Source organism: Corvus cornix, chromosome 2 (assembly GCF_000738735.6).
Source record: "Corvus cornix cornix isolate S_Up_H32 chromosome 2, ASM73873v5, whole genome shotgun sequence".
Classification (NCBI taxonomy): Eukaryota; Metazoa; Chordata; class Aves; order Passeriformes; family Corvidae; genus Corvus; species Corvus cornix.
In genome coordinates this window covers 46,604,312-46,676,400 of record NC_046333.1, presented here as the reverse complement: position 1 = coordinate 46,676,400, position 72,089 = coordinate 46,604,312, and the positions used below count along the sequence as shown (strand labels likewise).

Below are 72,089 nucleotides of genomic sequence, written 5' to 3'. Positions count from 1 at the left end.
CTGCCTCTGAAACCTTTTCATGTAGAGTGCTGTCATAAAATGTACACTTGATATTTACCATTATTTTCAGTGAAGTTACAAGCTCTCATATTACATTAGGTCCATAAATAAAGAGAAATTGAGTATATGATGTGCACCAATAAAGTGAACTTCTGCAGATGAAGTAATGAGAAGTACTTAACCAATAATTACCCTGTATTTGGAGTCCCTCAGGGTCAAATTCAAGCAGATAGACAAATAGGAAAATAAAAGGAAAGCCCTCGTGTTTATGGCATTATATTCTTCTCCCGTGAGGAAGGGACTGGCTGGGCCTTTCAAAGACTCTCTGAATTAAAACCTAGTAGTAGTTCTTGCAAAACAAATGAACGAGCAAACAAAAAACAAACAAACAAACAACCCACCCAGGAAAAAAAAACAAAATCAGTCCCCACAACTTAGAAGACCTTACAGAAAATGAGGACCCCAACCCTTTCAGTTAAGCAGATGAATAACTGGATTGCTCCAAAGGCCTGGAGAAATCTAAAGACTGGCTAAGGACTCACTGTTCTTAGTGATCCTAAGATCCTGTGCTGTTCTTTAAAGTAAGAACCAAAATCTGTAACCCTCAGGTGAGAAAGAAAGGATGTTTGGAAATTTTAACACAGTAGAAAGAAAATTCCCCTCACCTGGAAGAGCAGTGGAGACTGTCCCCCTTTTTGAAGAAGTCAAACCAGTGACCTGGTTACTGGAGATTCCTGCTGCAGCCATGCAGTAAAAGGAGCTGCACCGAAGGGAGGTGAGAGGTAGCAGACATTATTGGTAATGGGCAGTGGGAAGGTCAAGATTTAAGATAAATCTGTGGGGAAAAACAGCTCTTGGCACACCATCCCAAACTGTAAACTCTCAGACTGAAGTCCTACACCACAGTGCAGAAACTGACAACAGTATCTATCTCTCCCTCCATCCCCCCTTTTTTAGCCACAGTAGCAGTGGGCATGGGACCCAGAAAGGCTTTCTGGGTAAAAACATTCCAGCCGCCAGACACCAACTGTCCTGGATTCACAACTTGGGATGGTGCTGTCTTTAGGTCATGGTGTGAAGCCCTGGGAGGGGATTATCCCAGCTCACTCAGGCCGCAGGAGAAGCCTTCGTGACCTTTCCCTCTCCTGCTTTCCTTGGCAATAGCACCAGTTGTATACACAGCATTGATTTGATTGTAAGAGAAAAATAAAACTAATTGCTTTAGCAAAGAAATAGTTTTCTTGAAATCTTGAGATGATAAAAAAAGGTTATTGGAAACCATTTTCTGAGAGTGAAACATAAATTTGGCTAACCTGATCAGTCAGAGCATCAGGCTGCACTACCTAGAAACTGAAAACTGGTGTTAAAAGAGCCAGACAGGCAAAGAGCCAGACAGATGGCACTGCAGTAGATGTGGATTCACTGGGCTTTTTATCTTCACCTCTGGAGACTTTCATGATGACTTGACTTTCAGCTGCATTCTGGATTGGCACAGAGCAGCTCAGAGAACTAGCATCCTTAAATTTAAAATAAAATATATCAGCAATGTAAATGTAATTTAGGCCAAGCTCCCCATCAATACTTTTTATATATTCTGGCAAAGGAACAAAGGCTCTTTTTCATGCTGACTCTACTGTATGGCTACTCTCTCTTGTGCTAGAGTCCTTCTTCTTACCTTTTTATCCACCGTATGTTCACTGCATCTACTAAAGATTACTGACCTGTACTTTTCAGGTAAGATCTGAAAGTTGGAGCAAAATTTAAAGTATGCCATCAACTGCAGTGTAATTCAAGCATGTTGTGCAAGTGGGGACATTAGGCTTTGGTGTTTCTGAAGAATCAGAGCTTACAGCCCTGCAAAACATCATTTGATATGTGCACTGAGTAAACATCACACCATTTCTCAGCTGGCTGATTTGCTAATGTGGGATATATATCAGTAAAACCAGTGGAAGCGAAGTACAGACTGCTGGAGCCAGGTAGCCTCAATTGGATGACTTCAATTTGCTGAAGCAAAATTAAAGGCATCCAGCCAAAGAGATACTCACTGAACACGCACACCCACTCCCTTTAAACCTTCAACTAAAGATACACAAGTTTGGTTTTTGTTGCTTCTGGGTTTCCACTGCTTCTCCTTTCATACTGCAATATGTTGCTCAATAGGTGAAAGCACAGGTGCATTCTTTGTCCCTGCTGAACATACAATATGTCACCTTGTACTAACCTTGTTTAATTTCCACTTCACTTCCCCTTTCTTTGCTTCATTTGTGTCATTTTGATTTCTATCCTATGGTCCGGTTCATTTGTAGAAGACTACCCTATGTTTTTGATAGATTTTCTGATGTGGAAGTATCTTTCAACTGCCAAGCTGTCCCTTTGATTGCATCTCTCTGTGGGGAGTTTTTTTCTGATGTGTCATTGGATGCTGGTACAGAAAGAGATGTCATCTTTCTGAGAATTCAGAGTGAGAGCAAACACGTATATGAGCTAAATTTTTTATGTCTGATCAGACTGCTCCTGGTAGAGTTAGGCACTGCAAAACAAGCTTAACTTGTAACATACACATTGATCATGAACTGACAGGACAAAAGGCAGCATGGTCTTTTGAAGAGTTTCAAAGGCTTCATGGTCTGGCATGTGCCAGAAAATCCATACTGATAGTTAAATTAACGTTGATATCCTCATGAAAAATATCCCTGCTAAGTAAAATTCTAACTAAATGGTACAAATCTTAGTTTTCCTAGGACCTTATATAGTATCAATGCTAGTATTTAGATACACATGTATTGTAAAACATCATGGTTTTCAGGGTAATTTGGGACTATCACCAAGCACCATCCATAAAGCAGTATTAAAAACAGATTTAAAAGTGCATTTTTGCTAACAAAAGTCACAGCGTTTCTGCCTAACTGCTAGTGGAGAAACTATATTACCTCTATATCCATTTCAAGATTAATACCTTAACTGATGACATCAAAGTGAGCTCCACAATAGGAACAAAGCCAGAATATGTATAAGAGATTGCCACCTTTGATTTAAGATTCTTTTGAGCAGTCAGAAGAAACGTTCTGCTTTCTAGCTGAATCTTTTACCATTTGAATAGGCTATTTCAAACTTGAGCACGCCTGATGAAATACAAAACATGAATCAGTTTAAAACTTCAGAATACCACAGACTTATTGCAGACATATTATTGCATTCAGCTGTACTAATCATCTCCAGCGCTTTTTGCTGATCACTTGCATTAAAACTGCTTTGTGTACAAATGAAATTCGTCTTTCAGACTGTCTGAGGTTTTTTCAAAATTACCTTCAAGAGCGTGTTACAACTCTTCTGCAGCTTTTTTGTGCATTGGCTCCCTCTCCTGTTCAATGAGCGCAAGCAAGAAACTGATCAAACACAGCCAGTTACAGACGTTTCTCAGCACTCCCGTCATTGCTTTTTGGAAGCATGTTTCTGAGGTTCACAAGAAAAGACTTTCGTAGGTATCCAGTTGAAACTGAACCTTTTTCAGTGAATTTAAAGCAAAAAAAATTTGAAACAATGCAGAAGGATTCTTCAAGTAAAGTCTTTACCTCGTAACATTTTAGAGTCCACTGTAGAGTTAAGAGAAGTCTAAATAAAGACTACATTTGAATAGCAAAGTACAAGAAGCTGCATGCAGTTCAGATATGGAAAGTATGAACTGTAACAGTAACGTGTGAAATGAAGAAGAGAAAGACCAGATGGGCAAGCTAACCCATGACAATTTATATGTGAGAATTAGAATTAAAATCATTCACTATGGCAAAAATTTGTGGAATTGAAAACATGGTACCTTTCCTGTAAAATACCACTGGAAGGAATAGAGATCTAATATCTAATATTCAAACAGAGAAATTATTGTCCCTCTACTTAGTACTGGTGAGGCTGCACCTCAAGTCCTGTGTCCAGTTCTGGGACCCTCGCTACAAGAAAACACTGAGGTGCTGGAGCATGTCCAGAGAAGGGCACTGGAGAACAAGTCCTACATGGAAATCTGATGGAGTTGGGGTTATTCAGCCTGGAGAAAAGGAGCCTCAGGGGAAACCTTATTGCTCTCTACAACTGCCTGAAAGGAGGTTGTAGCCAAGTGGCGGTCAGCCTCTTCTCCCAGGCAACCAGTGCCAGGAAGAGAGGACACGGCCTTAAGCTGTGCCACAGGAGGTTCAGGCTGGGCATCACAAAGAATTTCTTCAAGGAAAGGGTTGTTAAGCATTGCAATGGACTACCCAAGGAGGGGTAGTCATCATTCCTGGAGTTGTTCAAAAACAAGACATTGTTTGCACTTAGTGCCATGGTCCATCTGACAAGGTGGTGGTCGGTCACAGGTTGGACTTGATGATCTTGGAGGCCTTTTTCAACTGAAATGATTCAGTGATTCTGTGATCAATATCAAATAAACTGACAGAATAACTGGAAATAAAATGATGGAGTCTTATAGGAAACATGGCAAGGTATGGAGAAATCTGATTTCCTTTCTGTTCTCAAAAAAAAAAAAAAATCAACAGTGGAAGCAGAAATGTGAGACAGTGGAAGTAGAAATGTGAGACATACTTCCAGGGAAAGGCTGGTTACATTCCTGCAATGAAATCTGGGTAGGTAAGAGCACCAGATTATTGAGGGTACTAGTGATACATAGGTGACAACCACGGTATTTTTAAAATGCAGTGTATGTGCATCTTTCTTCTTATCCTTCTTATATATCAGGGAATGCTCATATAATTATGCTGTATCTCATAGTAAAAAAAATCCCTGAGGCATAGTGCAGGTAAAAGCCGCATAAAACTACCTGGTTTAGTTAGCTCTATTAAAAATTTAGAATTAAAAAACACCAATAAAAGGCAATGTCCCATATCTCAAGAACCATGAGCCATCTTAAAAAGAAACTGTCACCAGACACTCACAACTGAATGGGGCCATCAGAAGTCAATTTTTGTGGATTATTGTGAGGGTGAGAATAAAGCTCAGTATTTCTGCTAGCAGCTTTTCATTTGAGTGCTCATGACCAGAAGACTGGTAGTGGGGTAAGACAGGGACAGCCCAGACTTACACACAAAAATATGCTTTACCATGGAGAAAAGGGAAGATGGATCTGGAGAGTGGGTGATTCTGAAAGGAACAAGGCAGTGGCTCACATTGCATAAGCAAGCTGCATTGAACAGCTTTAACGAGATGTAAAACCAGCAGAGTAATGACTTCTGATCTCTACTGCCAGATTTATTTTTATCCAAGATGGTTTAAAATTAAATGCATAAATAACCAGGAAAGAACACATCTCCCCTGCTCCCAGGTATGTATTTTGAACGCTGTGCTATAGTTCCTCTTTTGCTAATTTTGTTTCTGGCTTTCCTTTTGCATGACAGCTTCAACAGATGGATAGAGAATCTTCTTCCCAGCACACAGGTTCAGTTTGTTGGTTATTGCAGCCTTCTGGAAACTGAGGATGTGAATCTGAATGGTGTTACAGAAGCAAATACCACCCACTTCTCTTAACTGTTGTGACACTGACCTCTAAGCAGAAAGCAATCATTCAAAAGGTGACTATCAAATTTTCTGTATTTCAGATCACAAGAGCAATCCTGGAAAAAAGCAGTCAAGTACTTACATGCAAGCTCTGAATCATGAGCAGAGCAACAACTACGTGGAGCCCTGACTCAGCAATTGCAGCACCGGGAAGGGACAGGATTTCATACCCTTTCGCAGGGTTAACATGTCCTACTGCTAGCTCTGGGCTGCTCACCTCCCAGAATAACCTGGTTTTCAAGACATCAGTTTGAAATGGTTCAACTCATCCTGTATGTAGCAAAACAGACTTCTCTTGGCTTTGGGCCTGGAAGAGATTTAGGATGTGTTTTGGATAAAGGCAAATGACAAGGCTTACTACAGAGGTAAGCGTGTGCATTTCAGTGGGCTTTGATATACGCGAGAGACTAGAATATCTAATTATTACCTATTAGCTGGTTTTGTTCTCCCCTGTGAACAGGAGGAGGATCATGTACCGCACTTATTTTAGAAACTGATGCTGTACTTTATACCAAAAAAAGGAAAGTATTACATAATCCCATACAAGACTAGATCTATCCAAATGAACAGATCTTTAACTGAAGCACTTATATACAATTGTACAGGCAGCAACAAATGGAACTTTCCCACGTTGTTCGTAGAGTGGTTACACTTGAATTGCTAAGACTCTAAATAACATGAGAGCTTCTATATCACTAAATTTCAATTGGATGTACTACTAATAAATATCGTAGCTTTTTAAGTATCCTACTTATTTTGAAGTCATATTGTGAAAAGCTGTACTTTTGGATTTTACTTTTTTTCCAGTCATTAACTTCATCTTCATTCATTTGCATAACTACATGTGAAAATATCACAAGATCATTGTCAAAGGCATGCCCCATCAAAGCTGTGAACTAGTGGCCAAGAACGATTTTTACGGGATGGTGCAATGTTTGGCAGTGGTGTTTTGATTTCATCATTGGGAACTGTAAAGGAACTACTGAAATACCAGGTGTCTAGACTGGTATCACTTTCAAAATGAAAAACATTAAACTTGGTACTTCACAAAACAAAGGCAAACCCCACCCCTCTACTCTATAAAATAAACTAGGAAACAAGGAACTAAAGCTTGAATATATAACTGATCTTGATACCTCCTTCCCACCCTGCAAAGAACCCACCCAAGCCCTTGCACTAACACCAAGTGATAATCTAACCTCCTTCCCTTTCAATATTTGCTTATCCATGAGTAGAAACACCATAGTATTGTTTCTCCAGTGGCAAATGGCTGCTAGTTACCTACTGTAACAAGACTTTTAAGCCATTGCTGTCTAGGGCTGTACACACAGAAAGATGAAATTTTAAAGGTCAGAATGGTCTTTTCCCTAAAATGTAAACAAGGATGCATGCTCAGTCTACAATTAAAGTACAATTTTCTCAGTCTTTAGTGTTATGCAGAAGCAATGCTTGTCTTTGTACAGATAGATTGAAGAGCCAAGCTAAATTGTGCCCCTTGCTTACTTTGGGCAAAGTTTGCTCCCTCCTGAAGTTTTTCTGATGATGGTTAATTTACTTGTTATAAATTGTAGTCTGTAAGAATTAAATGCCACACCTTACTGAAAAATCCTCTTCCCTAATTGATCTGGAGAAGAAAAAAGTTGTAAAGAAGAGCAGCTTGGATATCACAGTGTCTCCTTTCACAAAGGTGCTAACAGAACAAAGTGTCACGACTCTCACCATGCACAACTCTCTCTTCACCATCATCATCTCAGAAGACTGTAGAGCTGGGTACAGCTACATTCTCTATCTACAACTGCTCTATTGGGACTTTGGCATGGAAAAAATTAAGTTCTGCATAGCCAAAGAAGTGCTATGACAAACACCATTTCTGAAAATTGGAACAGTAATAGACTACTACAATTTGAAGTTCTCTCTGAAGCTTTTAGTAAAAAAACTGCTGTTGGTCAACACTGTGCCCATAATTGCAAGAAATGCTGTTTACGGGTTAGTCTGGAAAGAAAAAAGAATCACAAGACATACAGTAGCAATCACTGAGACCACTGTTAGTAATCTTAGGTCTTTTCACTCATTTACTCTGAGTAAAGCCCTTTGCAATTCCATCATTAAGTACACTACTCCATACAACTCAAATGCAGCCCATCCTACAGCACAGCCACAACTTTAGTTACCCTGAGTTTTCTCCCGTCTCACTCTGGAAGCACAGCAGAAATGCTGTTGAACAGCACATTGCTCAAAGAGCTTTGCCACATTTGTACTTCCCCCACCAACTCAATTAGCATCTACCTTTTTCCACGTGGAGCTTTTCCTTGTCTCGGTTCCTAATGATGTAAATCTGGGTATCCAACTTTGCTCTGCATTCCCACTGTTTTTCACTTAATTTCATACACATACAGCAAGCCAGACTTTTAATTATTTTTTAATTTACAGTATTAATTGCTCCAAATTATGCCTTACTGTTGGTACACAGTAAATACATTCTTCTGAACAACTCAGTATGAAAAAAATGCAGTTAAAACATTAAAAATACTGCTTTACAATGTGCGAAACAGAACCTTCAGAAGTAATGACATTGGCTACAGCCAGGCAGAGGAAGACTGCTTGTTTTTGTCTTATTTTTTAGTCTACCAGCACATTCATTCCCCTTCATCTGAAGCTGCCTGTAACAGTAGATCTTAGGTGAACTTGTCTGCTGAATTAAGAAGATTAAATAACTCTCAGCTTGGCCTTTAGCACCTGTATTCCCAGAACAGGATGTTTTTCTCTTACACTAAGAATGGCTGTTCTCAGAAGATTTACTGAGCAAAGGGCATCAATAACACGTCAGAACTGGAGATGTTTCTGAAGGGGAGTTATACTTTATAGGTGCATGCAGTTGTCAAAGTCTGGATGAATTAGGTAACATGCTTCCCCTCGATAAAAGACAAGTTGCTGGGCACAACTGCCAGTTCACAAATAGTACTTAAATCAGATGAAATGCATTTTTATCACAAGCTTTAGACAGATTAATATATACTGCAACACCTAGCACTGATTAAATTTAGAAAAATATTATGTTGGGATTTTTTTTCATAGTCTTTGCTGTTTTGTTTTGAATGTCACGGAAGATGTATGGCAGATGATGACAAAAACCACCCTGCTTTTTCATGTTAAAGAGCTGAGCTGTCAAAGCTATTATGCTGCTGAAAATTACTCATTTGATTATTTACACTTTTTTTTAAACAATGAAGAGGCAGGAAATGTTTATTTATTGTTTTTTAATATTTATGATCAAGGATGACTGAACCCAATTACATAGTCTTTGTTAAGTTAATGGCTGCCAAACAAGCGTGTACTCCCGTGACTCACCGTGAGCAGAGTTATCTGATGGGTGAGACAGATTTTAAGGTTAGACACAGTACATGTAAAAATAGAAAGTTTAAAAACCAATCTCATCACAGACATTTCCATTGCCATCTCCTTTGTGAAATAAATAAGGCAGCAGATAACTTTTACTTTGCAGTGGCAACTTTGAGGTATGCTATTAAATCTGCTCTCTCGCCCTTCTTCTTAATACCCGCAAAAATCATCTTTGTTCCAGGAATATACTTCTTTGGATTTTCCAAATACTCCATCAGAGTATCCTCACTCCAAGTGATACCTAAGTAAAAAGAAAAAAAAAAAAAAAAAAAAAGTTAGTAAGTTCAAAATAGTAAACATTTATGTTCTGGTCCTCCACTCAATTTTTGGCAGATTTTTAAAACTATCACCAAGAACTGAATATTTCTGTCCCCTAGGGGCAGCTTTAAGTTTACCTTTGTTCTTATTAGCATCCGTGTAAGAGAAACCCTCAGCTTGGCCAGTCTTGCGTCCAAATAGGCCATTCAAGTTGGGTCCAGTCTTATGCTTGCCTCCCTTTTCAACTGTGTGGCACTGGGAGCATTTCTGGACAAAGATCTTCTTGCCTTTCTCAACGTCTCCCATTGTCAGTACTAGACCAAGAACACACACAGAGGTCAGTATCGCAACCTCAAGGTCACTGATTGAGCTCAAACTTTTTATAAAGTATCCCGCTGGCTTACAAAACCAACAAATGCAGCCCGTGAATCTGGCAGTTCTCCAGCACATTTTCTACCCACAAGCTACAGCTCCTGGGCTTGAAGATTAGTATGGAATCATCAGACTACCTAAAAGTTATCAAGGTGATAAACATGCTTGAAGGGCACAAAAAACCTTCCCTCAGACAAACTGATTGGCCCACAGCATTTAAAGCGTACGGCGATAATTTCGGAAGAACAAATTTAACACAACTGCTATGCATAGTTCGTACACCTGTGACAGGAGGGTTTCCTAGTCACAAACGACCTCGTGTAAAAGCACAGGACCCCTGGCAGCCTTTTCTTCTGCAGCTGAAAAAGCGCACCAGCCACGCACCTGGGCAGGGCCGGAGGGCAGAGGGCACCCGGCTGTCACCACGACCCGGGATGACCCCAGGGCTCCCGCCGGCAGCCACGCGTGAGGAGGCGGAAGCGCCCAAGGACGCGCGCACCGCCCGGCTCCGGCTCTACCCGCGCCCAGCCCGGCCTCAAGCTTCTCCTCAGGCTCCCACCCGCGGTGGGGCCGCCCGGCCCCACGGTGACCTTCCGCTGCACCCCGGCCGCCGCCTCAGGCCGCGGCGCCAGCAGGCGGGAACGGCGCTCAGGACGGCCGAGAACAACGCCCGCTCGCCCCGTTCCCCTCCCGGCCCTCACCGCCCCGCAGGGCCCAGCTGCAGCCCGGCCGTCCAGCCGCACCTGCCTGCCCGGCTGCCCCGCTGCGCCCTCAGACACAGTCACCGCGCTCCCGGCACCTCCGGCTCCGTCTGCGCCCAAGGACACGCTGTACTCCGCCCTATGTAACCCGGCACCGCCGCAACCAACCTCTGCCAGCACCCTTGGCCCGCCTCTGCGGCCTAACAACCAATCAAGTGCCAGCTTGTGGAGTTCTGATTGGTTGCAGTGGCTGTCCGCCAAGTGACGTCAAGCGCCGGAGGGTAGTGGGGTAGGTTGCGACCCGGGGGCCCCCGGACTTCCTTCCTTCCGCCCCTTCTCCCCTCCAATCCCGGCGGAGTGACGTCAGACGTCACTCTGGTGGGAAGGGGGCGCGCAGGAGCGGGGCGCGGGGGTTGCGGACGCATGCGCACAGCGCAAGCGGGAGCAAGGGTCGCGCGGCGCCCTCCGCACGTGGCCGAGGCGGTGCGGCGGGCGGGGCCTGGGCAGTGACGCAGCGGAGCCACGCCCCTGCCCGCGCGCCGTGGCGGCGGCGGTGTGCGGCGGTCGGGCTGCGAGGGCGGGAGCAAGGGGCGGAGCCGTAGAGTTACGGGATCAATGAGGGCCGGAAAGACCTCTCGTCGTCGAGTCCAACCTATGGAATGAACGCCACCATGTCATTTAGACCATGGCACTAAGTGCCGTGTCCAGTCTTAAACACCTCCGGGGATAGCGACTCCACCACCTCCCTCAGCAGCCCATTCTAATCACCCTTCTGATGTCCAACCTGAACCTCCCTTGGCACAGATGAAGGCTGTGTCCTCTCCTCTGATCACTGGTTCCCTGCGAGAAGAGGCCGACCGCCACTTAGCTACAGCCTCTTTTTAGGGAGTTGTAGAGAGCGATAAGGTCTCCCCTGAGCCTCCTCCGGGCTAAACAAACCCAGCTCCATCAGATTTTCCTCACAGGGCATGTGCTCCAGACCCTTCACTGGCTTGTCCATGAGTTGTAAAAGCCAGGGGAATAACAATGTGGAAGTGTCGCAGGTAGCCAAACTGAGGCGAAATCCCCCTGGAGAACACGGCCAGGAGCGCCTGCCAGCATGGCCTTACAAAGGGCTGGTGGGGAGCGGGTGTGCGGCTGGATCCTCCGTCTGTGTGGGATGCCAAAGCCGTCCTGTTCTGGCAAAGATGAGAGGGTTATGGAAGGGACTGCCACATGAAGGGATGAAAGTGTTCCAAACGCCAGTCCAGCAGTGTGGTGGTGCTCAAAGAGGACATGTCAATATTCACACATTGTGGGCTTCCAAGCAGAATAAAATGATGAATTCCAGACATGACTGCCATCTCACTCTCCTTGGCAAGGAGGAGGAAGAGCTGTTGGAAAAGCCCAGCATAATAATGTCCAGTGTTCACAAGAGTTGAACTGTTTGCTTTGACTATGGACATTAAAACTGTGAGATTTTCCACTGTCTGGCATTTGAAAAACATTTTACTTCTGTGTGTGCTTTTATGCTGTGCTGGAACTGGTGTAGGTGTGCCCCTGTAACTGCCCATGGAGCAGTGCTGATGTGAAGTGTCAACATGAAACAGAAAGGAGTGAGGACTGTAAAAATACATCAAGGGTTCCTCTGATGGCAGAATTTTGCACATAATTCACAAGAACATTCAGAAATCATCACTCCCTAGTTCAGACAGTGCATTGCCTTCCAGAGCTCATGGTGTCTAGAGCATGACACACAGGTTTTGTGCAGTTTCTAACACTTCATCACAAGGTATATACAAAATATGTGTTCTTAAACTTTTAGTAGTTTATGCTATAATCTTATTGACAGTTCACTGGCCACAGTAAAACTGTTTTGCTTACAATATACAGATAAACTCATGTACTTCATGAAGAGTGAGGAAATATGTGCAATGAAACCACTTTAAATTTGCTTTGAATTCTGCTGTTGTTGCCCAACTCAAATCTCAACTCATATCAGACTCCCATCATTATAAGGTTGACTGGAAAATATTATTTTAAAAACTAAAGGCATGCTCTGTTTCTTTTATTTGCTGTTTGGTTTTGAACCTTCATGGTGCTTTTCACTCTTTTTTTTAGACTTTTTACTATGATTGTAAGGACTGAATTTCATTTAGTAAGGCTTCTGTGTCTTAGATGATTCCAAGGGCCAGATGTAACTTAATATCACAAGACTCGTGATAAAACCACGAGTCTCTCCTATCTTTAAAGACGCAGGGAGCTGAAAGCACCTTTTAAGCTGCTCTAAGAAATAACAGTGTAAATTATTAAGCTTCTTTAAGCACTTGATGTGGACTGATGCCCGCTGACACCTATTCAGAGGTTCTCCCTTTCTTCACAGAACTTCAAGCATCTGTAGCTCTCTTCATTTCTGTTGCATTTTGCTTTTAAAATATGTATGTTCCGTTTTGAGAATTGCATGTTGTGCTTCGCAGTTAACCCTTCCAATGCATGTGGAGGGACATTGTAGCAATGCTTTTTCACGGTTTTTTCAGGTTTTTTTCCAAGAAGCTGTTTTTGAAAACTGCAACAATTCAAGACAACTGGATTGTTTTTTGTTAAACTTCTGAAATAAGGAAGTAATGCTCTTGGGGAAAATACTCAACCTTTGAGCTTTTCAGTGCTAAAGATTAGTATACTAAAATCAGTCTATAAAATGAACTGTTATCTTCTCAGCCTTACACCTGACTACGCCGATGTCTGCAGTGTGACTGGCTGCCAGCAGTCATGATGTAATACCCTTTCCCGAAGGTGTAAATGAGACAAACGCAGTATTAGTGGACTTCCATACTGTATTAGCGGAAGAAGAGCTTCTGCCTGATATAACAAGATCGTAGGTTAAGGGATGTATTTTCACCAGTAAAAAGAGGTATCTTGAATGGAGAAGATTTCTCATATCTTTGAGCCAATTTGGGCATTACTAAGGGTGGATCTGGAGCAACATGGTGGTAAGAACTGACCCGTAAGTAAAGTAGACGGTGCAGGAAGGGGTGTTGTTCAAGGTGCCCAGTGTTTACTTTTTGAAATGTTCTGTGATAGGACAGTCTAATAGTGAACTTTTTGCCTTCTCTGCTAAATACGGCATGCAGTGTATGTGTTAAATCCTGCATATGACTTCCTGTGTAGGACAGAGTATGTTGTGGGACTTCCAGAAGCAACACTAAAGACAAGGGCAGGGCTTTTCTGGCTTTGTGGGTTTGAATTGCTGGAGTAAACTAAAATGACTCAGGGTGCATTTTCAGTGCTCTATACTTTTCTACATACATTAACATTCATTAGACTATTTGCCTTGGTGTGGTTTGCCTAGAAGGTTCATATTTTAGTCTTCCAGTTATTCACTGTGGTTACACCTGGAATACCTTTGCCTTTTTACTAGCTCAGGCTATTACATGCTGGAACTATAGTTATTTTGCAATCAGAATTCTGAGTGTAACTCTATGTAATTCTGTCCCAAAGGAAGCAAGAATAAACCAAATGTGCCAAGTCCAGTAGTAAAGAAAACATGTCAGAAGAAGCATCCATATCTCTTTAAGAGGGACACTGAAAATAAAAGAAAAAAAGGTAGGCTTGCATTGTGGGCCTAGACTGGAACTCAAGAGAATATGTGATTTTTTTGCTCAACTCTGTGCTAAACTTCTGGTTTGGTCTTTGATAAATACCTTAGAACCCATTTCTTATGGAAATCATCACCTCATCCCTGAGGTGCTGGAGTACCTTGGTCATTTTTAATCCCCTTATCATGTGGAAGTGGGACAAGCCTGAGTTGTTACTGGTTATCAGCAAACTGTGCTAGCATTGGGGAGTCTGATTTGTGCTGGAGTCATGGTGGTGTGATGCTGGTTTTAAGAAACAGTTTGGCTTATGATCTGAGTCATAAATCTTACCTCATCACAAAGCAGTACTGATTAATTTGCACTGTTACGATTTCTGAATTGTACTGAAGCTATTCAGAAAACATGGTTTGGTTGTTTTTTTTTTCTGATTTTATCTTTGTCTTTGGAATTTTTGGGAGAAAGGTGTATCTCTCCATGGGTTTTTGAAAGCCCAGTTTATAAAGATGAAAGAGTTATTCTGGGCTGGGCTTGAAAAGTTTTTTATGCTAGTATCCTTCAGAAAGGAGTATTCCACAGAGGAAAATGTACAGGTTTAGGGTTACTTTTCAACACTTTCATGGTACAAGTCCTACCATTTGGAATATACTGCTGGCCTTACGTTTATTATGTCTTTTACAGGCTATTCTGGGGGAAGACAGGAACCTGTTCACCCAAACAGCTAAGGAACAAAGTCGAAAAGCATTAGAGACTGAAGAGGAAATAAAAATGCCTGATGAATGGCGTGCCTCTAATGATTACTGCTTGTTGTGTTTTATGCAGTCTAAGACAGAGAAGCCAATTTTGCTACTGCTTTGAACAGCTGCAAGGGCAGTCTCTGAGATGATGCAGTTCCTAAGGGTCACTATGTAGTCCTTCTTAAAGCTAAATATTGGCCTAGCATCTAATTTTGTGTAATATTTTCCCGAACAAGTCTTGGTTTTATTTTAAGGACTGCTTAAAATAAAAGGCAGTGTATTTATTCTTTGTGCAGTTGTCTCTGACAATGTTGTGATTTTTATTTTTTTTTCAATGACAAGTGTTACATTGACTTGAGTATCTGGATTGCATTCAGTGCTTAATTGCCATTATTGAAAAGGTAAAAACTATTCTCAAATTTAAAAGAACTGCTGGTGTATTGTCCCATCCCTATGTTATAAAGACAAATTATTTGGGAGTGGGACATAGAAATATTATCCGCAGCCAGTGTATGGAGTGGCAGTTGAAGGATTTGATCTTAGTAGAGGAAGGCAGAACTTGGAATTCTTCCCATATCTGCTGTTCCTGTGTTTTTGGAGAGTGAGTTTGGTAGGGCTGTGAAAACAACTACTTGGCACTAAGGGACATAAGAATGCCTCTAAGTGCCAAGTAATGAGAATTGCCTGGCCAGGATGTTGTAAGTTCCGCTTTGGCACAGGGTGAGGCATTTCTGCTCAGCATCACAGTGAGCTGTTAAAAAAAGGACAGGAGGCACAGGTAGAGACAGCAGCCAATCCAGCCAGAGTACAAAGCAGGGTGAGCAGCTGGGCAATTGCCAAGCTTTCATAGCTGAATCAATTGCATAACCATTATAATGCCATGGCTTACTGAGTGATAAATTCACTGATGAGTTTAACAGGTGTGAAAATAGCAAAGTACTTTGACCATTCTTTGATGCTGTCGTTCTATGCCTCAGGCATAGAGATTTATTCAGCAGCCATTTATTGTACGAAGAAGTGTCTCCAGGACTGGGGGAGGTAGAGGTCTCTGTCATTCATCTGGCCTGCGGGGAGCTGGGTAGATAAGAAGATCCAGGGTTCAAAGTCACTCTTTGACAACTTAAACACAGACCTCAAGCTGAGAACATTGACTTAATGACTGCCTGGGTTGCCCTCCTCAAGTACTTGTCCCAATAGCTGCCTGTGGACTGATAGATTTCTTGTTATCTTGGCGAGTAACCTTGGACCTCAGAATAAGATGTGTGGGATACAACTACTCTGTAATCGGTGGTTTGAGACAAGTAACACAACAGAGGCATCTTGTTTGGATGAGTACAGAGGAGTAGTGAATACAAAACATAAGTGCATGAAGTTGGGGTAATTTGCCTTGAAGTGTAGAATAGCAAGGAAGGACTCAATGCAAGACTTGTCCTAGGATGGAACTGCATCAACGTCCATTTTACTATCAGAAAAATAATTCTGAATCCTTAAAAACCAATTCCCATAGTGGAAGTAGGCCAAAAAAAGAGGTGATTCAAGATAGTAATTAAAAAAAAAACAAAAACAAGCAAACAAAAAAACCAAACAACTTTTTTAGTTCAAGGACAAAGTTAATTAGGTTAACCCACAAGGACATCCACATTTGGAAGATTCAGGACCCAGCAAGTTTTCAGAAGTTCAGCTTTTCTTAAAAATATAATTGTGTTTCTTTTGGAAAAGAACTTAAAAATTAACTTTAGAGATTTAAGAACTGAAAGGCAAATGAAAGGGTATTCTTTTATCAAGTCCATTATGTTTTTAACTTTAGAGCTAGTCTCATGCTATTGTGGAGTCTGCCACAGTTTACTGGAAAGCGTAAAATAGTAGCGGTATAATAAATGTCCTCAAACATTGTCTGAAAGTCTGATTCCATCTGACAAAAAACATGCCACAATAACAGTAATTTCTATTGGCCTCAGTTTCTACTTTTGAGTGGCAAGTAATTGGTCAAAGCTACCACATCTTCCATTATTTTTTTTTTTCTTTGTAATGAATCAAACAGTTGGAAGAATTTCAGGAATATCCTGTTTGGAGGGGATGACAGTTAGCCACATTGATAACACATTTGCTTTGTGTATCTGTGGGAGCCAAGGATTACTGTCTTCGCATTTACATGATCATTTGGGATGTTGTCTTCTGAATAATCCAAGATATAGAATGAGAATTACCTCAGCCTAGATATTGTGAAATTAGTCTCCAAAGCATCAACTTAGCCCCAAGAAAAGCTTAAAATTAAGAGTCCTTTTGTAAGGAGATTTGTGTGGTTGGGTCTCCTTATGTGATGATGATATGCTAATCTAATGTAATCTACTAAAGCCTATGCAGTTTTTGTGTCTAAGGTATAGGCCAGACAGGAGGACCTTCATGAAAAGTGAGCACTAGTATGGCCCCATGAGTCATATGAAAGTCTTAAAAATAAGTGCTTTGCTTACCTTAGAATTTTCAAAGGAGAAACCTTTTATAACACAAATAGAAATAAGGCCATAAATTGGCAAATTTATCTCCACTCTCCCACAGAAATGAAACTGGTGTGCTTTGGCAGACTTAATGCTTGTAAGTGTAAACCCAGTTCTCTGCAAGGCTACGAGGGCCCTGTGTAGAGCAGCAGGAGGAGCTGTTGAATGAGAAGCCTGACCAAGTTTCAAGACAACACGTTCATGGATTGTCTTCTTCATAGTCTTCTTCATTGAGAGGAAGTCACTGCTGCAGGTGGTAGAACACATGGGGTGTTTCTGTTAGTGGAGAGGTGGATTTCCTCCCTGTAAGGATCTTATGCTTGTTTTGCTGCCTGTTGTGTCGAGTTTTCATGGATTTGGTCGCCAAGTAATCCCCTGGCTTGTAGTTTAGCATCAGATTTTAATAGCCCAGTTTCACTGCTTCTTTTTACATCTGACTTCAAGTATGTGTCAAGTATTCTATCAGACCAGATTTGGTCTGAAACGGAACAGATTGTCCTCTTTCTGACAGTGCTGAATGCGGGATGTTTTGCACACATAAAAAACTACCGAGGATGACTTTATAATCCTAAAGCATGGAGTTTTAGAGCTCTGAGAACACTTAATCCAAACTACTGGTGTTGAAGATGTTTTTCTTATACTATTAGGACATGTCTCTAAGGCTTTTTAAAAAATGATGTCAATCTTTTTGCCTTTGTCATATTCCCAGACTTGCTTTTTGTTACTTAGGAAGTGTGCTGAACAAAACTAAATGCAAGATACACAAAGAATGTAATATTCTGTCTTCTCTGCTGCTAAACATTAATCTGTCCTGAATTGTACTAGAAGCAGAGCAAAAGGCAGGGGTCTGCACTTATTTTAAAATCATTCATCCAGGAGGTAACAACCATTTAAAAACCCATTTGTGGTTGAGTTGTCTTCAGCAGTTCTTTGCAGTAAGTTTCTTCATACTTCACTTTTAAATTTCATCTGTTATTATGCTGCTCAGTTATTTTTGTGCTAAGTCCTCTAGATGCTGTCCTGTACTCTTCTTGTGTCCTAATAAATGCATAAATCACCTCTGTTTTAACAACTAAAAGTCTCATTGTTTCTGAAATGTGTGAAGGTGGGATAGAAAGTGAGTATCCTCTCCTAATGGAAAATAAGGTGTCTGACTCCTGTCCTGTCATTTTAGTTATATCCTTTTGGTAGCCATGGAGCCCTTTGTCCTCTGAATACTTGCACAGAAAATAGCACGCCGCTGGGGCACTGTGTCCTGACTGACCTCCTGAAGATCTCACACATGAATAAAGTCATAGGGGATTTATGCCATGATTCTTTGCTAGTATCTTTTTTTGTAAGGGAAAGTTCAGTGGATAAGGACTAGCTGGAAGCAAGGTTCTGTTTGAGCCATGTGTTCAGGGTATGATCCTGCCAGTCTCCTGAACTCTGGTGATTTGCTTGAAGGGAGAGGGAAATGTATCTGATTCCTTGATGGGACAACTTAGAAGAATGCAGTGAAAAAATTCTCAATGGAAAACACAGTGGTATTTTGCTCCCTCTTCAGGTTCTCTCTAGGAAACAACTGAATAATCCCTCATTTAATTAGGAGTTTAAAAAAAACCCCTGATGAATGTCTGTGTGCTGTTTCTGCTTCTCTAATCCCCACTTGGCTGCAGTTTCTTAAGATATGCATTGAACCAATATGAGCTGTTCCTGCAAAAGCTGTTCCAGTATTATGTTCCTGAAATCTGTGTAGCAGCATCATAAATCTGTCAGCACATGGAAAATAGCAATTTAAGTGTATTCTTTGCATTCTGTTATGAGATAGCTTTCCACAAAGGTTTCCTTCACTGCATTCCTATTTTCAAAAATCTTTGCAAAAATTATTCAAGATATTTAAATATATTGTATTTGGGGACTGTTTTGTTTAGGTGGTTTTTGTTCACACTTCTCAGGAATCTAAAACAGTTCTGTGATCACAACATGGCAGCAGAGCTGTTCTTTCCTTATCTCTTGCTCTTAATTATTTTTATAACCACCAAGTTAATGCCCATTATTAATCCCTGGCTACTGTACTGATCACTTTCAGCCATCTAGGCCTGAGTCCTGATAGCAGATTACATGTTTTCAGTAGCTTTCCTTCTTCATTTTAAAGCTCCTTCAAATCCCTGGAGGGACTATTAAATCCCATTCTCCCTCTACCATACCTCCCTTCAGTTTAAATACAGTCTCTGTGGCCTTTTCAGTTCTCTGAAACATTTCTGTTTTAGATAATGAGTGAAGAAGGAGAGGCAAGAGTCTGAAACACAAGCCACAATAGTCTGACATAGGGATGTGTGTTTGGAGAGGCCACAGTCAGCCTTAGAGCATGGAGACTTTGGGAATGTGCTGTGCACAGACAAAGAGACTCCACGGCTCATGAGAGTCATGTTTGTCCCTGTGTGTGCACGTAGCAGTGCTGTCTTTATTGGCATTTGCCTGCCTGCAGAGTAGCAGAGGGTCCTTTTAAGGTGGAAGTTTGGTGTTTGTGAGGGCCTGCAAAGAGCCTTATTGGGTCAGTAACTGATCCCCAGCTGTTGCTGGCAGCTGCGTCATAGCTCCTTTCAGAAACGGAAGCAGCCTCTTTTCTGATCCTCTCCTCAGCTCTTCCTGAAGTTCCCTGCTGTGAATGTTAAAAATCATCCTGTGATACCTACCCTAAGTTTATTCCCAGTCAGGCTGTAATGCTCATTTATTAATCCATTTGGCCTTTAATGAATCAACTCTTTCCATAACCAGTATTTATCCCATTAATGTGTTTGTCTAGAATAGTCATGTTTTCACAGCCTCTAGACTCAGACAAGGTCTTCTGGTGTTCTCAAATAGCCTGCATGTGTCCTGGGCTACTCTAATTGCTCTTCTCTTTACTGTTTGAACTTATCATGGTTCTCTGAGAAAGGCCAGACAATTTGTATTGAAGTTCTTTTTATTTGTTATTCCATTTTTAAAAGAATGTGTCAGTTAAAGAAATAAAAAGCATTGAAACCACAGGACTTGTGTCTCTTTCTCTCAGTAGTGTTATCTGTGAGGAGTTTTTCTCTCTCCTTTTACAGGATCATGTAAATGTTTCTGTGCTGCTGTCTTAGAAAAGGAATGTTGCAGCTCCAGCAGTACTGTCTGGTGCTGAGGAGCTTCACAGCTAGGGATCCATTCAGGCAGTGTTATCTCTCTTGGCCCATCCTCTGGTCTCCATGCAGGCAGACATGTTTCTTGATGCCAAAGTTTGTGCAACAAAATTCTACTTTCCTCATACTTTATATCCAGTGGTAAGCTTGGCTTACTTAGGCTAACTGGATTTTCCCATATTGTGTGTTGATCCAGATATCTGGGCTTGAAGTCTTTGTAGGAAAGTGAACATGCAGATTTTGGAAGGGATTCAAATTTGGGCCTTCCTGAAAGCTGCTGCCTCTGCAATGCTTCTGTTTGCAACATGTCAGTGATTTTCAGAAGGTTGTTTATTGCTGGGCTCGAAGCAAGATAAGGAACTCATGTCTGAGACAGAGTGTCCTGCTCTTGGCTCACATCCCATTTCTGGTCTGTGCTTTCTGTCACTTTGCCCTGCTGACCTAGGCTGGCTGCTCTTTTTATTTCACTCACCACTGTGGCTTAGCAGCTGGTTAAAACAGTGGGAATGCTGAGTACAGGTGAAGGCATCTGAACACTGAAGGAGTACTGTTCTTGCAGAATTGATACATGGGGATGTTCACCTTGAAGGAAGCATGCAGTGCACCCTTCAGGAGGTCTCACTTGTGATAAACCAACATAAATGTTTCTTTCTTTATGGAGAAAGTAGCAGGATTTATACTGCCATCTATGTCTGTTAGCAGGGACTGCTTATTTTAGCAGACCATTGCCTGTGACTAGTGAAAAGGCACAGTTAGAGGTCACTGAGGCAAAGAGAAGCAGCCCAGACCTTTGCTTCTGGCCCTGTCATATAGGGAGCTCAGAGACACTCTTTATGCTTTAGAAAATAAAATTTACTGTTCCACTCTAGTGCATAAGATAGAAATGGGTATAGATGTCTTGTGCTCTCTTCTTTCTTCTAAAAGCATCTCATATGAGACCTCACATGTGGTCTATACTATATGATAGTATAAATGTTGACTTGCAGTAGTGTGTTTTTAACTTCTTTAAGAACAGCTGCAGGTGGTTTTTAGGATGCTCACTTGCATGTGACTTTTCAGCTTTCTCAACCGCAGTTTGATCCTCTGCTCGCTGTTAACCTGTATGAATAATTTGCATTGTTGAGGCTTCAGATACTGGTGCAGAGCCAAAGGAACTGTTCAAACATAAATTTGAGTCCTGTAGCCAAAGAATGAACTTCAGCAGTTACATTGCTGAGCAGTCGGAATGTTTGATATTCAACATATGTAGGCTTTAAGTGGATGAGTGTTGTTCAGGTAAATCAGCATGGCCCAGGGTAGGCCTCTGCCAATCACACTTTGGAAGCCAGAGGGCGATAAAACTGCTCAGTTTTGAGTCATGTAAGGTGCTAGTCTGGATTTTATTTCCAGAGACAAAGTGTTGAAAGTGTTCTTTGGAGTGTTCATTATCATAAAGCAAAACTTCTTTTTCTTCATCACTGAAGAAAACGTTAGGCTGTTTTTCCATTTCAGATACAGGGATTCAATTATCAGAAATTTGCAAATGCATCAGAAAATGTAAAATGTAAATCAGAAGGGATTTCCTTACTTGGATTTGTTTTAATCCAGTAGAAGAAAAGCAGGACAATTTGGGGACTTATTATCCAGGGCCATTTTGGACTTTAACTAAGAAAATGACAGCGCCTTACTTAGTTGCCCTGCTTTATGTAAGTCCATGCAGTTTGAACCTGGAAGTGCTATAAAGCCAGCAGAGCTGGAATGTGTCCCTTCTGTTTTACCTGCAGAATTGCTTAGCCAGTTACAATTGCTTACAGTTACAATCAATCAGAGCTGTGTATATAAAGCCATCACAAGTAATGATACATTAGCAAAACACAACTCTCAACTTAATTTGCTTGGCTTATAGACCATATTATGCTCTGCTTGCATGAGTAGCATTTAATGCAGATAGTATCTTTTCACTTTTATACAGGTCACAGAGAATATAAAAAGTGTTGAAGACAACAAACACAGAGTTTTTCAGTACTGTTTTATACGTTCTTAAGAGTAAATCTTGGCATTAAAATAGAATCTGCTGATGTTGTTGATGCACCCTGGAGGAAGAAAGGCAAATCACTCATGCAAATGGAGGAGTATAAACCATAGAAACTCTGGCAAACTTATACTGGTATGGTTAGCAAGGAAGCAGTAGTCTGCAATGGCAGTAAGTCACTTACCAAATACCCAGTGCAATAGGGACTAATAATTGGTGGGTTCAGTGAGACTGTCCTGAGTAATAGCAGCTGAACCTGTAGCCAATACATTTCCGTCTCTACAGCGCTGCCCCGTTCACATGAAAGCTGCCAACTCATTCTATGGACACTGTTACTCATATTACTCAAGGTAAAAGGTCTTTTGAATTGCTGTTGTGTGTTTGTGCCAACTTAAAAAGATAAGATAAAAGGTAAGCAGATAATCACAATAACGTCCCCTCCTGCAAACCCTGAAGAAGTCATTAATCCATTACAGAAGTTCTGTAAACTGGCTGTGTCAGGACTGATTTAGTATTCTGAACTTTTGCCTCTGCTTTAGAGTGAGCTTTCCCCTGTGCTTAAGTATTATCAAAGAGAAGGCTTGATTCTGCCAGCTGAGTCTGATAATACTCTTGCCAGTATTACTTGTGGTGGAAGTGTGAGATTCTTAGTAAATGCAGTACTTATTAGTTCCTTGTCTTCACCTAGTTCTCCAGTCAATCTGCAAACTGCTGTTACATAACAGTTATCCAGGATAAGGGGATATATTGGAACTATTCTTAATCAGAGACATATGTTATTGTCACACATTTTTATGGGTTAGGAAAATCAGAATAAATGCACAATTCCCCCAAAAAATCTCAGATAATTTACAGTTTATGTGTCCTTTTGTTACTAAATGACAAAAAAATCAATGTCTTTGAGAAATTTAGGAGCTAACAATTTGTGGTCTCACATTGCTATCCCAACTAAATTAATTTAATAAAAATTGCTTACCTGTGAAGACCTGACTGTATGTTGTGATCTCCAGAGCCCTTTCAGTGTTTTGTAGCATATTGGTTATTCTTGGAGACAAGTTATAATTGAGCTCTTTAAAAGTGGGGTTGGGGCCACTATCTTGGGTGGATTTGGATAAAATATTTCACCCTTTTCTTCAACAAACAAGAAGAAATAGGTAAGGTATAAACCAAATATATGTGCTGTATGGAAAAGACTGTTTTAAAGACTTGAAATAACATGTGTTGGTCACCCTCCTCTCCCTCAGTTATCTGTTTAGCAAATGCTAATAAAAGTAAAAGCTGGTGAGAAAATGTATTTGCTGCAGTATTAGTACTCAAGTGGAAGTTTCAACAGGTACATAGTTTAGCTAAACTCAAGTCAAATAACTTGAAATCAAGTTCTCCATGATAGTCACATATGGTAGGTAGGGAAAGCTGTAAGCTTTCTTTTGTAGTCACGATTATAAAAACTGCTTTAAAATGAACTGCCTCTTATTGTTTCCGTTGCCACATCTGTAAACAGTGCGTCTGTATTGATAAGAATGACAGATGGAGCTGCATTTTTAGCTGTAGATGAGTAATCACTATAAAGACAGCTGTGCTGGTGGGAGAGCTTCTTTCTGTGAGCTGCTGCTAATGTCTGCTTTGCCTTTGGAAACTGACCTGATGGATGTGCCAACAGAGCTCATCTTCACTCTTTTGGTACAAAATCAGCGGGATTAGACCAGATCAGCTATTTAATCAACATAAGTTAACCCAGTGATGTGTGATAAAATCTTTATGGAACTCTACATGATCATCTGCACCACTAGATCTGGAAATCTAATTGTCTCAGGCAAAGAGGTGGTGACAAGCAGCTGAGAGCTGGATCTTATACCAGATAAAGCTGTCTTTGCAGAAGGCCATCTTCCCATTGCCAATTGCAGGAGCTCTGGGTTGATTCACACACCAGCATGGAAGATTCTTATTGCATTTTCTGTGCACGATTTTTACAAACAGAAACAGCAAACACTAAAGCTTAATGAATTGTGAAGCTCATTCTGAACTCCTAATGTCACCATAAGGCATAACTGTTTCTAGATGTCTTGTAAAAATGAAACTGCAGTGCAATTAGTTTCCAACCCTGTTTCTGTCACCACTTTTTCTCTCTCCAGTCTTTCTGCCTCTGTTTCCTTATTTACCTCACAATGATGCTGCCAGCATTAATTACTTAATGAGTTTTGTAAAGGTGAGATGTGGAAAAGTCACAAAGCTTTTAAACACAACCTTCTGTTGGTAAAAGTCACCTGAGTGTGGGCTGGGTTATCCATATTTAACCAGGGATTTCTCCTTCAGTCATGAGAGCTGGAGTGTCCCAATCTCAGAGAAAGTCAAAACATATGGAGGGAACAGCAAATGAAGTTAAAGTATTCCCTAAGTGCCAGTGGTAACTGTCTCCTTAGCTGGTAATTCTGAACCTGTTAAGCTTTGCTGGAAATAGATTTTGGTCTCTGATGATCTTCCTGTTGTGCAAAAATAGGCTTTGTAAGTCCACCTCCACACATGATTAGTGTTTCTTAAACTGACCAGTGATCCGTGAAAACTGACTAAAAGTGACTATTCCTAACATTACATATTCCATGGAAGGATTTTGGTTTTGGATGGACAAATACTCCACTAAAAATCACTCATGTACCCAATTATATAAATAACAGTACAGCTATGTACTGATGACTGGGAATGGCACCTAATTGATGCAAATTGAGCTCCCACTTAACATTATCAGCTTTTACTTTCCTGAAAAGCTTCTTATCCATGCCACCGTATTCTTTTTCTGTTTCAAACAGTTACTGCCAAACCCTTCCTGACAAGCACTGCCATGGCACATAGAAGTGCTGGCTTTCTCCTGTCCCAAATTCCCCATAACCCTGTGTAGTCAGTAGCTGCCAAGGGCTCCTCATGAGTTCATGCAGGTGATCTTTGAAATCTTCCAAAACAAAATACCTGTCAATTCAGAACAATAATTTCATGCCCCTTTCCTCCAGTATTTTATGTGAAACACTCTCAAGGTAAAATGCTTCTGGGTAAAATGAAAAACAAACACCTTGTGATGGCTTGCATAATGTTCTGCAAATAATGAATGTCTAGGGTTTCATCTCAGACTTCATAAGGGATAGGAAGAGTTAATTTTTCTCTCTGGATCTTGTTCTACCATTTGTGTAGTGATAAAATGTTTTAAATCACTCAGCTCTTATTTCAGGGGTATTTCTGTTGACTTCAGCAAAGGTGGCAGGCATGACTTTGGCCCAAAAAATTCTACTTTTTGATCCCACTGAAAATTTTTTTTCATTTTTCTTTCCCTGTTTTGGACTGTGAAAAATTAGTTGTCTAGCAGAAGATATCAGACACACTAAGTGATCCATCATGCCTTTGTTGGGAATGGCAGCTGTGCTAATAGCTCTCTTGGCTTCTGAGGCTACGAGGGGGCCACATGAGTTGCTTTTATTCTCAGTGCTGAGACATCCCCCATGAGACTGGAACTATCAGTACATATACCTTTATTTTAAACCAAGGTGCTTACCCTGACCACTGATGAATTCAGATTCTGTTAAACTCCAGCAGAGAAGCATCACAGCTGCCATGGTGTTTCTAAGTAAGTTCCAAGAATAAAGGACAAACTAATGGAGTTCTTTCTTACCTCTGGTCTTCCTCAGAGCAACCAGGTTAAAAGCCTTGCTAGAGATACTGGGATGGAAAGGTTGATGACTGCTTGCATTGATCCCAGTGTCTCTCCCCTCAGGTGATCTGAAGTTTGGGAACACAGTGTACCTGTGTGTAGGGTAGAGCTGAGAGGAGGAAAATGGTAGGCACAGTGGTCTTGGGTTGGTTTGAGTTGTCAGGAAGAAGGACAGAAAGAAAGAAAATGTCCTTATTTCACATTTCACTGAGCTTTAGATTAAATGTAACACTTTGCAAGAACGGGGAGAGATGTGAGATTCAAGAAGGAGTTATCTTAGTTCTTTAATCCCATTTTGCTTGCACCTTGCAAAGAATTCCCAATGATGCTGCCCTTGCAGCTTTTATACATGATCAATCATACTGATTCTCATTTACTTTTATGTGGCTTAAGGGAAGGAAAATGTGGACTAAATTCTTGCACAGCTACAATTAATAGTAACTGAGTTTGTGCTTGTGTAATCAAAATTTGTCTCTAAGATGACACTTATTTCTGGGAGGAAGGGGATAAAGCTAAACTGGAGATTTTATGGGATACTGAGAACTGAGATTTCATTGCGTGCCCATGTTCCTGTGGCCGTTCTTTACAGCTTTAAGTTTTTAATGATAGAGTAATTAAAGACTTATTAAAATCAGGGGAGTAATGAAATTTGAGGAAAATTAAAGCAGAGGTTTATTCCAGTAAGAAAGACTAGCACCCTGTTTGGATTCTTTTAACTTTAGCACCACTGCATACAGCAGCTTACTGAGAGTAAACACCTTCCCCCAATTGCTGTGTAAAGCAGAGTCACAATCTTGTACAGGAGCCAGATTAATTCAGTTCCTGAAGCTGTGCATCATGACATAAAGAGGTCTTACCAAGCCGGACTTTTCTGAGGCTTCTCTCTCATAAATCTGCTTTATGAGAGAGAAGTTGTGCTTTATAGGTACTCTCAAACACTTTAATTTACATTAGGTAAAGAGGCCATGAACAACACAGCCAAGAAAACCCAATTAGCCCATAGGCAAGTCAGCAAGATCAGTATTTGTTAGGGGAGTGTGTGTGCTAAGCAAACACTGCTAATCTTCTAAAACTGATAATTGCATGCTTTCTTCAAGAGAGAGATTTTTCTGCCTAATACTGTTGCTGCTGCTTATTGCCAAGGAACCTGCACTGTGCAATTATGGCTATGAGAGGAACAACATGCTCTTTTATTTCATTAAGGAAAGATAAGATACAGGTGAAATGTACCTAGCCAAAGTGTCTGGTGGTTTGGGAAGCCTATATTAGGGAAGAAATGTAATGGCTTACCTGAAGCAACCTATTCTCATTTGCATCTCCCACACTTTATCTGAATCAGTGCAGTCAATATACATTAGAGACAAATCAATGTGCAAGCAGTGCAGGCAGTGTTCTTACTGATACCACTCATTACATGAGGAACATTTTGTGTTGCCAGGTGCCGAAGACTGAAAAGACATCAGGAACGTGTGATGTGTGGAATGTCTTTTTAAAACAGAGTGAAGAAAATAAAAATCTATCTTCTTAGACTTTTCTGTAATAAGCTCTATATTAGTTAACAATGGGATGCAGTATTAGTACAAAAAACCAAATAAGCAAAAAAAAAATTCCTCTTATCATTAATGCAAAACAAAAAACATACTCTGTTTATGCTTGCAGAGAAAATACCATGCTATTCATACCATGCTAATATGTTATTTATATTTTACCTTGGAGACTTATTTTTTTTTAAAGACAAGCAGGATAAAACACTAACTTCAAAGGGCAATAATTTAATCACTAAGCCTGGCTAAGAGTCTCTTGGCAATTTTACCAAGTCATAAAAATATCTAAGGTTGAAAAAGTAATTAATTTGCTTAGTTTTCTTTGTGGTATAATAAAATATAAAAGAAATGCCTGAAGTACAGTATTACTGGGCTAATCTAAGTCATTCACTGAGAGCTCCAAAATCTTGTGCCTTTCATTAGAAAGGCTTGTCTACCAGGCCTTGCTTCAAAGGGTCTTTATGGTAAATGGGTAGAGGATGTCAGATGATAGCCTTTTTTTAAGCTTTATTATTTGTACATTGTCACACAAGGTTTCTTGTTTCTTCCAGCTGTATACCAAAATCTGCATATTGCTAAAACCCCATTTTTTCCTCAATGAAAAGAGGGATGTCCCAGATTCATTTCCAAGCAGGAGATAATGGTAACTACTCAGGGCTCCTCCCCTTGCTCACCTTGAGGACACAGAACTGTTGGGATGTTCATAGGCCCTGCAGGGACTCCATCATTTCAGCTGTGGCAGTTCCTGTGGGAACTCTTTTCCTCCCATGGCTGGGGTTTGTTCAGTAGCCTGGTTAATGACATAGCTGTGACTTGGGAGCTGCACCTGAGCTCTCTTCAAGTCATCTGTGACTCAGGGTGCAGCTGGGCCACTCCATCATTGAATTAGTCTCCATAAAGATAAGTGTTGCATGGTTACAGAGAGGAAATATGTCCCTTCACTCAAAGAGTTTAAATACAGTCCTGTACTTATTTCTCTGCATATTAACATGGGTGTTTTAAACATAAACTTCAACTGCCAGATCAATTTTATTCACACATTCTGAAACAACATGCACAACTTCATTGTGAAATCTGTGCTGTGATGCTATGGGGCTCGCTGCAATTAACATGAGGTGTGATATCTCACAAATTGCTATGCCAGAATTACTCATACCTCAACTGAGCTGAACAAAAGATCTACTTTTAATGTGTGATGCTACAAAGATAACAGGACTTAAGGTGTTGAATTCTGGCAACCATTTGTATATTGTTACCTTTATAACAAACTGGGACTCTGATTCAAACTTCATGTCTGTCTTAATAATGGGAAGCCTTTATAGAAATGTCGTACTTACAGACCAGCAATCTTTGAAAGTTTATTCTATGGATAATTCTAATTGATTTTCCATTTCTACAGTTAGAACTGGTGTATGTCTACTGGTGCTGTAGATGTGAAGAATACTTCTTGAAGTTTCTTTTCAATTCACATTCTGTTACAGTTATATTATTGTAATAGAATGTGAATTGAAAAGAAATACTAAGAAGTATTTTCAATATCCATTTTGTTGTGTTACAGTGTGACTTACTACATTTTTCTCTGCAATAATTGGACATATTGCTGATACACATACACATAAATAAGGACAGTCAATGTGCTTTGAGCTCTGGCATGGCAGAACTACTTAACTACCATTGTAGATCACTTTTCATTTTAACATCTAAACTTAAGGCAGCAATAAAATAAGGATGAACATGCATTTTCATGACTTCCATGATTTAGAGAAGTTTGTGAGCTCAGGTTGTAACAGCCAGCAAAGTTTTGCATTTTTAAGGGTAGACAGTTGTTTAGAATATTTGTTATATTTTTAAATCAAGCCTGAAGCCACCCAGAATGGGTGGCAGAAGAGAAGGAAGAAAGCTTTTTCAGGCAAGGAAGTAAGATAATAATAGTTTTTTAAAATTTGGCACTGAGGTGTTTTCACCAGAGTTCTCATAGAATTTTGCTGGAGTGTGCCAGTATCACACAAGAAACAGTTGCTCAGTATTGTGTTACCTGCTCCTTTATGTTCAGTCTGTAGAGCATATGGAGTCTGTCTGTCTATTGAAAAGAAGTCAAGGCTCATGGTAGAGGGATTTATGCTTCCAGCTTGGAAAGGCCCAGAACGAATCCAGGGAGTTGTCCAGATGAACGCCATCCCATCTCCCTAGCAATGACTGCACTGTGGGCACTCTTCAAATACTTTTTGATAAAATAGGCATAAATCAAGTTTCACATGAGAGAGAGTATCCTTATGGAGACTTTGGCTTCTGTGCAGAAGTTCTGTAGCTTCCCTCATGATGTCAGAGCATTAGGTGGAGAGATGCACTTGCTCAGTAATAGTAATAAGAGACACATTGGAACCCGTGTGACCTTCATGAGGGTCTCCCACTTTAGTACTACTTTTCAATTCTCTGACACATGCTAGGGGCCTCTAAAGATCTGTTTCTTTTCTCAAGTGTGGTTTTGGCCTGAAGGTGATGAAGCATGGGGAGCCTCATGACCTTCACCTTCTCTTCCAGATCAGAGAACATTTTGCTTCTCTTTCCTGTTACTTTCCCATGTATTCTGTAAATTATTAAGAGAATCAGATGTATCACTCTTGCCAATTTTAACAGAAAGGAAATTACAACTGGAGAATAAATTGTTTCAGATGTGTAAATTGACTTTCTCTGCCGCCTTTTATTCTTGCAGAGGGAGGCGATCACTTACCTTGCCTAACCTTAAAACCTGCTTGGTCAGGAATCTGAGGTCTGGGAACCACCACGGGTCAAGGAGCTGGGAGACAGCCAGAGGAATATAAATACTCTGTGGCATGATAAACAGCAAAACCATATTAGAACCCATGAGGCAAAAAAAAAAAAAGAATTTTCATTCATTCTGTGCTGTCACTAAACACACTGGAAACCTTATTGGTGTGGCTTGTCAGTGGAAGGACAGCTGCCAATGGTCTAACCTGATGTGTGTGTGTAACTAAGGCTCTTGGCAGTGGCTGAAGGGTGGTTTTTTTCAAGGCCTTTCCCAATTTTTGTGGTCTTGTTTGATGGGAACTTGAGGACCCATTACACCTATAGAAGCGAGGAGGCAACTACTTTTCTCCAGTACATTTGAGTGGGAGGGCATATGTGTGTGACCCAGTGCCAGTGCACTTAGCAAAGCACATCTGCACGGTCACTGATTGATTCTAGTGCAAAACTGCACAAGGATAGATAGTGTTCATCCTTACGGTAAAGGCATTGTTGGTCCATGAAAGTGTAAAGAGTTATTGCAAATACCTTGTAATTCATTTCCCACCAAAGACAGTAATGGCTCAAAGGAGCCTTCACAGGCTAAAAGGTAAATAAACTGAGTGTTAATAGCTCCCAGGTAGGTATGCTTAGCACCACTCAGAGTACATTTTTCAGGAAAGGTTCCATGTAGCTGTCACCATTTAATAGTTCCTGATGGCAGGAAGAATATTTGCTCTGAAAGACCTTGGACTATGAATGTGGAAGACTTCTGTGTGTGTTTTTCACTTTTTATTTTAAAGGATATATTCTTTCCTTCAATTTAAAGATCTTTTAAAGATGAAGAAAGTAGAATATTATAGAGAAAGAAAATCCTTAAACTAGGACAAATGAAAATGTTTTTACAGACCCAGCATATTTCAGGTTAAGATGTGAGTGCATAATAATGGAGAAAGCATTTTAATGATCTATTGGTCAAATACTCAGAGTTCAAGGTTATGTACTTTTCAGTATGTATGGGGGCAGAGTTTGATCTACTCCTGTAAAGTCTCCTTCCTCCTTATATAGCTGGTACAAGGGCATAGAGTCACAGCAGTCCCTGGTTCCTTTCTTTTAAGGAAGAACATCCACAGAAAGGTGCTGTGATCTCTTCCTCATCCTCTACCTGGATGATCAATTCTGGTGAGCAACTGTCACAAGGAATGCACCTCACAGCCCTGTGAAGTTAACTGTGAAATCATCACAGAATTATTCTCAGGTTTCTAATACACTTAAGTTATCAATGCTGATATAAGAGGTTGTTTATTTTCTCCTTTTGAAGTATTTGCATCTATGCTTCAAACTACCTTAATCTAAAAGCTCAGTAGTTTGATCAAGTTTAAGTGTTTTGCTAGTGCCATCAAGTGGCAAAACGTTGGATTGCAAAACTCCCACCGCATTCAAATTCAGTCAAATACGTCTTGAGCAGCACCAATGAGGAAAATAATCTTGAAAAGCCTCCTCCAAAAATACATATATATAAATATGTATGAGAAAAAAGGACTGAAATACATATGGTGTCATGGTTACTTCAGTTACTTCAGTTTGCTCTGGATTCTAACTAGTAGAAAGGCTAATATTTTCGGTACTACTAGTTGATAAATATAGGCAACATATAAAGCAAATTCAGAGATCCTTGTTGAAGAGCTACTTGAACTGAAGTGGCACAATGCTGTATTCTGAATTTCCTTCCCAACTGTGTTTGCTGTCCTTTGTTACTAACTAATCCATTTTTACAGAACATGGCCCTTTGATTTCATATCATAGCTATACTTCATATCATCAGAGTAGACTGAATATTCAGTTTGCTGCTATATTCACTACATTCACAATATGTAGTTATATGGTTAATGGAAAATTACATACATTACAATATGGTTAATGGAAAATTTAAACTTACAGGTCATCATTCATACACACATCACTTTTTTTTTCCCAGCTGAGTGGCATTGTATTGTTCATTAGGAAGGTCTCTGTGCAAAGAAAACACATAAATATATAAAGCTTATGCTCGATTTCCTTATAAAAATCCAAATAAATTGGTATGATTTTGTCTTGATTTCTCAGGGGACTGCTAATATCAAAACTCATAGATGCTGCCGGTGTGGAAATTATCCCATGTTTCAAAACCTATATCATGCAGGGCTGGATTTTGAGAAGTGCTGAGCACCCATGCCTGACTTTAAAGTTCCTGAGAATGCTGAGCATTTCCCCCTGTGAAAAACTGACTCTTACCACAAACACCTAACACTCAACAGGAGCTGTGGGAATGCCTCAAATGGGTACAGGCTCCAACTTCTTACCCTATAAGGAGTTATTTCTACACTGTGGGGATCGCTTTCAGCTCCTTCTGATGCCAAAGGGCTCACAGAATCCAGCCAAACTGTATGATGGTTTTCACTGACAAGAATCTGGAGAGATCCATACCAAAAACCAAAACCAACAGCAGAGAGCGAATGAGAGTGTGAAAATGATGGAAATGCAGGTGACAAGATCAGCCATAGCCAGTAAGATTTTCCTGGCATTAGAAAAAGCCTTACAGTTTAATTAATTCTCACTGTGGATATGTCCTGAAGTTTTATTTACAGATTTCATTATAAACATATCTATTTAGGTTTATACTTTCCTCACTGAACTTTGTGCCAGTACTATCAGAGGCACAAACACAAAAATACTTCATTTGCATCTTGCCCACTTCAGCTTTTTACTCTATAATTATTTGCACTAGAGTAAGCTTTTAATTAATATCTAGTCTGTATCTCTGGTAGGTTTCATTGAGATCAGAGAAACTGTTGCTATTGGGGTTACCGTAGCTCTGTTGCTTGCCTGTTGTCTGTGTTTTACAGGAACTTAGTATGGAGGAAAGGCTACTCTCTTTTGCTCCAGAGTAGCACCATCAGGATTGTGGGTACCTGTGCATGCTCTGAACAACTCTCCTGCAGTAATATTTTACTGTGAGAGTTGTCTAAGACAAACAGCAAATAGATGTCATTAACGTAGGTTTATGAAGTAGCTTGCAAACCTCTTCTCCCGTTCTGACGGCTGTGTTGGCTTTCTGAAATGGGACGAGTTGTTGCTATGACTCATCTACTTGCTCATGAAGTACTGTGCCTGAGTTGGCCAAAATCTCTTCTGGCTTGCAATGTGAGGGTAGGAATGTAGAGACATAGACTACCTGCCGCCTAGGCAATTTCCACCCTGTGGAAAAGGGAAGGTTTGTTTCTAGACATCTTCTTTCCTTTGGAGTGGGATTCATTTGGATTAGTTAGGGGCTCTACACTACTCTGCCTGGACAACAAATAATCCAAGGGATTCAGAAAAGACAAACACAAGAGCAATGAAAATTCTTGTTTCAAGCTTGTTATACATTCTTGCACCAGTCCTATCACTGGGATCACAGCACCTTGCCATGGTTTTGGTATGGAAGTCCCATCAGCATCATTTAACAAGAGCAAGTGCTGGACTCTCCCCCTGGGATAGGGTAACCGGTTATAAGTACAAATTCGGGGATGAGAAGCTGGAGAGCAGCCCTGGGGAAAGAGATGTGGTGTTTGGGTTGATGGCAAGCTGTACGTGAGTCAATAGTGTGCCGTGGCAGCTGAAAGGGCCCGCTGTGTCCCGGGGTGCACCCAGCACAGTGCAGTGAGCCAAGCGAGGGCAGTGACTCGAGGGCAGTCCCGCCCTGCTCTGCACCACTGCAGCCCCACCTCGAGCACTCTGTGCTGCTTGGGTGCCTTAATGTAGGAAGGACATCAAACTATCAGAGTGTGCCCTGAGGAGGGGACCAAGATGATGAAAGGTCTCGAGGGCAAGACTTACAAGGAGCGGCTGAGGTCACTTGGTTTGTTCAGCTGGGAGAAGGCTGAGGAGTGACCTCCACACAGTCTACACCTTCCTCAAGGGGGGCAGTGGAGCGGGAGGTGATGCTCACCTCTCTCTTTCTGGTGACCAGTGATAGGACATGAGGGAATGGCATGAAGGTCCATCAGGGAAAGTTCAGGATGGATATTTGGAAAAGGTTCTCCACTGTGCGGGTGACCAGTCACTGGAACAGACACCCCAGGGGAGTGATCATGGCACCAAGTCTGTCAGAGTTCCAGGAGTGTCTGGACAATGCTCGTGGTCATGGTTTAGTGTTAGATAGTCCTGTGAGAAGCAGGGAGTTGGTGATCCATAAGGGTCCCTTCCAACTTGAGATATTCTATGATCATTTCACAAAAAGATTAGCTCTTGATAACACAGAGGGAGGCACGTTTCCAGTCTTTGAGTCATGTTTAACTCTTTGACATTCTAGCCTGCATCTTCCATTGCTGTTGTCCAGGAAAGACTGCAGGACTGAAGGCTATCCTTGGACTTTTCTGAATCACCCTTAAGCAGCATGTCCTGCTTCCAAAGCTTTCCTGTAAGTCAGTAATGGTGATCTGAATGCTGCATGAGTGTCTGAACAACAGAGATTTGGCATCGTCATTTGCCTATCTTTCAGTTAGCCAGTCTTTTTTTTTTTTTTTTTTTAAAGTTATGCTGTCATGAAGAAAAAGAAGTCTTGTAACTGGTTTCAGTGGAAGCGGCACCTACCCCAGTATATTTTAAAGAAGAAATCGACTGTGGTAAGAGTCTAGGAAAAGGAGCCCTAATTCCAAAAGCATTCCCCAACAGCTCCTCATCTGTCTAGACATATTGCTTCTTTTACAACATCTTTCTGAAAAAGCTGAGCACTGACTTTTCATGTTTATGCATATGGCATTTGTGTACGCTGTAAATTAGGCCAAAAGTTAAATCTTTAAGCTCAGGAAGGGTGTTTGGGACAACAGCCAACAGTAAATAATTATCAAATGATGGGCAAAAAATAAATAGAAATTTAGAACTACAAGTGTTTCAGCAAAATACCGTGTGGAGATTTCTGAGTACCAATATATTTCCACATTAATATTCAGGGCATTGTGAAAAGAATAAAAGCTTAAAGTGCTGTCATAGGTTAGCAAGCATAGTCCCGGAAGGGACGTCCTTGCTAAGGGGTGCTTACAGTTTCCTCTGGGAACTGATAGAACCTATCAGCTGGCCAGTTTGAATATGAACAATTCTCTAAGCCACTTAAAGTTGTGACCACCTCTGTGATCCACATTTAAGAATAGGCAAACTCCCCCTCCAAGCTCTCTCTCGTTTCCGGCGCTGGCACAGGTGGCTGCGGGCCCCGTGTGGGGGCCAGCGGGCCCAGCCAGGCCCTGCTTGGGCCAGGCCGGGCCGGGCCACGGCCATCCTGGAGCCATGGACCTGTTCCAGCCATGGAACCCCCCCCACTGCCTTGCCGTGGGCAGCCGGAGCGGCTCGGCTCTCCCCCCTCTCCACTGCGATAAGAAAAATTCAACATTCCAGCTGCAAAGCTGCAAGGCCGAGGTGAGATTAACCCTTTTATTGCTGTGAAGAGCTGAAAACCTGAGGGAAGAGACAGAGGAGATGCTTAAAGCTGAAATTCTGTTGTGAAGCTATGATATATCAGAGTATCCCGTTGTAATTCCATGAAGATCTGGGGGGTGGAGTGTTCAACTCGTAAGCAAAAGCACCTGCACTGAGATAGGCAGGTGCTGACGCAGCTGTAATTTCATGAGAAGTTTGGACAGGGAGAGATGGACCAGATGAGGACTTTTGCTCCAAACAGGAAAGGAGAAAACCTCAGTCCCTAGAGATGAACCTGATGAGGACTTTTGCTCCAAATGGGAAAGGAGAAGACCTCAGTTCCTAGAGATGCTCCCAGAGATAGTCCTAACAATGAAGATGAGGAAGACCCTTTGCTCCCAGGGAAGGAGAAGGGCCTCTGTTTTTGTTTCTGCACGGCTCAACCTTAAAATTGTACCCCAAAAAACTTCAAGAGTGGACCCTCGAACATGGGAAAACCAATTGCTATCTGTGTGTGACCTTGAACAAGCTGCAAGTCGGGGGAAGGGACTCACATGCAGGCAGAGAGACTCCTCTTCCTAAATGGACTGAACAATATTTGGAAGAGGGCGGCTGTCTCATTGTGATAATGTTTTCATAGCACAAGCAAGAAGAGACTTCTCTTTCTAAATGGACTGAACAAGGTTATTATGGAAGTGGTAAACAGACTGAACATCTCAAGGGTTGTCTTTTCACATTGTCAGTGGGAGAAGGGAGGAAGGTGGGGGGAGGAGGAGAGTTCTGAAGGTGGTATAATTTTTTTTCTTTCCTCTTTTAGGTCTGTTAATAAACTTCTTTATATTCTTTCAAGTTTGGTGCCTGCTTTGCATTTCTCCTAATTCTTATCTCACAGGAGATAAACAGTAATGAGTATTTTGGACCAAACCACTACAAGTGCCCATTTTTGGAATGCAGATATTTGTACTTGTCAGTCTAAATTTCTATCCAACCATTTCGCTGCCTGGTTCTTTTCTTGATAAAAGCACTTCACTTAAACATTTTGACTGTGAAAAGTAGATGTCTAGCCTATGTTGGCTGAGGGTCTTCTCTACTACCATAAGGTTGACTGGCTAACTGAAAGATAGGCAAATGATGATGCCAAATCTCTGTTGTTCAGACACTCATGCAGCATTCAGATCACCATTACTGACTTACAGGAAAGCTTTGGAAGCAGGACATGCTGCTTAAGGGTGATTCAGAAAAGTCCAAGGATAGCCTTCAGTCCTGCAGTCTTTCCTGGACAACAGCAATGGAAGATGCAGGCTAGAATGTCAAAGAGTTAAACATGACTCAAAGACTGGAAACGTGCCTCCCTCTGTGTTATCAAGAGCTAACCTGTAAGAAAGGTACATGGAGGTCCTTTTCCTTTGCTTGGTTGTCTTCTGGCAGTACACGTAGAGCAATTCCTCCATGCTTCCTGTCTGCTCCTCAGGGAAGCTTGCAGCAATTAAGGAATTCCCCGAACTCTTTATGTCTGAAAAAAAAAACCCCAACAAAATGTCTTTTGACAGCAGCAACAGTGATGGTTACCTGAAGTCTTTTAAACAATGACGACTTGGCTCTATTTTCATGACTCTGACTTATTCAGCTTATTCTGGCTAATGCTATTAGGATGAGCTGTCACCAGGAGAGGTTAGTACAACAGTGATTGGCAATTGGTTAATGAAGGTTGGATCAAGTCAATTATGTTTTGATCAGTGAGAGAAAGAAAGAAGGCAATAGATACATGCAGCAGGTGCATCTTGCAGTGTAATTGAGTCTCAGCTGCCAGCACATACGTACCTGCACTCTCCTTTCAGTACTACGCAAGTAGCATACGGGCAGCAAATATATGCAGTAGCACAGATGGAAGCTTTAGCATCTAATTCCCACTGATTTCAGAATCTGTTATTGCTGCCTTTGAAAACTTCCCCTCTCCATCTCTAGAGAGGGGTGAGAAATGTTATTGTTTAGTCACTGTAGTTCACACTGAGTGAAAGCTGTGCTAGGCACTCACATGGACCTGCTAGAGGCTGAGGGTACCCTGTACGTTTCCATACATTGGTGTCATTTGAAATCCAGCAGTTTGATGTGTATGATGAACCAAAATAAGAATCTGATGTGCCATAGATTATCAGAAAACTTTTCTGGTTTTACGTTTCTGAAGGAACTCAAGCATTCATTTACAAGTTCTATCTAAAGTTTCGCCCCCATTCTGAAAGTAGTCAGGCAGATGCCAAGTCACCTATGTGGCTGTGATGTTTGTATTCATTAAGCCAACTCTCACTGGAAACATTAATAAATCATTCCTGTTGGCTGCTATCTATAGGCTACTAAGTTGCAGAACAACCACTTTACCTTAGACATAAAAGAGAAGCATTGCATATGAAGGTGTGATCGTCTATTCAGCTGAAACAGGACTATGTTAAACTCAAAATATTTACAAGTCTCCTTCTCCCAAAAAAATATTTATAGCCAATGTTGATTCAGTGATATTTGAGATCTCAACGACACATTAAAAAATGTCTCAACCCAGAGATTATCAAAAAAGGGCTAAGGTGAACATATTTTTAAAATGTCTATTGTGAACAATCCTTAAGAGTCTCAGCACGATAGTCAATGATTTAATAGAGACTATTAGCATTTCTAACTTCCACAATTGTAGATTTATTCTGAATTCTGACAGACAACTTCCAGCTTTCTGGCTCTTTTCTTCTGAGAAAAACCCACACCACCAAAAAACTAATGTTCTGGGATCAGAACATCAGTTTGGTAGTGCCTTCTTTATTATTAAAAAGTTGCATTTCTTCCCTTCAGATTTGTTTTGTATGTCATGCAGAGCTCAAACCAGAGTGTAAGAATGCAGTGTCTTAAATTATGAGCTTGTGAAGGCCTCCAGTAACTGATTTGATCAGTACATGAAACCAACACATCTGAGGGTGTGTGCTGCCAACAGCTTCGAGAAGGTCTTGGAAGGAGAGCTCTTATTCATACTGGGATTTTAATCCAGGACTCCACTTTTGACATGAATCTCCCAGTGGTCTCTGTTTTTCAGTGCCTTGGTCTTGGAGTACATGAACTGGGTTCCTTATGGATGTAATTGTCTGAAAGATGTGTTCCAGAAATACACCAGGAAGGCACCACAGCCACAAATGGACCCTTAATCCAAAGTAAAGAGCACCTGAAATGTATTTTTTCTGCACCTCTGATTCTCAGCACCCACTGTTTCACTCTACACATCTTCTCCTGAAGACCACAATACATGCCAGATGACATAGTCACTGAGCAACATAGAGATTTGGAATTCATTGAATTTTTTTTGGAGTGGGATTGGCTGAATTCGTATTTATTAACTGTTTCCCAATAAACCTATAAATAACTACACCCATAATCTTAGTATATCAATGCTGAATCTGACTATCTGATCATAGGGTAAAATACATAGGATACCTTGTTTGTATATATATATATATATACAACCTAGCATTATTCAAATATATGTACATGCTTCTGTTTAATCAGGGGCACAATCTAGCTATGCAAATATTGGTAACAAATGCTCTAGTCCAAGAAAATAATGTAATAAAATTAATTCATGCATTATTTTTAAAAGCTGAGAACAACTGTTCTATTTATTTATTTATTTATTTACTTATTTATTTGTATTTATGCGACTAGGAAAAAATGCAACATTTTAAAAACATGTATGATATTGTAAAACATGCAGCCATCTTCTTTTCAGGTATGGCTTGTGAGTTCATGTGAGTGTGTGTTTACAGTAGCAGAAAAATGTAGCTTACTACCTGTGTTACAATAGAGATTTTCCTGGTCACAGAGAAGAGAATGCTACAACCTTGCTATGTGTATTTCATGTTTGTGTTTTAGAGCTGGGTCTAACATAGTTGTCATATGAAAGATGCTTTGCTGTTGCACTGCTTAATTTTTCCTTTTGCTGGATATCCTGTGTAGCTAACATGATTATTTTCTGTATATTCATTAAAATTTAGATCAGTTCTATAATTCAGTAAACTTCCAAGCCTATTAATAGTTAAAAGAGTGCAGATGGAAATTCACCAAATTCCTGCAATGCAAGGAATACCACAAAAACTTGCCTCAGGGCAGATATGTAAGTGGGAGGCATCAAGACACGGTTTGACAAGCGTGATAATCCAAAGTACTCTGACTGGAATTCAGATGTTGGATAGGAGACATTACAAGTAATGGAAGAAGTTATCAACAGTAGTAAACCAGAAGTCTGTCAGAAAGATAGAAACTAAGACGTGATTTTACTAACAATAGAGATAAAATCTCAAATGAAAGAACACTGGAGGACTTGAGGCTCACTCTGGAATCTGTTATGTATGGAAAAAATACAAATTTAGTTTAAATAAAAAATTGTCATGAGTGCCAAGCAGCATGTAAGTTCAGCTTTCCAGACCTTTAAAAACTGCAGGAATTCTGCCATATCCTGCCCTCCAGCTAATAGTATAATTAAGCCCTCAAAATACAGTGAAAACACATTGATTCTTGAAACTTCCTGATTACACATTGGTGATTATGAAAGCAAAATGCAAGCTTCCTGTAATTTTAAATTTTAATTTAAAAGTTTATTTCAGTAATTATAGATCAACCTGTAATCTAGGAGAAAAAAAAAGGTTTAAAATAGGAGTAGGTACGATGATAAATGTTGGTGATTGATTTGTGAAATATGCTCATTTTTTCCAAATTAGAAATGCAATATACATGTTCATTTTATTCTTTATGAGAATTATTTCAGGAGATTTTGAATGCTAAAGCCACAGTATAATTTATTTTAACAGTCCTCCTTTCAGCTGTAATGAACATATTTCCTGGGGAACTGACAGACTATTGCACAAAGTAGAAGATATTCTATTTCATTAAAGCAAAAAGAAAAAAAATGTGTCTTGCCAGAAAAACATAAAATATAATGAGAAAATACTTTCAATAACACTAAATTGGTATCAAATACTTCTAATGGAATAATTTACCTGTACAAGTTCTGTTCTTGCCTGTCTTTTGAGACAGTTGCCCAAGCAGAAATTTGAAATGGAGTTAGTACTACATTCGAATGGAAGGTTCTTGTAGGACTTCAGGTCCCTCATTTTCTTGGTAGTGTTGGGGCAGGTTATGTGGTAGCATCATGCTTAATATTTGAACTTCTAGGGGAAGATGCAGGATAAAATACCAAATACTAAAGCATTTGTTACTGCATCTAGATACTAAGGAGAAAACAGATGAATTCTGCCTAATTCTGGCAAGTGTCAACAAGAAACAATGGTTGCTCTTACTACTGCTACTGGTTATTTGTACCAGGTTACAAAATAAAACAAACATACAAACAAAAAGAAAAGAAGCAGATTAAAGAGGTGTGATACTATTGCTTTGTGTTACTGAAGAACAGAAGCTGGGAATAAGCTTCCAAGTAAGAGCAGAAACTTTGGACTTGCACAAAAAAAGACTTATGCACAGTAAGTCTCACCTGGTGAATTCAGATTTACTGTAAAGTTCCAGTCCCACTCTGAAAAGGATACTTTTAATAGAAAAGACTTTTTTCCTTAATTGCCATGTTTCTTGTCTCTATTGCGCTGAGGGGAAATGCTTCTGTCCTCCTTTCACTCGAACAAAGTTGTATTTCAACACTGGTTGTTTAGCTGTTTGTGAGGAGAGGAGCTGTATTAGGCCAGTATAAACCCCTGAGCTCTCCAGAACTTCATGCAGGCATTTATATCTAAACAAATTGCCTCTGCTTTGAGCTGCTCTGCTGTGCAAAAGAAAAGCACCAGGACTTTTACTTTCTATCAAATGAAGCTTTGGTTCACAGTGACAGAGAGTCTTCTCTCAAAAAACACCATCACCTCCTTAGATGAAGTAGACAAAGAAGCACTACTGCTTCCTCCCCCATCCTCCAAGAGCCAGCAGAGCATTCCCTTGTATCTGTGCCTTCTTTTTCTGGGACGATCCTGAGGAAACCCTCAGGAACCTGTTTGCTCCATGACAAGCACAGTAGGAGTGTGTAGTAAGGGCTAGATAAGTTCACAAAGAGAAGCACTGAATTCACTCTGCTGTCCACACACTGTGACAAGGCTCATTTTGACAAAAACCAATGGCTCATCATGTGAAGAAGGCTGAGAGACCTTTGTTTTACCTTCTTGCATTTTGAGTTGTACCTTTGAGACTTCTGTGTTGCTCTGCACTTAATGATCTGCTAGCTTTTGGATATGGATCTTACAATGGGAAGTAGAGTCTGAGGAGAGTCTCAAAGAGAAAGGAGCAATTTGTATTCATCTGACTGGTACATGTTCGCTATCCTGACTTTGGCAAAGCTTTGACAAAAAGGATATTTTAAACAAGCCCTCTTCTTCTCTGGCATATGTTAGTAAAATACAAAAGATTTTGCTGTGCCTTATTAGAGAAATAATTTGAAACTATTTGAAATATGTTATTCTTCCAGGATGTCTGGGAGTTTGGGCCATAAGTTTTTGAAGAAAAGAAGCTGATACAGCATACTCAAGTGAAAAAACCAAAACTAATTCTATCATGCTGGCAGTTTATAGAGTATTGAGTGGTCTGCTATGGTGTCTACATGAACACTATGGAAATCTTACACTGATGACTCAGATTCAAGTACAACTGGCTTCCAATGAGAAAAATGTTCTGAGTTATTGATCCATAATCTGCAAGTGGGCAAGAAACAGAAATCAGACTTTCCTTCCAGCAGAACTGCTGTGGTTCTGTAATGCAATGCAGTTCTGAGTCCACACTGTTCAGACCCCAGTGGAATTTCCTCTCTATCCAGCTTTATTAGCCTTTCTCAGAAATTTATTTCTGGCTGCCAGAATTACAGATGGAGCCTGTGACTCGTAGATTTTTTTGCCCCTGCCTGTTGCACATATAGGGAGGTATCAGATTTCATGACTTCTCTTTGCAACTCCATGACAGCAGCTGCCAACTGAGGCAGGGATTTATGCCATCAATTTTACTTCATCAGTCTCCTAGCATTTCAAGCATCATCCATAGCACCAGATCGTGATTCAACTGCACTCATCTTCGAATCCATAATGTACATACAGGCTTAAACCCATCTGCAGTCTTACCCAGCATACCAACACCAGGACCACTGGTTCGCAGTAATCCACACTCCCTCATCAAAAGGGTCCTGAACATCTATGTCCCACGTCCCTGCAGCTGCACTAGCCCAAAACCACCATTGAAATAGTAAAACTTGCCTTCAGCTCCAGAAAAATAGTTCATTGTACAGTGCTTCCAGGTGGCTGGCTCGGGGACCTCAAGCTTCTAGTCATTGACACCTCCCTTTAGCAGCAAGATCCAGACCAAGGGTCAAGACATCCCTATGAACAGTGCTCTCTGGACACAGGCCAATGCATGCAGAGGGGCCCACAGTCTGTCCAGTTCTGTTTCCTGGCAAACTGGCCCAATTACTTGGCAGAAGAAGCCAAAGGGATTTTAGCTCAGTGACCAAAGTCACATGTCCTTATTGATCCAGGGGAAATGACCTACAAAGGAAATCATTAGTTTCCAGGATGATATCTCTCCAAAGCAGGAGCCACAGTCATACACATTTCAGCCCCAGAGCTTTCAGAAATCCATGGTCAAGAGAATGAATTATCTCACTGGGAGGCTTTGCTGAGGCAAAGCTCCCAGGGGGAGAAAGTAGGAAGGTGTAGGACAGTGATACATGATTATTTTGAGAAATGATACATAAGTAAAAATTGATTTCTAAATGTAACAACCTTTCAAGTATTGTGCTTACAGAACCCTAAAGAAATATTATTCCAACACAGGAGACAATATTTGGAGATCAGCCCTTCTCTTCCCAACCTTCATTGTCTGTCTCTGGAAGAAAAGCATTAATAGGAAACTCCGTAGGGCTGAACTCTGAACTAAGCCTACCTTCTCATTCAGTGCAGTGCACTGTAACTATGCTTTGGTCTGTGTTCTGGTAGTATTTGACATCACAGCAAGAGGGTGTTGGGGATCTTCTGGAGTGGTGCATAGGATCAGACAGCTGGTGATGTCAGCAGGCGTTTAACTGTTGAATGCGGGGGAAGGATGTTAGAGCTGGGATCCAAGACACACACAGGTCATGTGGAGTTTTACCTCTCCTGAGTAAAGCAATAAATACAGCCACAAACCAAGACAGTTTGTTACAGAAAATTTGATTGGGAAGAACTGAGTGAAGTCGTGTGGATATTGGTTCAATTCTTGACAAATTGGCTGAGCCTAGTGGATTTCAAGTAAGGCAGGCAGCCCAGCAGCAAGACTTCTGTGAAGTGCCAATTTTTATTCCCAGTCTTGAAAATACCAGTATTCTTTGCTAAGGTCTTGTGTGGGATGTTCACACCATCCTTCAAAACAGTTGGAGTTGGCCACCACTGATGAGTTTGGATTCTGGTTAGTTGGCTTGCTGGATGTTTTTGCCCTCCTATGTTTACAGTGATAGATTTTGATCTGTTTTACTTTCTTCTGCTGACCTTTTCTCTTCTCTCAATGTGTCTTTTGTTTAAGTTGAATAGGCCTCAAAATAAATGGATGCATTTGAAAAGAGTGTTTTTTCTGTTGTTTTTTTTTTCACCAGTGAGAGCAAAACTAGCTGGAGGTCCTACTTTTCTTGGAAAAGCAGTGTGAAAAAAGTTGGGAGCATGTCTTTTGGCAGGTGAAAATACATAAATTATTAAAATAGGCATTTTCTAAATACCTATTAAATGCACTATTATGTTATTAATAACCAGTCGAGCTGGTTTATTATGATTTTGAACCACTGATTTGTTTTTAACCTGGATAGCTTGGCCATCACATTAAAGTGAACTCAACTTTAATGTTTGTGCCATGTGCAAGTGATATAGCTGTATCAGTGATTTCCAGAGTTCACAAGTTTAATATATTCTGAAAAAAAATTATTTCAGTATTTCTTTTTCATGCTTCATCTTAGTCTAGAGCTGCATGTTTGGAAAGGCTCAGAGGAATATTTTCCTTCATTTCATTAATTACTCAACTGTTGAAAAATCTCTGTTATTTCCTTCCAAAAATATACTATGGAAGAATTAAAGTTTTAGGATACAATGGGAATGACCTACCTCAGCTGTTATTATAGAGGGTGTGCTGACTGGAAAAAAAAGGCTCAGGACATCACCTCTACACTCCAAATCTTCACACAAAAGAGGTCACCCCCAACACGTAAATCTATCAGTACCTAAGTTGTGTGTTTTGCTGCCAGCTGTATCTCCACATTACTGAGTTTCTCTGGAAAAAAAATAATTGGGAGGATGAAGGTCCTTGATACATCTCTGTATAGCTCCCTTACCAGGCTGCAGTGGAACAATGGTGTCAGGGTAAGATGGATATCACAAAATCACAGAATGCTTGAGGTGGGAGGGGACTTCTGATGGTCACCTGGTCGAAACCCTACTCAGGCAAGACTGTCTAAAGCGGGCTGCCTAGGACCATGTTTCCAAGGAGGAAGACTTCACACCCTCTCTGGGCAACCTTGTCAGTGCTCAGGCACCCTCGTAGTCTAAAGTGCTTCCTTTGGATTGACTGTCCGGTGTGTCAGTTGGTGTCCATCACCTCTGGTCCTCTCAACTGGGAACAAATGAAAAGAGCCTGGCTCCATCTTCTTTTGCAACCTCCCTTCAAGTGTTTGTACATGTTGATGAGACCCTCCCTGATGAGACCCAGCCTTTTCTTCTCCAGGCTGCACAGTTCCTGCTCTCTCAGCCTTTCATCATATGAGAAATGTTCTAGACCCTTCATTAGCTTAGTGGCCTTTCACTGGACTTTCTCCAGTAGCTCCATCTCCTTTGTTCTGGGGAGTCCTGAACTGGATACAGTACTCCAGATGTGGTCCCACCAGTGCTGAGTAGAAAAGAAAGGACCACTTCCCTCAACCTGCTGGCCACTCCTCCTCATGCAGTCCCAGATACCATTTGCCTTCCTTCTAGTGAAGGCAGGTTGTCGGCCCCTGTCCAACTTGGTGTCCACCAGCACCCCCAGTCCTCTCTGCAAAGCTGTTTTGAGCTGGTCAGCTCTCGCATGTGCTGGTCCTCCTCGCAGCATGCAGCTGTTCCTCCCTACATGCAAGACTTTCCATTTACCTTTGTTGAACTGCATGAGTTGTTGAATTGCATGTCAGTCCATTTCTTCAGCCTGTTCAGATCCCTTTGGTTGGCATCATGACCCTCCCAATTTTCAATCATCAGCAAACTTGCTGAGGACACACCCTCCCCCATCACCCAGATAATTATGACAAGATTGAGCAAGTCTGTCCCCAGTATTCTTTTCTTGGGTACATTGTTCATTATTGGCCTCCAATTAGACTTTGTACCACCGATCATCACCCTCTGGGCCCAGAAATTCAGTTTTCACTCTTATTCAGGCCATAATTCATCATCTGCTCTATGTGAAGTTTTTATGGGGAACAGTGTCAAAAGCAAGTCAAGGTAAACTGTCCATTGTCCTGACTATGTCTGTCAAGTGGTCATTGCATTGTCAAATATCATCAGATTGGTCAACTATTACTTTCCCTTGATGAGTCCATGCTCTTGGTCATCTTTTCCTACATGTGCCTGGAAGTGGTTTCCAGGATGAGTGGCTCTGTACCTTCCTAGGGCTGGAAATGATTCTGACCAGCCTGTAGTTCTCTGGGTCCTCCTTCCTGCCCTTTTCAAAGATACGAATGGCATTTGCTTCCTTCCAGTCCTCAGACATGTCTCCCAGTTGCCATGATTGTTCAAGGTTTAGAGTGGCCTCAAGATAGTATCAGCCAGCTCCTTCAGCACTCACCCCAGCAGGGCCCATAGACTCATGCATGTGTGTTTCAAAGGCTTTTCAAAGACTGCTAAGTAAAACACTCCTGTGCTTTTGGTCCCATCTTGTGTCATGAAGAATACAGAGAATAAATGTGTCACAACCAGCTGTACTTCTAAAATGCTGTGAAGATCAGAAGTCAGAAGCAAAAATGAAGTGGTATTAAGAAGCATAATCATTCAGGAATTCTTCCTAGGCTATTCAGGAAACCCAAGAAAAGGTGACTTCAACCCAGTCCTAAAAATGACAAGCCTGAAAACTTTACTACTCCAGCTATCTACCAAAGCATATTAAAAATGTTCTGCAGTGAGTTCTTCTTGTAGTGCTTCCATTTCTACATATCTGTGTTTTTTCATGAGAGCTTGCCCACTGTTTTCCCCTCTTACTCCACTGCCCTGTTAATTGCTCCTATAATCCCACAGTCAAGGCCTGTCCAAGGTTGTTCCCATGCTCTTGCAGTTATGTGGAAAGTGGGATAAAGAAAACTATCCCCTTTGCTGCGGCTAAGAGAGAAAGGAGCCTTACAATAAGGAATTGAAAGCATAATCCACCTTTTTAAGCAAAATATTCCTCTCTCAGGGACTAAAAATCACCTGATGACTCTGATAGACAGGTAAAACACTAATTTGTATTTAGCTGTGGTATATATATGATCTCAGGGAAGGGATCTTATAACCTTTCCATTGACTAATGCAGAAAAGATGAAGACTTGCTGAGGCAGTTATTAAGCCAGTAGCCCCTCCATGCTATAACTCAGTATGCTTTGGATGGTGAGATGGGACAAAGCCAGTGGAAACCAAAATTAGAAACCTTGTTTCTAAGTGAAGAAAGCTATGTTACCTACATAGTGGCGGGTCAAGAAAAGGTGAGGCCAGTTCAGCTAAATAGGGAGAAAAGTAATTTATTTAATTCTTTCTTCCCCCATAATTTTCGTGGAGAAAATAGAGGGATGGGAGCATTTTGGTGAAGAAGACAGAGACATCATTCTCTGGACTTCTCACTGATTTTGATAGCCTCAATATTGTGAGGGCTACAGATGCATTTGGATCCCAAAAGAGCCAAAGCAAGCTGTTTATTGAAGGGAGAAATTATACATATTCTTATCCTTAAGCTGGTGTTAAAAGGCACAAGTTAGAAGGCATTGATAGATAGCTTAATACACACTGCAACATATCCTCTCTTCAGTCTTTATGTCAAATGTCACTGTAATTTCTTTTTTAAAAATTTATTTGTTCTATGAATGGTTATTAAAAGACAGAAAGTTGAGATGGCCAGACTTGTTAAAGTTCATGAGATAGATTTTGTAGAGCTAACGGCGTAGTTTTCATTTTCCTAACTCCTCCAGGAGTTTTTCGTGCTAATTTACATCCCAGGTTCTATAAGGGAATACACGATTCTTCCCAAAATCAAGCTTTACAAAGAGTGTTCTTTCTGCCCTCTCGTGGCCACGAGCCAGTTTTGCATCGGCGAGAATTCCAGACTTGAATCGCATTTCGATAATTGCAAATGTCTTGCTTTTACTTTAGAGAGCAGACATAAGTGTTGTATCTCCAAGTCAGTTTTTATGAAAAATGCGTTTATGTATATCTTTCATTTGAATATAATACCTGATTATTTAGATTATCAAATTAATTACATACAATTCTTCTAGTTTTATGTCATAACCCAGAATATGAAGCTGTGACTTGCATGTTACAAGAAACAGTTAAAGAGCATTTATTTTCTAGCAACTAAAGCGATTTTAGTTTTAGGGCCTTTGTCCCACTTTTGGTCTGTTCACATGAAAATGTTTTATAATTGCATGCATCAGCTTCTTCGCAACTTCAGTGAATCTTCAAGTTATTTATAAATTAAATTGCACTCAGTTCCCATGTCATGTCAATCAATCAATCAGCCAATCAATCAATCAGTCAATCCATCCATCCATCCATCCATCCATCCATCCATCCATCCATTTATTCCACTGGAGTTACTTTAAATTTATCCCAGACTGGTGGCAGGATCAGACCACAAGGTCAATTTCTATTTTAGAAAGATCTTATGCATTGTCAGGGCGACCATGTATCCCTTGTATGAATAATGCTGTCCATGACAGACTTATAGAGCGTTGAATTGTTTCAGTTAAGGCTGATGTTTATCACATTTTCTGATAGTCAAGTGTCCAGAGACAGGACAGGTACATAATGCATGCACAGTGATTTCTCTCGTGCTTATTAGCTGGTGAGGGTCTGAACAAGAACTTCTGTAGCACACATGTAAGAGCATATAATGCAATAGTGATTTAAGAGAAAAGTATTATAAAAAACAAGAATAGATCATTCACTGTCAAATAATACTAACAAATGAGAATATTTTTCTGTTACGTGTTGGAAAATGGGGGAAAAAAACCATTACTTTACACATCACCTGCAAACGTTTTCCTATGTGCTCCTTTTCAGTCAGCCCAAGTAACTGTATCCTCATTTTGGTGATTTCTGGGGTAACTAAGAAAATCACTTCTGCACATGTGCCAGTGCCAAACTGTGCACCATCTGCACTTGGCAGCCGAGAGAAACAAGACCCAGAAAGAATTTATCATTAGTTGCACTTTTGAGACAAGGGTGGGCTCTGAAATCCTCCAGGCCACCCCTGGATTCATAGCATCTTATGCAGTATAAATATGTGCAAGAACACATTTGTTAGGAAACGTCTTGAAATACAGAACTTCCAGAAACATGCGGTGGTGGCTGAGCAGACACAGGAAGTACCTTCTGAAAACTGTCTGCTCTTTCCCCTCCCCTGCTCTTTCTGCAGACTGACACATCAAGAGTGATTCAGAATCACCTGGGTTCACATTTCTTTCAAGATTCCATAAGCCATATGTGATCCCAGTATAACTACACTATAGGTTGCTCTGGACTACCTCCACTGGTATTTATTTTCTTCACAGAAATCTAAAGTAAACTTCTGACTTTTCTTTCATAGCTGCCAAAAGAAATCAGCTGCTGAATTGGGCTGTACAATTTCATTTGAAATGCCTCTTGAGGGACAGGCAAACCTGCAGGTCTCAGAATTGATGATGGGTCTCTGAAGGCAAGTGGGTACTTAGTCAAAATGGTAACTACACTCAAAGACAAGCTCAGCACCAAACATATGCTTCTGTGTTTTTCTTGAGCTGCTCTCTGCAACAGCAGAGTTCAAAGAAAGTTTGCCTCCATTCTTTTACAAATAAATTTCTCCATATTGGCCATAGAATAAATTCCAAACACTTTTATTGCCCCAAGATGTGGTTATATTTTAAGTACACACAGAATTAAGCAGCTGAGAGAAGCAGATGATTTTTAAAAGTTCCCCTCTGTTCTCCTTCACTAATTCATCCAAATAGGAAGCGTTCCAGGTTTTGGAGCAGAGATTCCCCTGCATCCTGCAGACCCAAGTGAGGCAGGCTGTCCCCCTGCACCCCATGGAGGACCCCATGCCAGAGCAAGTGGATGCCAGACAGAGGCTGTGACCCCTGTGGGAAGCCTGCGGTGGAACACGTTTGCTGTCAGGACTTGTGATCCTGCAGGGGACCCACGCTGGAACAGTCTGTTCCTGAAGGACAGGACCTCATGAAAGGGACTCACACTGGAGCAGTTTGTGAAGATCTGCAGCCTGTGGGAAGGACTCATACTGGAGAAGCCCATGGAGGTGTGTCTCCAGGAAGAAGGACCCTACATTTGAGCAGAGGAATAGTGTGAGGAGTCCTCCCCCTGAGGGGGAAGGAGTGGCAGAAACATCACTTGATTAACTGACCCCAACCCCCACTCCCCATTCCCTGCACTGCAGGGGTGGAGGAGGTAGAGGTAGAGAATTTGGGACTGATCTTCCTTATCTTCACCCATGAGCATTTTGTTATATTTTTGCTTAACTGTCCAGCTGAAGATGCAAGTGATATGGTGGCTTTGGTAGGCACCATGTGTCCACCCTGGATCAGCCCACCACAAGCATCTCCACAAACTGTAAATCTGTTTTCAACTGAAAACTTTAATATAAAGCTCCTCAGAAGTATAAGATGTACTTTGAACCTCCGCTATGCAAACTAATTTAATGTTTTCTTTTATGTGAGGTGGAGCAGCTTAGGAACTAAGGGTCAAAACCCAAGCAAAGTTTTGATTTAGAGTATTCCTAGTAGTTGCCTCTGGTTTCAAACCACTTTTCATCTATCACTTGTTACCTGTACATGCACAAATGCAGTATTTGCAAAGAGCTACATGGCTCTGTGTGCCCTACAACACTCATATTGCATTGTTGCATGTCTGTGCATTTGTGCTACATAATGTGCTACATTATGCAGCATGTGAAGTTTAGCTCCAGTTTCTATAATTTAAACATTTATTTCAGTGTGGCTGAGGTATCAAATATATGTGAGGAGAAAGGAGAATAAGTGTTTTTCAATACAGTAAAATGGGAAGCTGCAATTGAAAGGACTGAAAATATTCTTTGTTCAGTTATTAGCTGTCTCTAGCTCTGTATGTAAGATCAACCCTCTGGGTTCATCTAAATTACTGAAATTCTGAGAGAATTTAAAGAAGGAAGTTTCTGATACAAGTGTTGCTTTCAACTCTGTATGTTAAACCATGAACTGACTTTTATAGTTTTGTTTTCCAGCTTATGCCTGTGATTTCTAATGTGTTGCAAGAGACAAAGAGCTGGACATCATTCTGTATGGTAATTGATAGGTGCGCCAGAAATCAACTGTTATGAGCATCAGAGATGAGATAAATATATTAAGTAAAAATGCTTCAAAGCCAGAGCAAGTGTCCTAAATATGAGAGAATAGGGGGAAATAGCTAAGTAGTCATCATGTTCCAGAAAATGGGAACTGTTAATAGCTCCTACCTACCTGCACCGTTACTGCTATTGACTAAGAAACCTTCTGCTGTTGCTAGTGACCTACTTTTGCTTGGTGAGGGACTTGGGATCAAAGTCATAAAGGTATATAAGGAAATGGACCTAAAGATTCTTTGTGAATTAACAGTCTTGTCTTAGCCTTGCACCTCACAAGCTTGAAGAATCATAGAATCACCAAAAAAAATTGGGTTAAAAAGGTCAGTCCTCTGGAGATCACGTGGTCCAACCTCCTGTTGAAAACATGGCCTTAAAAGAAATAATTATCTGCTGAGGTATGCCAGTACTTGGGTGCCTCTGAAAATTTGGGATGTAGCAAAACAAATTTTCCTGTGCAAGGTTTTTCTGACCTATGTCTGTCTTAACCACCTGACTCCTTTTTTAAGACCTGCAAACAATGGAAACAACCTCCTGTTTTTCATTTCACTTTATGCACTATCGGCATGTTGGGGGATGGTAATAAAAGGATGGAATGAACTTGAATAGCATTTAATACCTTCTGGTTTTAGAAATCTGTCATAACCATATGCCTTTTTTAATATTTCAAGTACAATGGTTCCCTACAGAGGTATCTGAGTTTTCTGAAAGCCATTCTAGAATATTTCTTCTACCAGTTAACTCTAGGGATCTAAGTGGATAATTTGGATGACAGCTGTAAAAGAAACCCATTTTTTGTTGGTTTTCACTAAAATTTTAATTGGATACAGTTCTGAGTAAGGCCATAGGACTGACCTTCTGGCTAATCACTGCATAGGAAACATTGTGCAGAGATATGAAAAGATGAAAAAATGTATTTTGCCCCATCCATTGTTCTTGAGATAAAATACGCATAAGGATATTGTAACCCTCTCTTTTCTTTCCTAATAGCACAGATTTTTCTCATCCAAACTCTGTGCCACAAAAGATCTGAGTGGCACTAGCTGAGACCCTTCTACATTATATCATCAGGAGAGCAGCACAAATGCAAATCAGATATCTATGGTTGTCAATGCCAGATGTAGTTTAGTGGGTGGCACTAATGAAAGCATTTCCAATTCCTGCTAATGGGTGCTCTTAAACTCGGGGAAATTTTTAAAATGTCTTGCTTAGGGTTTGGAAATTTATAGTGGTCTGTCATGACTAAGGATAGCCCAGTTGTCATATTTTAAAGAAAATGCAAAAGGCAATTGCAAAAGCAATTGAAAAGAATCTAAGACTGACAGATTTCAAATGCCAGATTCACAAGTCTGGCTCCTTCTGAGGGTAAACCAAAAATGTCACTTTACACTCCACTAAATCTGTCCAAATGATATATTGAAATCAACCCCATGATGAGCCTTTGGACTTATAAATTAATCAGTACATTGTCAGCTGTCTTCTCTATCAGCTTAAGTCAGAACCTAAAATAAGCCAGGTGTTTTCACATGGAGACTTTAATAATAGGCATAAATATTACTTGTATGGCAAGGAAGGCTGGGAGCTCCTGAACCCTACAAGAATTCTTGCCAGTAAGCCTCAATAGTCTGTCAATTGATTTACTTGTGTCCTTTCCTTGCTTTTTCCCAGTTCATGAATAATATCTATATATGGATAATAAATAATCCAGTGAGGGATAGCTAGAGCAATGTATGTTGCCTGTTGTGCCCCTTCTCCTCCTGTTGCACTATACAGTGATTGTTTTCTTGGCTCATGTGCTCTCAAGCCAAACAGAAATTTTGCACAGCATAGCATAATTCCTACTTTATGTACTTTTCACCTAGCAGTTCCTCTGCTGAGGGAAAATAAATCAAAAACCATCTCCTGTATCCATGCCATGAAGTTTGCAATAAGAGGACAGCTTAATTGTACCCGGTGCTGGGCCAATGTTTGGGCTTCTGCTTTCCTCCCACAGCAGCTATCATTAATGTCAATTGATGTGTACCCTTTCCCTGTTGCTAGGTGATACATGCCTTAAAAAGGCAGCTTCTATTGCTGTTCAGGGATTCTCACAAATCTTCTTTGCTTTTGGTTCACATGATGTGCAGTGAGGTTTGCAGGACCAGAAACACAACTGAGAATTCAGGACGTTTCCTTCTGCTGTCCATTTGACTGTAAATCACTTAACGATCCTGGTTTTCCTGACTAAAGAAAAAGTGACACTTGTTCTGGTGGTAGGCAATGGTAAGACTTCATCTTTATAGCCTGGGTCTTTGACTTTCCCCACACACAATTTGTTGACCAGTGTCCTTCACCATGGACTTGGCTGCTGTACCCAAGTGTTATACTGCAAAACAGGTCTTTCACAAGTACTTGTTAGGTAAAGCATCTTCTGAGGCTCAGAGAGAAGCCCTAAGATTGGTTTGGGATTCAAAAGGTGTAATCTCATTGGTGTTTATCTGTTTAGAATTTCCTATCTCTTTGTTATTTCAGGTATGAGTGAGTAGAGAGGATAGATATTCTCAGGACTATAGTCTGATTCCTTTGGATTGAATTAGATTCACCAGGCACAGGTTGAATAATGTTGTATTTCCAATAGCCTCATTAACTTTGTAGAGGAATGGCAACTCAGCCTCTGTCCTGTCTATGAATTTATCTGATCAATTTGGTAGGTTTTTTTCCCAGGTTCTTCTAAAGGTATATGGAACGATATCTGGTTACTGGTTACTCAGCATAAAGACTAAGACAAGAGACAGGAGAAGTAATAAACTCTCAGATACCCAAACCTTGTGGAAGAGGAGGTAACAGGACAGCAACAAAGAGCAGAACTCCTAGATCACTGCTTGATGGGACTTGAAAGGAACCACTCAGTGCCTTGAGTAGGTTCAGCCAGACACTGAATGGACACTGCATGGACACTGTGAACATGTGTGTGTATGATCTGATAGCAAATCTCAAGCCAGGCTAGCGGGCAAGTAGAATGAGTGGTCTGATTGCCAGCACCTGAGGAGTCAAAGGGGCGTGGAGGTCTGAGGGCTAGGAACTGGAGAGAGACACGTTGTCTGGTTCCAAGCTATTGAACTGACTGAGCATCAAAGGGCTGCTGATGAAGGGACCCATTTGTGTGTGTGATTCTAATGTCAATTTAAATTTGGACTAGCTGGTGAGCAGAAGAAGAGGTGTAGGAGCCAGCTACCAGAGAGACAAGGCCTTTCAGATTTATATCTAAGATGACCCATAAAACCCAGGAAAAGTACTTTCTCAACACTTAATTTTCTTTAGCTGCATATGACACAAATGCTATCAGCAGTTTTGATTGTGCTTCTGATTGTTATTCACATTGTAGGCTTCTTTTTATTTGAACCGTGCATCTTTATTCATATTATGCTTCTTTTAATTCTTCTTAAAATGCTTTAATTTATACAGCCATTGTTCTGAAACTTGGTTTTACAACCGATAGGACATAAGTAGCACAGAAATAAATAGAATTTATACTACACTGCCACTGAAGTAATCTACTACAACAATCACTACAATTATAATTGCCTTATATGTCAAGGGTTTGCACAGAATAAATATATTATGCATACATGAAGGCAGGTTTGCATTTCAATTCACATATGTTTCCTTTTCATGACCTTTAGTTTTGAAAACACATTGCAGCTTTTCCAAGTCTTTCAGATTCTGTCTTCATAATTTCATTCCAGTATTAACGTAACTGTTAAAATTCATATCCCTAAAAATACCAGACAAACAAAACAAAAGCTGTTATAATTAGGTGAGACAGTGAGAAAGGAATGAAAGGAATCGAATTAAATGAGAGAGAACCTTGGCTTCTGATATATCAGTTATCTTTCCTGGCCTGAACTTCTGCTTTATGCCTGTGTCAGATGGAGGTCAGGGGTAGCCAACTGAAACTTGGTTACAAGACAAATGGGCAGTTCCAGTAAGGCAGCAGTTAGGATAAGAAGGACTGTTATTGAAGAGGTGGTTTAAATTATTCTCAGTAATGGACAGGAAATAGTTTTCCTATCCTGAAAAAAATTCTGAGATGTCATAAAGAATTTTTCATGTTAAGTTGGAATGAAAAATCAAAATCTCAAACACTGTCTCAGCAAGAAAATATGAAAAAAAAATAGGCTCAGATGAGAAAAAATAATTTTCAGAAGGCTGCTATTCAGCTTGGAATTTTGTCCCTTTTTAACTTTAATTTGCATAAATTTAGAAAATGGAAGAGTAATTTTTAGGTAAGCTTGTAATTTTATAGTGCCGAAACGGGATATTTTGATGATTCTGAACCTTCTTCACCAAAGCTGTAACTTTTCAAAGTGAAACCTGATCTAAAAAAGCATCAAACCTAATCCTGTCATATGAATATTTTCAGATTTGGCTATTTGGCACCTTATCATTAGAAAAGATTTTATAAAAAGATTCTCTACTACTTTTGATGAGATTTTTTGATTTGATGAACTGCAATCTTTCTTTTGGCAAATTGAACTCACGTTGAAATGCCTAGGAACATTCCTAGAGCAATTCTAGCTGTGTTTGACCATCACTAACCTGTGATTTAATATGCATTTTAATATATGGCTTGAACACTTGTGTAACATTACCTGGTTCAGATTCCCGAATATCTCGAGGCAGATTGACAGCCAGTGACTTCCCAAATCTCTGTGGCAAATTAAGAAGTGATTGACTGGAACCTTTAACAAGTGGAGATCTCCCAAGCCTGTGTGATACCTTTGGAGCCTGATAAGTGTTCTCTCCAAAAGCTCTTCCAAATCTCAGGGGCAAATTAGCAAATGGTTTAATGCTTCTTTCTTCTGGATAATTTCTTCCAAATCTAAGCGGTAAATTAGCAACTGAATTTGGCATCTTGTTTACTGTAAAAGGGTTCATTTTAATGATATTTTTTGATCCCCAGTCTTCCATTTCTTCAAAATTGAGACTCCTCTGCTTTTCTTCCAAAATATTATCTTTAATCTAAAGAAAAATAATTTTTAAAAGGATATGATCATTTTATAGGGCATTACTCCAGCTACCAATCACACAAAGTACTCAATTTCATACCTCCTTAGAAAGCTGCTGGGTAATGGTCCTATTTTTCTGACTATGCAATGTTTTTTTAGTTGTATTTGCTAAGCTCCGTTGTAATGTGAGCTCCTTCATATGCCGACATTGTCCTGCTTACCTTTTCAGAACTCTGACCACAAGAGCACATCTCCATATCAGTATCAGCAAATGGTTCAGCTCAAATGGTGTCAGTTGGAAATATTTCTGGGCACAGGTGCCAGCACCTGTGCAATCAGTTAAGGGTGGACAGCAGTTGCTGTCAGGTCCACATTTGCAAATATCACCACCTGAAGTTGTCTGGAGGGGAAGATGCTGAATATATTTAGTGACTTAACACAAACCCAGACTCTTACTCATCTGGTTTGGATGAACAGGAGGATGGACCAAGCTACCTGAAGGTATAGCTCATTTGTTTCTAAGCATTGGGTGGATGCTTTGGACCCAATATCCATCCAGGCTAACAGACAGGGAAGTGAATGAAAAGTATTTGGGTCAAGATCACATCATGCCTGTTCTGGCCTTGCAGCATAGAGGTTGTCCTGGGCTTTAAGTGGCTTTAGTCCTCCACTAGTACACAAGATGCATTGGGAGCTCCTGGGCTCCAATTTCTGTGCAACCAGCACAAAATATACTTTCTGTATCTATGCTGACATACAGTGAAGAACTGAGCCTAGTCTATTACCTGTCTCCTGATGTAAAGAGCAGCTATTGCCTGAAAAACAGCTTTATCAGTATGACCCTTCGTATAGAGCAGTGCTCTTCCCTCGGCATGTTGAAAATCACTTACTTTTGTGACAAAAATAAGTTTCCAAGCCTTAACAGCAAATATGTACAAATATGGATTTAAATTTCTGTTAAAGACACAAATGCTACTAATCCTAATTTCACTTCCTTGTCCCTATTTGACTTCCCTGTGAGTGTCTCCAGTTACTGGCAGAGGAGAGGAATGAGCCATTCTAGTTTATACTTCATGATTAAAACTTTAAATAAACTATCCCTCTGATTGTACCTGCATACACCTTCTGGAAGTATATAAAAGACAGTGAGCTAAAGTCCAGAGGATTTGACTAGCATAATTGAAATTGTATTTTGTTTTGAAGGATGTTTATTATACCAATGATGATAAGTCAAAAAGAGAGGTTGGCTCCCATTTCCTAGGGAGTATTTGCAGGGCAGACATGAAAAATAATAGAGATGAAGTGTGAAAATTTCATTTGGCACCTATTGAGACATAATAAATGTGCAACCCTGCAAAGAAATTTTTACAGGCAATTTCCAGAGTAAAATTTTAAGACCATTAACTATATTAGATTTAAAATGTTCTCTGTTTATCAGTATTCTTTGAGTATTACAAGCATGCCGTTATTAATTTTGGATTAATAATCTCTTTGTTGTATTATGTGCATAAAATGCCTGACAGGAATGTTAATTGAGGACCCACTGTGTAAGAAACATTTCAGAAAAAGTCTCAGCCTAATCACAGAGCTGTATTGCAAGAAAATTGAAACACACAGTATGTGTGTCTGAGCAAATGAATTTCTTGAAAATTCTTTCAACAAGCTTTTTCCATACTGCTAGTGCTGTAATGCTGAATGCTGTGGAATGAGTTTAGGAGAGCCCGTGCCAAAACATCCAATGTACTCAGGATCTGACCCACAGTTCCCCAAATAATGTCATAGCAATACAGGTCTTACCTCGTAATATTTATCATCATCTTCTCTGCTCTGCAACCTGGACTTCATTGGTTCATTCAGGCACATGCTGTTTGATATGAGAAAGATCACTGTAGCTAAAGCAAACAGAACAAACTTCTTGGTTGAAATTACTTTCATTTTTCTTAAGCTTACTTAGAGAGCTCAGAATCTGTACAGAAAATAAAACTGCCATCTTTTTATATAATCAGAAAACAAAAAAAAAAAAATTCACCATGACATCAGTCTCTAAAGCTCCAATTCCCAATATTAATTAGGGAAGTAATTTGAATGTATTTGAAGAATGTTGGGAATTTATTTTGTGAAGCTTTTAGACAACATAACTTCGTGTTAGGGACACGCTGACTTTACAGATATTTTCTTCTGGTGAAGTATGTCTTAATTAGCTAATTTTGAGAGCCACAACAGTAGGGATATACAATAGCCACAATGCTCCATCACTAGTGGACAATCACCTTGTTTCTTTCTTTTGTACCAATGTCCTCAGAAGGACTATAAAAAGAAGCTTTCCTCATGTAAGCATTCTTCTGGACCACAAAATGCTTGTTTATACTTATGTACACCTAGGAACATTGTCCCATTGAAATCAAGTGCTGTCTATTGGAGTTGTTGATCAGGTCCTAAGACATGTTATGCATCAATGTGATCTATTGACGTACATAGCGTCTAGGCTCTAAATTGGACGTACTAATTTGCATTCAGAATGGATTAGGTACATGCTTTTAAAACCCTGCCTATAAGTTAAATTTTTAGAAATTCCAAAGGTTATGTTGCATCCATATTTTTAAGGCCAAATTTCCAATGGTGTTTTTTAAAAAGGCATCTGCCACTTTGCTGAACACAGTGAAAGCACTGGACTGCCCATGCCTGTTCTGTCCCAGAAGGAGATTCAGGATGCACACTAAACATACCCTTAAAGTGCACATTGAATTGGTTGCTAGATGGGCTGGTGAGCCAGGCTAACATTGGCAAAAAAGCATATTGTGTTGTTCTTCCATTTGTTATTCCTAAATTCCTGAACTGATTTAAATTAGTACTTAAAATCAGCCCCGTATGGGGCTGATTGCTCGCATTAAGTGCTCACACTGAAAATTGGACTCTAGATATGTTATTTTGCAATTCAACACCAGAGTTGTAAAATGTCCGTTCCATCACAGCACTGGCAATGTTGTCCCAAGAGAACATGTTTTGTGCTGTGGGCAGCATGGATAGTATGGAGTGTTTATCTGTTGACAGTACGTTACTGTCTTTGTTGCACAGTGAAGCTGAAGGATTTGAAAGTAACCTCATTTTTTAATTAAGTTGGCTGTTTTGACAGGTGCATGCATGGAGTAATTTCTACCTTAGATTCTCTGAAACTGAGATCCTGAAAGCCATAAGCAGCCTTCAGAGGGAAATCCCATTGAGAGAGGTGGAAGTGAAAAGGAGACAGTTTCTCTTAGATGAACTTCCCCAGGTGGAGAGAGTGTCAAAGATTCTGCTCTTTTTTTATGCGACAGAGACCATCAAATTGCTAAAATAGATTAGAATGGTATCAGTAAGATAATTAGGAGCTCCTGTGAGAAAAGAGTGTATTTTAATCAGTAACTGGCTTTTGTGTGTCACTTTGCTGTTGTACATTTACATTTACATTTTTACACTTATATTTTTTTACTCTTCATTTCTTTGTGGTGTGCAATCCTTCTGGCCCTGGCTGACAGCAGAAAAGGTTGGGTTCAAAGACCATAGAATCACAGATGGTTTTGAGTTGGAAGGGACCTTAGAGATCATCTAGTTCCAACCCCCCACCATAGTCAGGGACACTTTCCCCTAGACCAGGTTGCTCAGAGCCCCATCCAAGCTGGCCATCCACTTCCAGGGATGGGACATGCACGGATTTTCTTAGCAATTTGTTCCAGTGCCTCACCACCCTCATAGTGAAGAATTTCTTCCTTATATCTAAGCCAAATCCACTCTCTTTAAAGCTATTGCCCCTTGTCCTTTCACTACAGGCCCTTGCAAAAAGTCTCTCTCCAGCTTTCTTGTAGGCTCCTTTTAGGTACTGAAAGGTGCTATAAGGTGTCTTCGGAGCCTTCCTTTCTCCAGGCTGAACAACCCCAACTCTTTCAGCCTGTCTTCACAGGAAAGGTTCTCCAGCCCTCTGATCATCTTCATTGCCCTCCTCTGGACCCACTCCAACAGGCCCGTGTCCTTATTATGTCAGCAGGCCCAGAGCTGGATGCTGTAATTCAGGTGGGATCTCATGAGAGTGGAGTAGAGGGGCAGAGCCACCTCCCTCGCCTTCTGGCCACACTTCTTTTGATGCAGTCCAGGTTATGGTTGGCTTTCTGGGCTGGAGGATCGCTCTTCTGGCTCATGTGATGGGAATAAGCACAGTTCTGTATAGTCTCAAGGGGCAGTGGGTCCCTTTGCATTCTCTGAGACTGTTCTACAAGGTATTTTAAAGCGGGATGTGGTAGATAGGGAGGGAAAAGATACTGTACCAGTACTGATTCATGAAGAGGGCTTGTATGAGCATACATAAACCATGTATGCAGGAAGTAAGAAAGCATGATGATGCATTTGTCCTCATTGTGCCTTGGTACTCTCAGAGTAGGTGACTTGTCTTCTGTTTTTAAATAATATTCTTGGCAGGGAAATGGAATTTTGGGGATACTAAAATGTTGGTATTTGCAAACTAGATTTTTTGGAAAACAGAGGGAATAAAATGTCAATGGAGAAGACCTCTAGAAGGAGCCCATGTGCTCTTAGTGCTCTGGCAGGTCAGGGGCAGCAATTGTCTCTTTTCACCAAGGGCTGAATGTGGGTTCCCAACTCTCTGGAGCCTCATGTCAGTGGGCTTCAATCTGTGGAAGCAGACAGATTTTCCAAGTTCCTTTTCTTTATGGTAGCAATAAAGACAATAAAGAGTGCAATTCATACTCTAATATCTATCTAATGTGGTCATTTACCACTGGGCCTTCCTTTTATCTAGCTGCTGGTTTATGAACCTCTCATGATCAACGATCTTGCAATTAAATCTGTGAAGATGTCTGCCTTCTAAATTAAATGGTATTGGCAAGATCCAAACATTCTCTCTTTCATTGTTTGGCATAAATACAAATCCTGCTTTTCCTGGACAGAAAAAGAAAATGTATTTCTGTTGTCCAAGCCAAATCAGGCTTTCTTGACATTCAGCTTGTCTCCTATGTATGTTGATTTTCTAATCAACATAAAGTGAAGTTTTCAGGTGTTTTTCAGGCCAGGCAGTCAGGGAGTTGTGTGTCCTTGTACTTTCTAATGAATTAATTTGCCTTTGATGCCTCTACAGCAGGAACTCCTTGGAAATTTCAAGTCAAGCAGTTACAGTGATTGTTCATTATCTTTCCTGAGGAAGGACTTGTCAGACCCTGCTGCTGAAGTACCACAATGGATAATATGAGTGCTCTTCATCAATGTGATCATGACTTCTAGTAGCAGCATAAGCTGGCGCAGCTGATTTCCAACTAAGGCAGCTGAAGCATCCTGTCACGATCTATTAAAACTGTTTATTTGCAGAGGGAAGATACATTTGTGGGTGACACATTGTGTTGTAGAAGTGGCCTGTTTGTTCTTTAATTGCTTCTGCTTGATCCACAAAGGGTCTGATTAAGCCACGTGGAGGGGAAACAGCTCTGGATATTGTTGAAAATAATTTTTGAGTTCTTGGCCTCTGGTCCCACACTAATTTTGTTTTGCTATCTTACATCACTCATCAGAGAAAATATTCAGAGGACTTTAACATAACTGGACTTCTGTTTTGAAAATTCCCCAGTTCAATAGGAAGGAGCCATGCCATCTACATGTGAAACAAGCCTCACAGGCAGTGACAATTTAAAGAGTTTTCCCACTGGTGCATACTAGAGACTAGGACAAGCTAGTGTTTTCTTCATTTAATGTAGGTTTTCCCTTCATTTAATGTAGGTAGGCACATTTTAGCACATAGGTAGGAGCAGTTTGGCTTTGTGCTATAAGGGTAAGGTGGATCTGATCTGCAACAAGTTGGTGGATATCTACTTTAAAGATTTGACATTAAAATATAATTAGTAGTAATGGCAAAAGTAGCTGAGTTTCATAAGCAACTCCATGCACTGTTATTTGATTCCGGTGAAAGAACAAGTTTTAATATTGCTCTTTTTTCATATGAAAATATAATGATGAATCCTTATCCATTATTAACAACATATTGTGTGAAAATTGCATGTTATATGACTCATGGCACCAATCAGCATCTGTGCATTTCCATAATGATAAATCATTCATAATATATTCATTTTGCCATTATGTATTATATGACCTATCCTATGGCTCATTTTGAAGTAAGAAGATTTAAAAATGTGTCGCTTTTTCATTGGCAAGCAATTCTATTCATTTTTCACCCATTCCTTCCTATGGCATGCAGTAGGTTGTGTTGGCTTTGCTGTGCTGTGTTTCAGTTCTGGTGCACAATGCAAGGTGTATTTGCCTGGAATATGTATGACTCCAAGCAGGTAGACATACCTCCACTTCACTCAGTATCCTGACACTGTATACAGATGTAGGCCTGGTGTCCCTCTCATACTGATAATAAATATTTCAGTGATCAGGGGAACCAGTGAAGCTTTCTTTCCCATAACTTATTGCTTGAATATTAAATGACAGTGTGTATTCTCTGAGGTCCAGTAAGGATTAACCTTACTGTAGGATTTCTGTATGAGCAGTGTCTCTATCCTCTCTTGCCATGCCTGTTATTTCAGAGAGATTTTTCCCTGCCAAATTTAACTGAACTTGACTTCTAGACTTGAAAGTTGTCATGGGTGACTGACAGACACACACTTATGCACAGAGAAACAGATTTGTCTCCTTTCATTTGAAAACCAGTATCAAATCAGGGATGGCTCTGCTGAAATATCACAGCTATAAAGCCTCAACAACTGTAAATTTACTGTGGGCACAGTGGTAATTTTGATCTTTATTAATGAGGCGTTAGCTCAGCTTTTGGGGTTTCGCAGAATAGGAGAACCTAGTCTACTGTGAAAGAGTAGGGAACTAAGTCTACTGTGAAAGGCCCATTCTTTGTGTACTGTAGCTTGGTATGGAAAAATAACATTTATGAAACAGCCTTCTTTGATTTGCAGAATCAGACCCTTAGTTCTAAACTACATTTTCAACTACATGTATCTCTGAGCTTTCCTATTAGCTGGGTAGTAGTAAACAAAGGAAAAATCCATTCAAATATTGAGGTACAAATAATCTTATTTTAAGGTTGACCCCTATGAATCAGTCACCAGTGTTAGAAGATATTTTCCGCCTTGATTCCCTGAATCCAGACTATAGATGTGTAACTTCATATTTTAATCTTTTTTTCCTTGAGCTTTTGGAGCAGTAGGACAGCATGAGAGACACGAAAACAATGAGAGGCTTGAGCTGTTATGGGAACAAGCTGAAACCCACTTTGTCTTCTTGGTAAATAAGGTGTGAACAATAATTCCAGAGTAGACAGGTTCTTCAATTATACATTTGTGTTAGTAATAAAATAAACATGTTTTCAATAACATTTGGGATATAAATATGTTCTTTTTTTACTAACTACTCTGCAGAGTGTAATACCATACTTACCAATCTACTATAGTTTGTAGGAGCTCTTGCTCCTTCTTGTCTATTAAAAATTAAACCCTTTTACCATACATTATTAAAAGTGCTTTGGTTGGCTGCAAATCAAGAAAGTCTTCATAAAGTCTTACAAGAACGAGAAATCTGATTAAATCTAGAGTCCACAGGCAGCAATGGAAAGTGCATGAGAAAAAATACAACATTAAATTATGCCTTAAAAACTCCTTCAGGACTTTAAAAAATCATTAGTAGATTTTATTCAAGTTAACTATTAACCAAGGGACTCCTAATAGATTCATTATTCCATGTTTTCCCTTCACTTTTTGCGTTTGGAACCTGTGTTAGTTATAGATACAAATACCTTCATTCCTTGTTCTCCCCTTTTTCAGAATGGTTTTTTTCTTAGAAATATTATGCTCTTTTAATAGTTCCCCTGTGCCTTGTATATAAACACAGGAGTTTGAAGATTAAATTTTACATTAGCTGAATTGTGGGATGCAGGGACTGATTTTCACTTTAGGGAAAAATGTAAGCAATTTAGGAGAGGAAAAAAGGGAAAACAGTTATGTTTTGTGGAGTAAGAAGAAGACTGCAAGCACTTTACTGACAAAGCTGGAGAAGCAGGTCCAGCTTATTTGAGCAAGCCTCCTGCCAGGGCCACCTCCCAGGAAGAGGGTCAAGGGCTTCTCAGCTGGTTGAAATAGGGCTTGGGAAGAGAGGTACCAACTTGATGGAAAAGACACAAGATTAACAGTGCAGACAGTGGTCCAGTTATTGTCGATTTTGTGCGGCTTTCTTTGACAATTGGTACTGGATATTGCTGGACAGCTTGGCTGCTTCAGCACTGAAATTTTTATGGTCTTGTGGAAAAAAAAGCCACTTCTCTCTCCTATTTTCCCCCCTCTCTTAATTTTTTTCTTTTTTTTGTAATTGTGCTTCCCTGTTCATCTGAAATACAGAGTACAGATTCTTGTGAAGATCTGATCCTTGTGGTGTGACTATGGGATCAGAAGGTTTCTAATGGGAAGACTGGGAATGATAAGGTGCAAGTCAGTACTGGAACCTGTGCATTGGCTGTTCTACAGTGCACCTGTGATATCTCAGGGCAGTTGAATGAGGAAAGCTTATGAAGAAATAAATAAAAAAAAAGCACTGAGAGGACAAATCTAGAACCTGAATACAGGATAGGACATGCCATTTTCAAATAAAAGGATCTAGAGGAAAACACCAGGATTACTCAGGTTTAATTACTGTGATAGTTTGGGGCTCATAGTGAAACAGCTGTGTTTGACCTCACTTTGTTTTGAAGGAGAACACTTCAAAACTGTTGCACAGGGGTCCCTAATTTATTATAGAACCTGATGAGTTGGAAGGGACCCATCAGAATCACCGAGTCCAACTCCTGACCCTGTGAAGGACGCACTAAAACTCACACCATGTGCCTGTGAGCATTGTCTAAACCTTTTTGAGTAAAAAACCATTTATTTGTCCTTCTAGGAGTTATCGTAGTGTCCAGCATTTCTGGGTTGGGCTGGCAATCGCCTGGAAGTGTCACTCTTTAATTCTTGACATATTAGCTTGGTCATCAGGAACTTTTAATGGGGCACTCTTCCTCAAAATCCTTATCAAATGCCAAGTCAGTTCATTTGCTTCTCAGTTCCCTGAGCCTTGTACTGATTTTCTTAAAAGACAAAACCAAGGAGTTTTAGTCCTGATAGCAAAGGAGTTCTGGTGGTGGTTGCTGCATTGTAAGGGAAGTGCTAGGAACAACGAGAGCTGTGTGTGGTGCCAGGGCAGTAAAAGAATAAGAGGCAGAAAGCACAGGAGGAGAGCAAACCTGGACAGTCTGTGCAGGATGTTGATCCAAAGCTTAGTTCCTTGCTCTTGAGTATAAGAACTAAGTAAATTTTGAGTTATAGGGCTGTAATTCCATTGCTGCATTGTGGTGACTGTATAAAGCCACTTGAGGTCTGCTCTTATAGTTTATGATTTCACCACAATCCCCTGGTGGATTTACAGCCCTGTAATTTTTTACAGTAGTGAGCTGCTTATTTTTCTGTTTACGACAGTACATCACTGGAGAAATTGCTAATGGTCACCTAGTCCTATCATATAGTCCCTTATACTCTTGCATTTGTTTTTGATGAAAAAATTAAAATTGTTCTTCAGAAGCTGATGGCTGGGCACAGAGGACGGAAGCTCCTTTTCCGCCTCTCTATCTCTTTAAAGATTGCTTAATTTAGCAACTATTTGTCTCGATGCAGGAGAACATAATGACTCCGACTTTCACATCTCGGTATGACAAACAGCTGTAAGACTCCTACTTTCACATATTTTCCTTTCTCTTTCTTGCCCTCCTGCTGTATACTAATTTCTCAGCTAAAGTTCATCTCACTAGCCTCTTGCACAGGGTGTCGCCATAATAGAAAGCTGAGGGGAGATCAGTTTGGATCACCACAGGTGATCCACAGGACTGAGGAAGAAACAGGTCTTGGGCTTGATCCCACCCTAGCATCATGCCATGGATTTTGGTCCAGAACAGATGGACATAATCGTTAATTTGATTAGTTGTGAGTGTGGAAGGGAGGTAATCACAGCAAAAGGGGATGAGCACAGTAGGCAGGTAATTTAAGTGTCATATGCTTGTGTGCTGTAGCGTCACAGCCGTATTCTGCTCCACAGGTTATGGTGCCAATTACTTAGTGCATATAAATAAATAGAAGCATTTAACAATCAGCACAGTTGGCCAATCTACCCATTGTACCCTGAGTACTGAGAGAGAAGGCATCACAGACTTGGCAACAGGTCTGGGGAGCTGGTTAGGAGAGTTAAATGTTTGAATAGAGAGGTAGGGGATACCCAGAAGCTTTTGATTTTGATGGAAGTACTGACCTTGGAATTTAGAAAAACTCAGTGTCTCTATTGACATCTTTCAGTACAACTTTCAGTGATTTTATGGTAGGTCAAAAAGCATGTCTGTGGCCAAAAGGAACCGAGCTTGTCTCCACATGCAGACTAATGGGTGTATAATAGACTTGTCTGCAGGACTACAGTTTTAGATGAATACAAATTATTGAAAAGGGGTTTCATTACAAATACCGAATTACCTCTAATTCTAAGCTAGAAAATTACCATTAGAGTGTCATAGGATTAGTTACTTGTGGGGGTTTCTTTGTTTCTTTTTGTTGCAAACAACAAAGTGCTGGATGTGACACATGATAATCATTCTTTTTCTTGAGTCTGGGATGTAAAGAAGTATACTAAAAAATCTATCTTGGTATCTGCTTTACCAAGACTCCTAAGATTGCACATTTGCTTTGAGAAAAAGCTCACATATCCACCTCCTTGACACTGAATCTACTGATTTAGAACATAAGCTGCTATTTTCAGGGCATATTTTTAATTAAACTATAGATAAAAACCTAAGATACCTAGATATTAAAAAGTGGGTTGCAGATGGTGCCCTCCAGTCACTGGTCAATGCAGTACATTCTGCAATTCCAGGTGAGGCATTTTTAGTCAGATTTTAATACAGTCTATCATAGGTTAGGCCACGGTAGTTCTTAAAGCATCTCAGAATTTTCTATATTTTGCTTATTTGTAGACGTTCATTATCGGTATAATATCTAAATTAGATTCCTATGCAGTTTGGCCACCTTCTTCCTTTGGGCACACACTGCTGTGTGCAAATAAAGGGAAAGGTAAAAGCCACGCCGACGGATTTATTCAGTAGTGCTTCCATTTAACCACATGGGGGCATGAGATATTTATTTAAGAGAGCTTTTTAGGGATATGATTGGGAAATATGAGGAAAGGAAGCCTTCCTGGTAAACTGGAATCAAACTTGTCACTTGCTTTTTCAGATCTTTGTTTGAAATCAAAATACTTAGCAAACGGTTATTGCAAATGACATTAACCTAAAATATGGTAATGAACAAAAATAGAGCATGGACAGGAAAGAATATCAAAACAGATTTCAAATATCCCCATTAGTCAAGCTGGCCTCTAAATATATTTTTATGATGCTATTTTGGTGCCTCTGTGAGCAAAATCTGAAATCTTCCATGTACCACTGCATGTCTGACTTAAATAACCTGAATATTTGTATTAAATGAGAAGTAGGGTGCTCTGAAATATAGCAACCGACATCTGGAGTAAATCCATTTCATTAATTGCCTAGATGACATTAATTTTTGTCATGCACTTGCAAGATGAGTACTATGCTCTATACATTACAGCCCAGATCCAGCAAAGCACATAAAATCATAGCTAATGATGTTACGTGCTTGAATAGTTCTCCTTGAGCACATGCCTTAAGCTGAGTATGTATTGAAGTGCATTCCAACACAGAGAAAGTAGCACAATCAAACCTTTAATTAGTTTTAAAATGGAATTCAAAATGCATTGCAATTCTTTGCACTTTACATTGGAAAAAAAAATGCATGCTTTGAGACTCTCTTGGGACAGAGATGACTAAACCTATTTATCCACTTTGGTTTCTGAAGGGAATGAATGCTCATTGTTTTCTGCTGGTTTTCCCCCCTAAATTTATAAATTTATTTTGCTCAGTCAACTGGTTTATTTACAGCAGAATATTTATATGACTATTTCCAAGTCTTTTTTTATATGGATTTTTTTATTTATAAGATAATTCACACATTTTATTGGTATTTAAAAGGCTGGAATGTTTTTGCTTCTGCTCCTGTAGTTTTAAATCAAAGCAACAATGAGCAGCAGTAACACTGTATAAGCAAGTGCTCACACTACCTGAAAGCTTGTTTTTTTTCAAAATAAGTAGAAAATTGGGATTTTTTTCTGCACATTTCTGATCCAGATATTTAATGCTCCCACAGCTCAAAGGAGCCATAAATCTAGGTCTTGTATTTTGAGCCATTTTGTGCTTTCTCTTCTGCAGTATTCAGCATGTGCCTTTGACATACTGATGTCTGTCTAAACAAGATTGCTGTACACAGGTGAATTCCAAGTCTGAGAGGGAATGCTGTTCTCCTGTCCTCTCAGAGAGAAGAAACTGAGGAAAGGACCCCTGAATTCAATCCATACTTCACCAAAACTTGGAGCACTGCTTTCTTTAGCTTTGCATAAACCCATTTTTGGTGTTAATATATTTCTACAGAAAGTCTAAATATTGCCCAGAGTCAGCAAACAGAGGCAAAACTATTTCTGAACATGATGTCGTTTGTACAGCACAGCAGAATTTGTTCTAGCAGACTACAGCTGTTGGGTACTTTTTCCTGAGCTATAAAACCTTCTTATGCCAATGCCTAGGCTTGGATCCATTCAATTTACTCCAACAGTTTAATCTTGACATCTTGCATTTTTAAGTGCTCTATAAAAGCTTGCCTGAAAATCCTTCCCAAAAAATGCTGAAAAAACTTGAGCCTGCTGATCCACTGGTGTAACGAAGGAGCTCGCCTGTCTCTTGACTGTGTTTGCAGAGTTAAAACACAAGCGTGTGAGAGGAACTGCAACAAGCAGAGGATGGGTCCACACTGCACCCTTAGCCTGGCAAAATGCCCACTGACACTAAGTTGCACTTTCTGTCCCCAAAACAGCCCATAGTAGGCTTGACTGCATTTCTTTCATGTTCACTAAAATGTCTGTTCCTTGCTAGCAATGAAGCACTTGTGTGTATTAATCTCTAAAGCTATCAGCTCGTTTCTGTGCTCTCTAAAATGAATGAGGCAATGAACATGGTGTCAGATACTGTTTTCCAGTAAGCTTTTCTTATCCACTAATGCATCAAATATATTTGAATTTACTATTCACATAACATTTTATGGAACACTATTAAGCCAATTTGGTTGATAACCACTGTAACCTTTTTAGTAAGTTACAGCACAGTGAGGTCACTATTCCTGGATGTGGTTTGCTGTATCATGCACTACGTGCTGATGCCATGGCATCCTTGTATGAAGCAGGAGAGCACAGTTAGTTGGTTTTGTTTGTGGGATTTTTTTAAAGATTGCTTGTTTTTAAACCGAGAACTGATTAGAGAGAATGATTTAATACTGCTTTTCTTCAAAAGCAACATAGTCTTGGGAAAGGATCAAACAGTCCCTCTAAGCTGGCTACAACCTTCCTGACTTCATGTTGTTTTTAAATGAAACATCTAACACATTCTCCAGCTGGGATGTTATTTTGTTCTTCTTGACAAAGCAATTCAAAATTCACTGAAAAACAAGCTGAATGGGAAAGGGATTCTTTTTTTTTTTTTGTCATAGACATCTGTAGTTTTCCTTCAACGCTGATGTGATCTTTCATCTGGACAAGAAAGGCTTTGATCCAAACTCTAGGATCCCCATATCTCCCAGTTAATTGGTGTTAGTGAGGTAGGTTTGACAGTCCTTAAAGCAGTCTGTGGAATTCTTTGCTGTGTTAAGACCTGTCTATTGTGGCTTAGTCAGCTCAAAGACATCAGCTTTCTCTTGTTTGACTTCTGTCCCACTGGGGATGGTTACAGGTTTTATGTGCTTTCATTATTTTCTCTTGTAAAACCACTGAATGCCAACAAAGCAAAACATTTGTGAAACTGAACAAAAACAATGTCTTACAGACATTCCTGTAACCTCTGGTTTTCACACAAACTCACAGGTAAGAGAGAAGGAGAAGGGGATTGCATTAAAAATCGAGCTCTTCATTTTTTAATAACTTGCTTGCTTTCAGGGGTGATCATGTCTGTTTCCCCATAATATATTTGTTAATTGAAACAATAGAAGCAAGCATCATAGCTCCTACCATGTGTATATGAGTTGCACACTGTGCATAATAATCTTATTCTCTAAAGAAATATGCTCATTTTAAAATCCAAATTTTAGTGTGATTAATTGAAACAAAATCTGTGTCCTTCCTTCATGGTAGGACACAGCAGAATAAAGAAAATCTTAACTTCTCCACTGTGTAGCATTTGGCATTGAGGGTAATAACCTGGCAAAGAGATCTTACTGTATGGGGCTTTTTCACAAGCTCCTGTGTTAATGTGGACTGTACACAGTGAATGACACAGCCCTCACAACCACACTATTATTGGAATTAAAGAGGAGACAGGAAAGAAATGCATAAAATTAATTTCCTTTTCTGGTTCAGGGGCACTACAAAAACCCATCACTTCTCCCTCAGGGTACACTGCAACTCCATGTTGCTATACCTAGACTTCAAGAAATATTAAAACTAAAAAAGGAAAAGAACATTAGTAATTACACTAACAGAGCACTAATATTATACCTAAAGAGCACTTAGAATTTCCTGGGTGGATAGTCCAGGCTTCTACAGCTGAAAACCTTGATGCTTTGTAATCCATCCTTTTTCCAATGGAACTAATCACTTTTTCTCTCAGACAGTCTAACAATTACAATTATCTACTTAAATTTCATATTTGAAAAAATATGTGCCCAAAAATGTGACAATTTTTTTTCCTACAACAACTATTAGTCTCATAAATTTTATTATGCTTTTGCTTAGACCCTACTTATTTCTTTACCTTTTCAACAAAGCTACAGCCTCACCAGAAAATGCAACTTCTTCACTTGTCTGTGAGATGATGGGAGTGAATATCCCCTCATGAAAAAGCATAGGTGAAAAGGATTCTTAGGCAGGTGACTCAATCAAATACAATCAGAACATGCAGCTGTCATATTCCCAAGGATCTCTGGGCAGTGACACTTTGCCAGCTATTCTTTAAGCTACAGCAAGCAGTGTAATAGAGAACAATTCCCATTTAAGTATCATGCTGAGCTGTTGTAGCATTGTTTTGGGTGCTGGCAGACAAACCAAAAGCTACTGACTATAGCAGTACTGCAAAGTCTCTGACTCCAAATTAACTCAACATTCCAGAACTACATTTTGGAAAGAGTGTAGGATCTTTGTGGTGTGTTTATTGTCTGTTAAGCTAGGGGGTAAGCTTATTCAGGTCCTGATACCTGATCATGAGAGCATAATATGAATTTCAATATTGAAAATATTAAAGAATAAGGTAGAGATTCCTCATCTGCTAGGCATAAAAAGCACAAAGCAAAAATCATCATTAGCTGATATGTTTGAGAAACTATGTGACAGCTATGACCCTACAGCTGTTACTGATCTTGGCAGTTAGAGGTTTAATATTGATTAGAAACTGATATACCACTGACATGCACATATCCATTTCTTTTTGAATTTATGTCTCATCTTTTTTCTTCAGGTTCATCTCTAGAGCAAAGATCTCAGAGTTCAATGCACTACTCAACAGTAGCTTCTGCATCCCACAGCTATTTTTTTTAGTGCAGCCTATTTCTAAAAGTTGATAGGAAGGCAGTGCCTTTGAACTACAGTGAATGGGGATATCTGCAGAGAATAAGGCTTGATCTTAAGTAGGAAGCTCAGGTTTGGAGGGAAAAAAGGGAAGAAAAATTAAATGAGG

At 40.1% G+C, this 72,089-nt stretch overlaps 3 protein-coding genes across 3 annotated transcripts; all 3 read right to left on the bottom strand.

The window, feature by feature from the left end:
* Positions 1 to 7,947: 7,947 nt before the first annotated feature.
* On the bottom strand, positions 7,948 to 10,417 carry LOC104689098 (cytochrome c). Its single transcript, XM_039549866.1, has 3 exons — positions 10,317 to 10,417; positions 9,339 to 9,515; positions 7,948 to 9,184 (listed from the first exon to the last, which is right to left on the bottom strand). Exons 2-3 carry the CDS (start codon positions 9,505 to 9,507, stop codon positions 9,036 to 9,038), a joined length of 318 nt encoding a protein of 105 aa, XP_039405800.1. The 5' UTR covers positions 9,508 to 9,515; positions 10,317 to 10,417; the 3' UTR covers positions 7,948 to 9,035.
* Positions 10,418 to 20,056: 9,639 nt separating this feature from the next.
* C2H7orf31 (chromosome 2 C7orf31 homolog) lies at positions 20,057 to 40,838 on the bottom strand. Its single transcript, XM_039569332.1, is given in 16 exon segments — positions 20,057 to 20,128; positions 20,130 to 20,304; positions 20,458 to 20,560; positions 20,735 to 20,875; positions 22,899 to 22,988; positions 23,212 to 23,325; positions 23,328 to 23,366; positions 25,891 to 26,069; positions 27,160 to 27,189; positions 32,158 to 32,192; positions 32,194 to 32,230; positions 36,846 to 36,852; positions 37,026 to 37,044; positions 37,047 to 37,164; positions 40,700 to 40,772; positions 40,775 to 40,838. Coding segments are annotated over 16 exon segments (1,290 nt in total). The 5' UTR covers positions 40,833 to 40,838.
* Positions 40,839 to 54,538: 13,700 nt separating this feature from the next.
* On the bottom strand, positions 54,539 to 58,218 carry NPVF (neuropeptide VF precursor). The gene is made up of 3 exons (XM_010399024.3): positions 58,046 to 58,218; positions 55,892 to 56,261; positions 54,539 to 55,014 (listed from the first exon to the last, which is right to left on the bottom strand). Exons 1-3 carry the CDS (start codon positions 58,181 to 58,183, stop codon positions 55,007 to 55,009), a joined length of 516 nt encoding a protein of 171 aa, XP_010397326.3. The 5' UTR covers positions 58,184 to 58,218; the 3' UTR covers positions 54,539 to 55,006.
* Between the last annotated feature and the right edge of the window lie 13,871 nt (positions 58,219 to 72,089).

Coding starts and splice junctions, on each gene's coding strand:
- LOC104689098 (XM_039549866.1), bottom strand. CDS start 9,507: ATGGGAGACGTTGAGAAAGGCAAGAAGATCTTTGTCCAGAAATGCTCC. Junction 9,185..9,338: donor GGATGCTAATAAGAACAAAG/GTAAACTTAAAG, acceptor CTTTTTACTTAG/GTATCACTTGGAGTGAGGAT.
- NPVF (XM_010399024.3), bottom strand. CDS start 58,183: ATGAAAGTAATTTCAACCAAGAAGTTTGTTCTGTTTGCTTTAGCTACA. Junction 56,262..58,045: donor ATGATGATAAATATTACGAG/GTAAGACCTGTA, acceptor ATTTTTCTTTAG/ATTAAAGATAATATTTTGGA.